This window comes from Chenopodium album, chromosome 8 (assembly GCF_948465745.1).
Source record: "Chenopodium album chromosome 8, dcCheAlbu1.1, whole genome shotgun sequence".
Classification (NCBI taxonomy): domain Eukaryota; kingdom Viridiplantae; phylum Streptophyta; class Magnoliopsida; order Caryophyllales; family Amaranthaceae; genus Chenopodium; species Chenopodium album.
In genome coordinates, this window is record NC_137841.1 from 66241932 (window position 1) to 66300912 (window position 58981).

The window sequence follows — 58981 nt, forward strand, 5'->3', positions numbered from 1 at the left end:
CTAATAATCTCATATAAAAATGAATTTAAAATCAATAAAAACTTTTTTAAAAAGTTGCATTAAGTAAAAATTAGTTTAAATTAGTAAAAATCAAGTTCCTCGATAAAAAATAATTATGACTAAGAAAAAATAGGTCAAGACTAAAAGAATTTTTAATACTTTGTACTCCGTATTATATTTGCTCTGTAGTTGATTGGAGATGGTGTATGTCGTATGATGTACGTAATGACTATATGAATACAACCAATATTGATCAGTAAATGCTTTAAAAATTGTTAGTATAACTTTGACATATGCATATACTTTTACAAGTTGTATACAGGTACATGCTTTAAATTGCTATATTGTCAACAAAAGAGGCATTTTTGTTATTTACTACTCTTTAGTAGTATAAATGTGTAATATTTTAATTTAGCTGGAACATAAAATGATCCAAAGTCAGGCATATAAATCAAATTGATTGTGTAACAATTGGGTTTGAATTCCAAGTTTGCCGACCAATTGTTATATTTTAACAAGGAAGATTAGAAATGGTCAATAGTAAGAACTTAAAATACAATATTTTAATAAAGTATTACAAATAAATCATACTATGTATAATGCAAATATGCAAGGGTGCTAATGTTAACTAGTTGTATTTGCATACAAAAATATTAACTAGTTGTATACTTGTATGGAGTAGTTCTATTAAATTCTTATAAGTTGTACAAATAACTAACTAAAACTAAAACGCTCATATAAGTGAAGCTCGAAGTTAAATTATATTACATACTTCCTCCGTTTTTTTTAGTTGACACGTTTCTTTAGTCACGTTTGCCAATGCACAAATTACATCATTAATATCTTTAATTGCCGATAAGCAAAAGTTATAAAATGTTAATATCATGAAAATATACATTGTGACAAATCTAACAAGATTCCACCAGACTATATTTTTTCTTAAATATAAATATCAAAACATGGTCAAAGGGAGGTGTGTGAATAGTGCTAAAGTTAAAACGCGTCAACTAATAAAAAACGGAAGTAGTATCAGTGAAATTTGAATGAAGATCAGATAAGACACAAAGACATCCTTATACAAGTATCAATGCGTAGTTGATTAAAAGTTTCAACTTGGTGGATTGGTGGTACTACCGTGTGTTTTTCCAAATTTCACATTAGCACAATGTTAGGTAGGTGGAAATTCATTTGCTTGCTAAGCTATATATCGTGCATTTTGCTCTATGCCATTTAGTGAGAGAGGTGGCAAATGATGGGATATGTGTTTTTCTTGGTTTTAAGAATACCTACTCTCTGTAAAATAGATTGATAGATTGAGTTATGCAAATAAAATTCCACCAAGATACATTTCCCTCTAATAAAAAATTAATAAATAAATAATAAAAAGGTTTTCTCTCCAAAAAAGAATGAACTTATTATCTTCACCTTTAAATTGACATCAAATTAAGTTTTAACTAATTAAAACTAATTTTAATGAACCACTACATGTCTACATACACGTTTAAATAAAACTCTTCTTGATTAGTAAACTAAATAAGGTAGTAAGAGAAAAAAGATAATCGACAAGAATAAAATTCTAATTTGTAAATTAAAATAAAGAATTTATACTTAGGCTTTATTATCTCTTCACCTAATTTTATATAAAAAAATATATATTATATGTTTATTCACAACTGCATTTGTTGTACAAATTAATCATTCTTCCTAATTATTAAGACAAAATCTTATAAATTATTGATGATTATCTCAATGTTATTTTTTTATTAGTTTTTGGGTTATACATTTTTTTAATTAGAAATAAATTAAAGAACATGGTTTTACATAAATCAAATGAAAAGTTCATCACCTTACAAATTTGTTCAATAATTACTACAACTTAACGTAGGTGATATTAGAATCAAGTTTGAGCTCATGTCAAAAAAAAAAAAAAAAAAAAAAAAAGAAGAAGAATGAAGTGATTAAAACCAAGAAGTTATGCTAAATATATGTACACTTATTCAAGCACCACATGCATGAAATCCAAATTTCTAATTCCTACCTCAATAATTTCAATAATATTTCTATATTTAAAGCATTTTTAAAAATCACCATTTTTTTTTGGTGTTCATCACCATATTTATTTTGAGTATACCATCACAACCATCCACGCTATCTTTATAATCACAGTACGCGACTAAAATGATACCGCACTCATCTAATATGCCAACATAACACTGAGATTGAGTCGTTTACTTAATCCCAAAGATCAACAATGAGCTCTTGCCCCTTGCTTCCACTACTCGAATAGCTATCAATAATTTGCCCCCAAAAAATTGAAAAAAAATCTTCTTCAATAATATGCTTTAGCCACAAGTAATTCTTTTGATAACCTCCACATGTAAAATTCATACGTGAACGTACTAAATTTAGTGACACAAAGACGCAAAATATGCAAAAAAAGAAGTTGTAATAGTGTTACACTGCACAATTTGAGTGCTTTTCTTTGCTGGGTTTTTGCCTTCCCTCCTTTTTGGGCTTTTTTAGGCCAAAAAAATGTCCTACAAAATTAAATCACTTTGGACTAAAAAAGAAGTAGAAAGTGACCCAAAATTTTAAAGTACATAATGATATTTTTTCGAGGAAAAAGTAGTGAAAAACTGCACGAATTGAACGAATCATGTTTGTTTTTTTTTTTTTTTTTTTTTTTTTTTTGGGTAAATAAATTGAATCATGATATTATAACTTCATGTTACTTTCAAATATTTTATTTTACATACATTTAACTAAATTATACAGTAATAATTTGATCATTTGATGTAATAAAATTGAATATTTGTTTCATCAATCAAGCTATGTACGTAGGCATGTAGCAATGAACAAATCAAGTGAGCTTGTAGGATTAGTAGGAAATAATACAGAGTAATATAATCTAAAGGTTATATATATATATATATATATATAAATGAACAATTTTGTAACATATATTATTTGTGAAAATTTAAATAATACTCCGTAATAATCATTTCACTCATTTGATTTGAAATTTTTTTGATATTATTAAATTATAATACTCTGACATTAATTCATGACTATATTTTTATTATATGTATCTTCGGTACGTGATTAATTATTCCATCTATTATCAATTTAAGTTTTTATGTAGTTAAAACCTCTTTACATACGGCCTTGTGCTTAGTCCAATGAAAACTTATCATTCATAGACGTTTTAATTTTCTTTTTCTAAACATGTTATAGATTTAAGAAATGTAGACTTCTTTTTTAAAGCCTTTGATGGGAATTTTCATGGAATGCAACTTATTAATTGGGTGCTGTAATTTTTATTTTTATTATTTATATAATTGTGATAGTGATACTACTGAATACTAATAATTCATAATTAATCTTCTCCTTATAAGTCAACTATTACTTTTTTTTTTTAATCTAAATTACTTAGAAAATGGTCTAGTCCCCCTATATCAATTACTCAAACCTATTCGAATAAAAATTAAAAGTCAAAATCAATATTGTATTTTAATTAAATCATGATTATTGATCAAATTATCTTTTGTTTACTTTTTTTAAGCTAAATTATCCATAATTTATATACTTAATTGCTTTTACTTTACTTCCGGGATTGCGGATTCATTCTCTTAATCTTAGGGTAAAGGTATAATTTTCTTTTTTAAAAATTTGATGACTCCAAAAGCTCACTCAACATAGCACATAAAATAATCACTCAACATAGCACATAAAATAATGCTTAGTACAATTGTAAACTAATAAACCATGATCAAGTTCATGTACTAATGACTTTTTTCAATTAATTAAACAAAAATAATCCATGATTATTTTAAACTTATTATTTATGTTAAACATAATTAAGCTTATAAGTGAGAAGCGGTCATTTTTTTGTTTTTCAAGCGTCGCAGGCCTTCTGAGATTTGCACTCCACTCTTTTGTTTCCCTAGGAATTATTTTCATATGTCAAATAGTTGACTTCCTATATGGTTGACATTTCAAATAATAAACTTAAAATAGTATTGCATGAAATAAACAATAATTATTCTTTTAGAAGGATATAAAAATAAATTGTCAAAGCTGATCAGTTGATTTAAAAGAATTTCTTATGAAGTCAATTTCATTTATTAACAAATTTATTTATTATCTTGGAATTTTATTTAATCAGGAAAAAAAAAAAAAAAATCAATGTTGACATATGGGCTCTCTTGTAATTAGAAATTTTGTTTTAATTAATTTATTTATTTTTATGAAAAAAAAAATTATTTAAATTTTTTTTCAACAGTGTTTCCATATAAAAGATAGATTAGCTTAGGGGGCCGGGATCATGCGGTGATGTAGCCGGAGGCTACTCGATTAGTCATGGGTTACTTGGTGAGGTTTTTTATGCGGTTAGGGGTTACTTAGTCGGTCAGAGATTTTCGATTACTGGTTTTTATAGTGTGTCATCTTGCCGCATATATATATTGTGGCGGGCAAAAAAGCACTTTAAAACAAATATAAATGTGTTACAAAAACAAAAAAATTGGACGTCAAAAAATAAATTAAAGTACGTTAGAGTAAACGGCCGGATGTACTGTTGGTATAAGTCACTACTCACTAGATTAAAAAATTTATTTTTGTGAACCTATTTTATCATCTCCATTATTTAGTCTTCGTATCAAATCAGGGTTTCCATTATTACATGTTAGTCACTAATGAAGTTTATAATACTACTTTGCTAGTCTCAACTTCCAAGTCCCAACTGAGGCAGAAGGGACATTTATTTTACTCATTCAAACTTAACATGAGATTATTATTCAGTAGTTGTCTATGTATTATGTATAGTCAATTAGTCATGCTGCTCATTACATTTTCCATCCCGGATTTTATATGGAGTATTTATTATATTTTCTATATAATTGAGCTTTTACACTGAATTATATATTTTATCAGTTTTTGCAACAAAGGAATATTTTATATCTCACCAATAATACTGTTTTATTGCAATAAAAAAGAAACGGAGGTGACATTTCATATCACAACTAATACAAACAGCATGACTTTGAAGTGGATAACCATGCCGACTAATCAAACAAATTTAAAAGGGAATATTTTTTTTTTAACCATATAAGACAAAACTACACCTCCAATTGATACTAGACATTTTATTTTTTTTTTCTTTTAAATAAAACAACTAATTTTTTATTTATTCAAACTATACTAAGGGTCTTTTTTAATTGAATGAACTGAAATAAATTGAACTAAATTGAACTGAATATTTTATAAGAGAAGGAAATTAGGAGCTGAATTTAACTGAACTGAAAATAATCGTATCAGAACAGGCCCTAATCATGCTTATCTACAAAGTATTTTGTTTAGAACATAATGTTAGTTTACTTTAACTATGATTTCATTGTAAATGGAAGTTATACCATCAAATAGGGAGATTGATTTTGACAAATCTAATACTAATTTTGGCACACCTTCTTGAAAGAAGACTAGTTTAGAATTAAAATTGGAGGATCAAACTATAATTTTCTGGATAGGGCTTTGGTGTTGGGTTTACTTTGGTCTTTTAGGAGATCAAAACCATCCTCATCAGTGAAACACGGTGATTGGCAAATGGAAGGTAAAACATTATTCTTTGATTTGTAATGTTTTTATTTCCATGGTTGTCATTTGTTAACAATTAATTCGTTTGTTGTTGTTGTGGTTATTTTTTTCCCCTCCCAAAATCATTCAACAGATGGACTTTCTTGAAGATGAACAAAGCCCAAAGGGCCCAAAATAAAAATGTTTAAACACTAAGACAATTACTACAACTAGCTTAATCAATTCCTATCTCTTTTGGTTTTCCGGCCCAATAATATAGCCCATTATAACAAGAGACAGACTTCTAAATTCTTGAAATTTGTGGCCCAAAAAAAATGTTTAAACTTCAATTTCTGAAAAACAATAGAAGGAAATTATTATAAAAGGAGCTTAATTCTTTTTGACAAGGACAATGAACAACTGAGTTCCTTGCTTAAGGCTTGACTTGAACTTATCTGAAAACTCAATGGTCTTCTCAGAAAACCTTTCAATCAGTTCATCCATTTTCTCAATGCCAAAATGTTTGGACAAAATTCCTTCCATTCCCGTTCTTCTTTACTAAGGATTCCATCTCCATTGGTGAAACGCTGTGAATTGGCAAGTTGAAGGAGTCTACTCGCTCTTGGCCTATTACTCCCTAAAATCATCCGGGAAGAGGAAAAAAAAAGTTTACTTAGAAAAATCTTGAACTAGTTTTGTTAGTATTATCACAAACACATTGGAAACTTCTACTTGAGGATGTCCCACCTTCTCATGGTGAGAACCATTTTGAGAAACAAATGTTTCTCACATGGCATTTTCGTAAATAAACCAACAACTTTATTCAACTTTATTCAACCGTGGAGCCCGCAATAATGAATAAGTTGTTGATTTATTCACGAAAATGCCCCCATGAGAAACAGGGAATTTTTCCTTCTACTTTTGAATGTAAATTAGAAGCAAAATGTAATCAACAACACATTGTAATATTCCATTTCACATGAAAGCAAATAAGTTATGCCGAGGTCTTATTAGCCATCAAATAATCTAATCAATTAAATCAAGCATGGCTCGGGCATCACCTAATAAAAAGTCAAACAACCAACAAATAATTCAATACAAACAGCCAGTCAAATCATTCGACAGCCAACAGCCAGCAGCCAATTGCCAAACAAGGCCTATAATTTCTGAAAAACAATGGAACGAAATGATTATAAAAGGAGCTTAATTCTTTTTGACAAGGACAATGAACAACTGAGTTCCTTGCTTAAGGCTTGACTTGAACTTATCAGAAAACTCAATGGTCTTCTTAGAGAACCTTTCAAACAGTTCATCCGTTTTCTCAACGCCAAAATGTTTAGACAAAATTCCTTCCATTCCAGCTCTCAAGTGATTCGCTATTGCGTTGCCATCACCCGAAGTCTTAGAACCACCCTCATTATTCTTTCTTCCTGAAGTTGGATCAGTTAACTCCATTTTCTCAATGCTAAATCGCCCATTCTTCTTTACTAAGGATTCCATCTCCATTGGTGAAACGCTGTAGATTGGCAAGTTGAAGGAGTCTACTTGCTCTTGGCTTATGACTCCCTAAAATCATTAGGGAAGAGAAAGAAAGACAAAAAAAACAAGTTTACTTAGAAAAATCTTGAACCAGTTTTGTTAGTACTATATATCACAAACACATTGGAAACTAATACTTTTGAATGTAAATTAGAAGCAAAATTTAATCATGAACACATTGTAATATTTCATTTCACCTGAAAGCAAATAAGTTATGCCGAGGTCTTATTAGCCATCAAACAATCTAATCAATTAAATCAAGCATAGCTCGGGCATTACCTAGTTGATTCATTAAAACAAAAAGAAAGAAAGGTACTTACAGCTTGAGCCATATCCACTAGGGAAGCACCTAAGAGGTCAAACATGATCCCAGCAGGAACCTGAGAATGAGCCACAGTTTCATCTGGAATACAAGGCATAATGAGCACCATCATCCCACCAACAACGAGCTCTTTCGCTCTTTCACCCAAGAACAACTCCATGTCTTTAGAAAACTGCCTAGCATAAGCATCCACAACACCTCGCGGAGCACTAGTGTAATGGATCCTCCCACCATTCCACGCTTCAGATTCCTTGTTAAGCAACTCCTTAGGCTCCTTAGACAACCATTGTAGAGAATACGACGAATGGATGAAGTGGAGCGATGAGTCAGGGAAGAGACGGCCATAGAAGGAACCGGGCACACCAGCTGAGAAGTAGGCACGATCAGAGGGAATGGAGGTAAAGAGGGTGTTGAAATCGTTTCCTACATGATCATTGAAGAAGACTTGATATTGCGGGTTTTGGCAAGACAAGGATTTGGCTTTGGTGTTGATTGTGTCTATCACATTTTGCATTGCAGTGAACGTATTTGGTCCTACTGAGCAGCCAAGGTCAGCTAAACGGATCGTCGTCGGGGTTGCTGATGGTTTGACATCAAATTTCTCAGTGATTGCTGAGGATATTAGCCCTTGTACTACACTTGAAGCAGATTTCTGTGTTGGTTTCAAAATCATTAGTACTTAACTACTTATATTACTACTAGAGAAGTGAACACTAATATTATGCAATTTCTTGCATCATTAATAAATCATGAATTCATGATGGATTGTAATAAGATAAGCAACATTTTACACAATTAACAACTCGTCAAATTAAACCACTCAAATTCTTCTCATGTACATTGTGGAGAATAAAGTTTTAACTTTATTTTTTTAAAATCAAGCAGTATATATATGCATATAGATCTACTACAAACTACAGGGTACTTGATTGTACTTCCTATCCCTAATTTTTTACCCCATTTGACTTTTTATGCTCTTCAACACATGTTTTAAAACACATATGACTTCATTTTTGCATGCGTAAAAATTATAAAAACTTGAAATTAATAAAAGGAAATTTTGACAATTACCGCCTACTATTATGTCTATTTTAGCAATTATCCCCCCCCCCTTTTTTTTTTTGAAAATTACCCCCTTTTATTTCCAAAAACATCGAAAGTTACCACCTTCTTGCCTCCCAACTACCACATGACGTTATTTTGGGCCCATTCTTTCCCTTCCCTCCCTATTTCCCTCAAATTTCTCATTCCTAACTTGATTCTCATCCCCCCTTTCACTTTTGATGTTTTTGAAAATAGAAGGTGGTAATTTTCAAAAAAAAAAAAAAAAAAAGGTGGCAATTGCTAAAATGGACATAATAAAAGGTGGTAATTGTCAAAATTTCCTTAATAAAATATACAATGACTATATTATCACTTATTGATAATTTGTGGTCATATTTCTTGAAGATTGACCCATTCATTTTCCATGGGGCAAAAGAGGGACAGGAGGAGTAGTAAAATTCATTTAAATTCAAGATACTCCCTCCGCCCCTTAATATAAAGACTCATTTCTTTTTTGGGTAAATCAAAATATAATGTCTCTTTCTATTTAAATGTTGTATTTTTTGACACTATTAACCTCTTCTTTATGAATTTATTCCTTTACTTTTTTGTATTTTTAATATTATTTCCCAACACTTTCTCTTTCTATCTTTTTAATTATTCCCAACTACTTTTTCTTTCTCTCTATCTCTCTCTAACCCTACATGCACATTTGTACTTTTAATCATTAGTTTTAAAGAATTTACAACTTTTTTAATTCCCGCACAAAAAACAAAAGAGGTCTTGTGTTAAGGGACAGAGAGAGTAATAATTAACATCAACGTCACCGTGACTTAGCATGTGCAATTGTGCATAATATGTACCTAGAGATAGAGTGGTTGTCGTTGATAATGCTGGAATTAAAACTTATTTCTTACAGGAGATTTAAATAATGAAACGCTAATAATATTAGTGGCTCATTATTTAAAATCGCTAATGGTATTAGCAGTTTAGTATACGAGACCATTAGACTAAATTTTCCAACGACCTACCATGCATCCGACTCCCTTTTTGCCCAATAAAAAAGTGATCCTTTTTTGACACAATTCTTAGTTTCTTACTAACATGCACCAATCCTAATCCGACCTGCCAATATACTCCATATATAACAAGACTAGAAATATATTGAATCTCAATACACAAAGTATAGAAGACTTTATGACCCTATGTTACTTAAGGTCTGTTCTCATTAACTGAAATGAGCAGAGCTGAACTGAACTTATTAGAACTGAATTGAATATTTATAAGAGAAGGAAATTAAGAGATGAAATGAACTGAATTTAACTTATTAGAGCTGAACAGAACTGAACTTAGAGCTGAAGTGAACTGAAAATAATCGTATGAGAACATGCTCTTACTATTCTATAACCCCGAAAAAAAAAGTTACGAGGTGAGTTAACTTAGCTATTTAGTTATAATGTTCAAACAAATTATCAAGTTTTTTTTTTTTTTTTTTTTTTTCTTTCTCTCGAAACCAATAAACAAGTTCTCGTATGTATTTTCTCATAAAAATCGATAAATAATTACAGTAAAAAGGAATCAAAACAAAAAGGAATGAAGGGACTTTAATTTAAAAGAGTGATAATGTGATATAACTAGTTGATGATTAAATGTGTATTGTACCTGAAAGCTGGAGTTCTTGACGTAGCTGAAGGTGCCATCTCCTCCCTTCATCGGATATGATTCTACTGCTGCCATCTCTACTTTTAGTGAAGATATTTCTCTAGCTAGAAGATTAAATTAGTGTTGATGTTTTTTTCCCTTTTACTTGAGTTGCCAACTCTTCAATTTTAATAATAAAACTACTTCTATAAAAAGTAAATTATATCTCCGTTCTCAATTAATGCAATACTCCGTGTCATGTTATGCACGACTAATACAGTTTTTTTTTTTTTTTTTTTTTTAAGGAAAATTTAACAACAATAAACAAACCTTTGCTCCATTCTCCCAAAATGGACTAACCTTTAAATTTTCCCAAAATAGACAGAAATTTGCATTTTTTTTTCCCAAAATGAACCCAAATAACCAACAACCTGTACAACCGGTCATTTTTTTTATTTTCCTTTAATTATCTTTTTTTTAATTAAAAACCTTTAATTATTTTTTAAATTCAACAAAATAATTATATATATATATAATAAAAAAATCAGACATCTCTTCCCTTACCCCAGTGCTAAGACGACCAACCACCCCATCCTCAGCTCCACCTTTCTGGCCACCACATCCCCTCCCCCTTCACGGCTTCACCTCCCATTTTCGACCATCCCCTTTCCAGCCACCACTCCCCCTCCCCTTTCCACTGCATTTTCCGACCATACCTCGCTCCCCATTAAACCCCCAAACCGACAATCCTTAAATCAAAAAACAGTGAGAAATTAATGTAAAAAGAAAGAAGAATCGAAAGATTGAAAAATTAAGGGTTTCGGTAGGTGGGTTTCGGATCTTGGTGGTGGTGATAGGATGGTTATGGCAGGTTTTGGGTAGTGGGTTTTCGGATCTTGGTATTAGTGGGGTGGGTTGGTATGGTGGTTTTGGTGGTTGGTATGGTGGTTTCAGTGTTTTTGGTGGGTTGGTATGGTGGTTTTGGTATTTTTGATGGGTTGGTATGTGGTTTCGGTGTTTTCGGATGGGTTGGTATGGTAATTTCGTTGGTTGGTATGGTGATTTCGGTGGTTTGGTAGTTGGTATGTTGGTTTCTATGGTGGTTGTTGCTGGTAGTGTACATAGGTGGTGGTGTAGTGGGTGGAAGTGATGGTGTGGTGAAGGTTGAGAGGGTGGCTGGAAATGGTGGGAAAGGGTGTTTTTTTTTTTTTTTTCCATTTTTTTTAAAAAAAAATTATCAAAGTAAAATATTAAAAATTAAAAAAACCTTTGACCAATGATTTAATGACAAGTGGTTTTTTACCTAGTATAACAGGTAGGGTGACCTGGCCTGCTTGGTCCATTTTGGGAGAAAAAAATGCAAACTTCTGTCTATTTTGGGAAGATTTAAAGGTTGGTCCATTTTAGGAGAATGGGACAAAGGTTGATTTGTTGTTGTTAAATTTTCCTTTTTTTTAACAAAACCTTATATGTACATGTACATGGAGGTAGATGCAACCAAACTTGGTCTAGTGACAAAGTTTATATCTCACAATCTTTAGTAGTAGGATAAAAATCTACTAGTGACACTTTGAGGTGGGGATTTTCTTACCCCCTCTCCCCCTACACATACATTTTAAAGTGCCTACCCCATTTACCTAGGCCGTAAGGATTTGTGAGAAGTTCAGACTTAGTAGGACTTTTCTCCTTACCAACCAAAAATAGATATTGGTGGATCCAAATATGTTTTTTTTTTTAATTAATTTGACTTAATTAATTGACTTAAGGCATGTTCTCATTGACTGAACTCAGCTGAACTGAACTGAGCTGAGTTGAAATGAAAGGAAATGAATATTTTATAAGAGAAGGAAATTAGAAGCTGAATTGAACTGAACTGAATTAAACTGAGCTGAACTGAACTGAACTGAGTTTCAACGTATGAGAACAGGCCCTTAATAAAGACTACTTTTCTATAATGAACATGATAGTCATTAAGCATATAAGCCTTGATAGTTTGACTTAATTAACTAGCGGAACATGATTATCCTATGTTGAACACGATTATATATATAATAACAACCAACTAAGGGTCTGTTCTCATTGACTGAACTGAATTGAGCTGAACTGAACTGAACTGAACTGAATTGAGCTGAACTGAACTGAACTGAACTGAGCTGAACTGAACTGAACTGATATGAATATTTTATAAGAGAAGGAAATTAGGAGTTGAGCTCAACTGAACTGAATTTCAATGAAGAGAACATGCCCTAAGAGTAATGGAGGTAGTGTATAATGTTTTTAAAAGACCTTTATATGAAAAATGTTTTAAAAGTAAATAATGATATTTATTAAAACTTTACATAGTAATTTACATAGGATAGGGGTAGATACAAGAAAAATGGATAGAAACAAAAAATTGGGGGATATGTTGGGTGGTTTATCTGAGAAAGGTAAATATATTGAATAATACAATTGTTTGTTATTAAAGCCACATATTATGATATAATCCTACAGTTGTTAGCTTTCTACACTGTACTATTTAACCTTGAGATTAAGAGTTCGTATTATGTACTTTGTATAAATCATATACTCCATATCTATTTTTTGAAATGTATAATGATATTAAATAATAACTAATAAAGATGATCGGAAAAGATCAACGTGAAATATTGACTTGACTTAAAAACGTCTTTTAATGTATAGTATAAATAATACTCCAAAGTAAAAGCAAATGTCTTTGTACAATTTTCTATTTCTTTTCCAAAGTAAAAGCAAACGTTGGGGGGGTTTACTTTTCCCTAATTCCTTCTTATTCTTCTTAGGGGCCGTTTGGTTGGGGTATTTATAAAAGGAAAAGGGAATCAACCACCCTGATTTCCTCTGTTGCTGTTTGTTAATCGTTTTTTCCTATTCCCTTTACCCCCTCCATTCCCCCAAATCCTTCTAAGTTCATTCCCCACCCCCCTAGGTATTTTCATTTTCATTCCCTAGCCACCCCAACACCACCATACCACCATCCTACTACCCACACAAACCACCGTAAAACCTAGCCACCGCACCGTCGCTCGTCCCCCGCCCTTCGCCGCACCTCCCCCGGCCCTCGCCGCCGCTCCCTGCGCTTGCCCTGATCTCCCCTCCCCCGAAAAAACCACCCCTAGCTCCGCAAACCCTAGAAAACGATCCCCCTCTCCCCCAAAAACCGCCGCCTGACCTCCCACCACCCTCGAAACCCTAGCTGTAGACACCTAAAAATGTCTTCCCAAAACCAAACCCGATGATAAATAACCTTTCACCGCCACTATTGGTCGGGTTTAGTATTTAATCCCGAGAGTGCTTAAAAAATCGTATCTTATTAAATTCTTGTTTTTGAAAGGTCTATGGATCAGTCTTGGTGTTTGGTAAAAGCATAGTTTTAATTTGTTAATTAATTTTAAGCCCAAACCTTTTTATTTTATTATTTTATTATTTTTGGCCCAAATATTTTATTTATTTTTGTTTTTAGCTCGAATAATAAAAGTCAGAAAAAAGCCCGAAATTATCAATCGGCACTTAAAAAAAGCCGAAAGAAATTAGGGTTAAAAGTGAATTTAGACGGAAAAGTGGACTGGAACTGACCGTGTCACGGTCAAGCTTGACCGTGTCACGGGAACTCTTCCCGTCTGACGGTGGGACTTCCCGTGACACGGGAGGTCTGCCGTGACACGGGAAGTTCCGTGTCCTTTTCGCGTAAACCCTTAACGCGTTTTCCGTTCCGTTTTCTAAAAATTTCCCGCGACACTCCAAAAACTGACCGTGTCACGGGAACTTGTACCGTCTGACGGTACAGTCTAACCGTGTCACGGTACAGTCTGACCGTGTCACGGGATGCATTTTTAGGGTTTTTATCATTTTAGGGTTCCGTGTGCTCCCTCAGCACATTTCCCTATAAATACCCCCTCATTTCTGATGAACGGGGGACGAGAATTCGATTATTCCTATTTTTCTCTCTTTTATGCTATTAACCTAAACACTAGCCTACCCTTTTCACTTCAAAATTCCTTCTTCAAGCACTCAAAGGAGTCCATATTTTACTCGAGGTTCTGTCCTTAAACCAAGGCGTGAAAGGTAGAATCGTTTGAGGGTTTGGCCCCAAAATCAACTTTATTTTATTTAATTTAATTTAATCATTGCTTTATTATTTTCTTGAAGTTACTAACTCGTTCATTATTTTGTAGTTGCAAACAAACAGATTCAAAGTAAGGATCATGCTCTTTTTATTATTATTGTTTTTCTAACGATTTTTATGTTGTTGGAATTATGATTAAATTGGTTTTTATGTTGATATTGATTCTATTATTTATTTTGATCACCATATTGCATGTTTAAAGGGAATATGTAATTGAAAATCACGCCTAATAAGATAATTTGGACAACCGGTTTAGGTTCCTTTTTAATCTTATTATTAATTGAAGTGATCACCAAATATTTAGAATTATGTGTGCATTAATTTTAAACCAATTTAGCTTAATAATAGTTTGGAGCAAATTGAATATTTTGTTTGTATGCCTTTGAGATCGCAGGAATCACTTTTCACTATAAGAATCGAGTAGAGGCCAATACGGGCGAATGTGACTCCATGACTCACTTCGTACCATCATCCCCGATCCTCCTTTCGTGGTTCCGAACCATATGGAGTTAGTAATCTCATGGATTATGAATGGGGTGTAACCTTCACGGGTCAATCGTTGTTGCCTATCGTTGTCCCTTATCGTGGTTGCCTTTTTATGATCCGTGAACGGTTTACAAGTTCCTTAAAAACTTGTTGGCGGCTCCCTACTTTATTTGTCCCTAATCGTTGTCCCTAATCGTAATGTCAATTCCCATTTCCTATGAGTGCCAAGCATATTCACCACATGCTTTAACGTAGGCGCACTTCGAGCGACGCCTACACTAGCGTATATTAAAAATTATTACAATAAAATATACGAGTAGTCCATATATATTTTCTTTTACAAGTATCATAAAATATCTTTGCAAATTAATTTTCAATGTACACGCTATACGCCTATACAGTATACACGAGGATGGCTTACTACCGTATTAAATTCATGGTAGAGTCGGTGACGGTGAGTCAGTGATTTAATCCTATGCAGTCTGCATGACTGCAAATTGTTGACATATTTTTCCAACCCCCTTAGTGTTTTCCAAAGTCTTGCAGTGTATATTTGATGTATAATTTTAGATAATTAAGGGTATATTTACGTTTATTGAACTAATTGGAGCTTAAATGAATATTTTATTAGAAAAGGAAATTATGAGCTGAACTGAACTGAGCTGAATTGAACTGAATTGAAATTAAGCTGAAGTAAACAGGTCTTAACTAATTAAGATAAGAGCTGAATTGAAATTAAGCTGAAGTAAACAGATCTTAACTAATTAAGATAAGAGCTAATACTACCTCCGTTACAGGTTATGTGCAACGATTATACATTTTCCCTCTTTGCTTTATGTCAAATCGTTGCACATATAACCTGTAACGGAGTTACTATTAAAAAATTTATAAAAGATAGATAGTTTGTTATATAATATTTAAATTTTTTTACATGTATATTTTTATTGATAAACAATATAGTCAGTTGTAGCAGTGTAGCACAATAGTTATGTTAATTTCTTCACCCCTTTCCCTTTTATTAATTTGTGTGCCAACGTTGATTACGGATTCATCAATTGAAAAATAAAGAACGTATATAAATTTCAAGCTTATAATCGGAAAAGTATAAAAACTTATCAATAATGCACGGGAAAAATGTTTTTAATTATTCAATTAGCTAACAAAACTTGTTTAGTAATAGAATTTTACTGTTAAATAAGCTGATAGATTAAATGTAGATGCAATATGAGTTCACTTAAAAGAAGGGATTAGATTTGAACCCGGATCCTCATCGATTTATATATCTTATCATTTATTATTATGTATTTTTTGTAATAGCGGCTTTGGTGAGGTTGAACTGTGATACCAAATCTCAACCTAAAAAATAATTAAATAATAATCACAAAGTTAACACTTAAAAAAAGCATACATATTAAAAAAAATGGTACTTCGTGATTAAAAAAAAAAAAAATACTTCGTATTAATTAGGAAAAATTTCGAGGAAGGTTCTTTTAAGTAAACCTTTTTGTAACAAAGGCCCTTTTATAAAAAAAGGAAAGGTGGCACAAAAGGTCCTTATATCATGTTTGAGTTGTGAGGAAGGTCCTTTGACAATTTTCCGGTAAAAAAAAAGCTACGTGTAAAGCACGTGACTTATTAAGTTCCCTTTTTTTTCTCTGTTTTCTCTCATTGTGGGGAGGATTAGCCTTGAATTACTTTGAATATCCTTCAATTTTAATTTATGGGATTACAATTGAAGTTTTAATTTGGTGTTAATTGCTTTAAGAAATTAGGGTTTGATAGGGAAAAAAAAGGGGGGAAAACGAGGTAAAAGAGGATCGGATGGAGAAAAAAGGAAACTTAGAGGTGACTTTTTTTGTCAGGAAATAAAAAAGTCAACGCCGGAAAATGGTCATAGGACCCTTCTCACAGCCTAGATATGATATAAAGACCTTAATTTTGTGCCACTTTTTTTTATAAAAGGACCCTTGTCACAAAAAGGTCTACTTAAAAGGACCTTCCTCACAAATTTTCCTATTAATTAATAAGTAATTAGAGTTGGACAAGCACATAAATAGACATCAATCAGGTTTAATAACACTAAAATAGTGAGTAATGGAGAAAATAAAAGAGAGATCGAACACTAACAACAATTTTACAATGGTTGAAATTATTGGTATACCCTCTTGTTGAGGCCGTTCAATGAAGAAATAATATGCATGGTAAGATTCAACTTATTGTTTGTTTGTGGAATATACAATATATATATTGTAGCATATTTACTTCCTCCGTGGAATCGTCCATTGCCAAGGGGACATTGACATAACTTTGCTGTTTGCACTACTAATGGTAAGCTCAGGGATCGGAAGAACCATGCATGGTGCATGCGGTACACGAGGTGATCAAGCTAGGGTTGTCGAACTGGTCGTGTCATATCGGGTTCGTGTTTGTGTTGATGTTAAACGAGTTAAAAGACTTGACCCAAACCTAAACCGTGTTGATGTTAAACTTGTTGAGAACTACATATATTATGGGGCTACAAGAGTAATTAAGGGCATCAACTGATTTACTGAACTAAACTGATGAATATTTTATAAGAGAAGGAAATTAGAAACTGAACAGAGTTGAACTGATTGGAGCCGAACTGAACTTAAAATAAGCTGAGGAAAGCAAGCCCTAAGTAGAGTTGGACAAAAACTTGCATATATAAATAGACAACCTACTACTGTGGCTTTAAACACAAAAATAGTAATCGAGAAAATAGAAGGGAACAGTAACAACAATTGTACAATAATGGTTGTTGTAATGGGCATGGGAGTAATTTTAGGATTGTTTGTAGTAGCTTTTATAGTGAAAATGGTAAATGCTTTAGTATTGAAGCCAAAATGGCAAGAAAAATGGTTAAGGAAGCAAGGAATTGATGGAACTACTTACCAATTATGGGGTGGTGAACAAGATAAGCTAAAGCAATTGAAGATTAAAGGCATTACTTCCATGCCTAAAACTCCAACTCATGATATTATATCATGTTCCAATCCTATTGAGTCCCATTTAATGAAGATTTATGGTAAGTTTTATTGTATTAAACAAATGTTGCATATTTCCTTGGCATTGTCTCATAATTAATTAACCACTATTAGCCAAATTCCCGCATCATTGTGTCATTGTGGCAACTTCGCTTAAAAAATTATTAACCCTCGAAGCTAAGCTTAAGAAGTGCTTTATTATAATAATCATATAAATAGTTTTCATATATAACAATCTTATTGTGCATTTGATTAAACTCGTGGAACTATGCATATAATGCATTAATGCAATAATTTATCACTCGTTGTTATCAATACTATATATTAAAAAGCGCTACTAAATAAGTTTAGGTGTCACGTGACACTCTCCTCATTTAATCGAGTTTTTCATTCCATATGTTAAAAAATATGGATCTTACAAGATTTGAACACAAAGTCTTTGCTTAAATTCTAATATGTTACCACTAAGCTATTACCATATTACTTCCCATTTCATCAAAATTAAATATTAATAAGGATTTTTATCATGAAAATAATACAGTGACCCGGGCATCACCTGAGCATAAAAACAAGTTCTTAATTATGTCACAAGCTTTGTTAGAGGAAAGGAGAGAGAGGAAGAAGGCAAGAAACTAAGGCCACCTGATCGAATTTAGGCATTAAGACATGAAGTAATTAAATGTGGCATTTTAGAACCACTATGTTTTGTGAAAAAGGTATAGTAGTCGTGTGGGATCTTGTTATTATTGTTTTAATATATGTACGTGAAATAGGTAAAATGTTCTTTTATTGGACGGGGACAGTGCCAAGAATAGTGCTGATGGAACCAAAATTGATCAGAGAAATGTTAACGAATAAGTCCGGAGAATTTCGTAAACCAGAAATCAATGGCTTCACCAGACTCTTTGTTGCTGGTGTATCATCTTTGAATGGAGATAAATGGGTCATGCATAGAAAGTTGCTCAGTCCAGCCTTCCATATGACAAAGTTACAGGTTTTTACGCTATGCTCTTTCGTTTTGTCTTTGTGATTTACTGTAGAGTAGGAAATTTGAATAACAATAGTTATACAAATTGTCAATTATAGAGACAATATAAATTCTTGATTAAGGCGGACTTTACTCTATTTGAACGTGATTATTATAAAATTATAAAATTACCACTTGTGTAAAATTATAAAATAATTATGGTGATTATTTGTCCCTCTGCACACTATTGATTTAGGGGTGTTTATTTGCAACTAAATTTTATATTACTCTAGCTATACGGTATGAATTATATATGTACATTTTCATGTATGTAATAACTTGTCTCGCAATTTTCTGCCAGGGAATGGTGCCATCGATACAAAAATGCACACTAGGAATGATTTCGATATGGGAGGGAGTTCTAGGAGCAAATAATTCATGTGAAATTAATGTTTTCTCAGAATTTAAAAAATTAACAGCAGATGTCATATCAAATGTGGCATTTGGCAGTAATTATGAAGAAGGAAGTAGTGTATTTCAACTCATGAATGAGCAATCAAAGTTACTTGCAAAAATGTACTATATGGCAACATTTCCATTCTTAAGGTAACCGCTTTTAATTACCTTTAATTTAGAGGGAAAGTCAATAGGTCAATTGAACCCACTTATTATAATAGATGTATTCTTTGTTAATGTAGGCATTTGCCTACGAAAACAAATGCAAGGATGAAACAAATCCAAAAAGAAGTGACAATTGCATTGAACGGAATCATTCAAAAGCGCACGAGAGTCATGGAAAAGGATGGAATTGTGAAGGATGATTTGTTAGGATTGATGCTACAATCAAATCTTAACAGCCAGCTAGAGGGTAAAGGATTGACATTACAAGAGCTTATCGAAGAATGTAAGCTATTCTACTTTGCTGGGCACGAGACGACTGCGAATTCGCTCACTTGGGCTATTGTAGCTTTAAGCATGCATCAAGATTGGCAAGAAAAGGCAAGAGAAGAAGTACTTAAACTTCTTGGCCGTGAACAAACACCTTCCTTTGATGACTTAAGTCGTCTCAAAATGGTAAGTTATTATTATTAATTTTATTTTTTACAAGTATTATTGTTATAATTAATATTATTGCTTTTAATTTTTTAAATGTATACATACTCTGATACACAAATCAAAATTAAAATGATGGTATGAATAAGCTAAATAATGAAAGGTACATGCATGTAAGAAACAATTAAACCTGTAAATGATCTGTTTATAAAGATAGAAACTCAATAATTATTGAACATTTTGTGAAAAACTACTTTATAAAGCACTTTTTTGCGAGAAATTACTTAATAAAAAAAATATTGTCAGAAATTACTTAATAAAAGGATAAATGTTGTAAGAGACTACCTTGGGTCGAATAGTCATCGTTGACTTTTATTTTTCGGGGTTGATCATATCACGTGCCAATTAAGAAAAAAAGGAGGGGAAGGGTGAATCAAAATCACATGATGTGGTTAACGCCGGAAAATGAAAGTCAACTGTGACTTTCCAACTAATGGTAGACATTTGCTATATTATAAAGTACTTTCTTACACCATTTTTTTATTAGGTAGTTTCTCGCAAAAAAAAAAAAAGTGTTTTATAAAGTAGTTTTTCACAAAATGTCCATAATTATTTTAGGCCCAATAATTGTTTTACTTTGTATTTTGTACAAATAGGCTGGTGATGACCTTGATCGTATGTAATTGTTGTGTGTTGTATGTAGGTAACCATGGTTTTGCAAGAAACATTAAGGCTATATCCGCCATCGAGCATAATCCGAACCACGGGTCAGAAAGGGGCAAAATTGGGAGATAAACAACTACCTGGTGGTGCCCATGTTTTCATCCCAACACCATGCCTTCATCGAGATGAACAAGTGTGGGGAAAAGACGTACTTGAGTTCAACCCTAGTAGATTCTCCGAGGGGGTTTCAAAGGCATCCGATAAAGATCCGGCTCCATATTTCCCTTTCGGGTGGGGCCCAAGGGTTTGCATTGGGCAAAACCTATCCATGCTTGAAGCTAAGATGGCTTTGTCTATGTTGCTTCAACGCTTTTCCTTCGAGCTTTCACCTTCTTATAATCATATGCCTTATTTTATGATGACCCTTCAACCTTTACGTGGTGCACAAGTCATTATTCGTAAGCTAGCTTAGTTAGATTGGTGATGTTCTGGTTAGTTCGATTGGTGATGTTCTGGTTAGTTTGTTGTTCTTTTGGTTGTGTTGGTTTTTCTAAGCAATGAAAGCATAAAATATAGTATATCACTAGGCTGTCTTTAATTGTTTGTTCACAAAAATTGCAATATTCCTCAAAGAATGTATGTAATGTATTGCTGTTAATTTTCCTTAATTCTCATTTTTCACCCGCCTCTTCAATTTTTCATCATCAAAGGTTTGTATATACACATAAAAGGGATGGAATATATCTAGCAATTATAATATAAAATTTTCATTATTTGACTGAAAATTTCAAAAAAATATAAAGTCAAGTGGATTATCGTTGCACACACTTACTAGTAATAATGATGTAGACATGAAAAATTTATATAAGTTCCACATCAGATTTGATATAGGTCAAAAGTCAAAATATTGACTTAGGCTTATTTGACTACTCCCTTTGTCCCAGTTTACTTGCAACATTTTAAGCTCATGTTTGACCATTGATAACTTTTATTATATATTTATATAAGTTATAAAAAGTTTATATTAAAAAACTATATATTAAAATAGATCCAACAACATCTTACATAATTACATTAACTTTCATATAATAGTTAAAAAAATATAATCAACGGGAGATGTGTGAATAGTGTAAAAAGTCAAACCATTGTGAGTAAATTGGGACGGATGGAGTATTAATTAAATTTAATTATTTTGGGTGAAATATATTAAATTAGCCAATTTTAATTATATTTAATCCAGACTTATGTCCTTACATTTGGTAGAATGATTCTATTCTTTGAGCCGCAACTTAATCAACCATTGAATTGAAATTGGTACTCTGGTTTCAATAATCACGTACGTCTAATTTTGACTGTGGTGTTCTTTGACCAAGTATGAAAGATGTGAATGCGAAGGAGGACAACACTTTATTGTTACGGAGTACTCCGTATTAACTATATTTGCATACTTTTCGAAGTGAAAGTATTCAGATATGTTGGTATTTTTCAGTATTTCCCATGCACTAGTGTTTGCAGGGATTCTGATACTTCACCTGGAGTTAATTAATTAAGGATGGCAAATGTGTAGGTGTCATTGATCCCCCTTCTGTGGTATGTTGTTATTGATTATTGTGTTCTTTTACTTCATACCTGTTCTTATGCTGTTCAAGTTAGCTGTGGGACTTTATCAGACTGTTATTCATCATGAAACAGGTGTTAGGCAAATTTGATTCCATTGTAAAACAGTTAGATAAAATTAGCATAACTATATTATATCTTGTTAGTATGTATAACATTCTAATTTATAATTATTAGGGTTGTGGTTTCGATCTTAAGATGGCATGATTTTGTGGTCCAACATTTTTATATATGATATTTTTGTTCACAGAAGATGGGAAATTAGAGAGAGAAAAGTAAGGAGCGAGAAAGTAAGAGAGAAAAATAAAATTGAAATTTTCATTATTTTAGGTTTATATTCATTTATATACTCTCACAATTTTTATACTCTTTTATTTTATACATATGTTATTTCACTTAATATGTTGGAATACCATAAACGAATGGTATTTCAGGTCTCTAGTAATACCTAATACTAATTGGTTAATCATGTTGAACATCTATAGGAACTAGGAAGTGTAACTTCCTATCTTATTTTCAATGGATGCCTAAGGTGAAAAACATGTGCTATGGCCCACAGTTAATTTTATAATCTTGAACGTGTGATTTTAAAATGTTGTTAGTGGATTTGTGGCTCAAAATAAAAAAATATTTACACTACGGGTCTATTTGGTAAATGGCTTTTCATTGGGTTTTTGATTGGTTTTTGCCTTTTGATTTTTTCATTTGGTCAAACATCTAAAATTTGTGTTTGATAAATGGCTTTTTCAGCCAGCTATTTAAGCCAAAATGAAAAAACTAATTGGAGTAGCTTTTGGCTACCTATGTTACTAATAATATCCAACAACCAATTTTACCAAACATGTTTTTAAACTAATAAAAAGTCAAACAGCCAACAAAAAAGTCAATACAAATAGCCGATCAAACCAGCCAATCAAACCAGCCGACAGCCAATAGCCAGCAGCCAATTGCCAAACAATGCCTACAAATTCTGAAAAAACAATGGAAGGAAATGATTATAAAAGGAGCTTAATTATTTTTGACAAGGACAATGAACAACTGAGTTCCTTGCTTAAGGCTTGACTTGAACTTATCAGAAAACCCAATGGTCTTCTTAGAGAACCTTTCAAACAATTCATCCATTTTCTCAACGCCAAAATGTTTAGACAAAATTCCTTCCATTTCAGCTCTCAAATGATTCGCTATTGCGTTGCCATCACCCGAAGTCTTAGAACCACCCTCATTATTCTTTCTTCCTGAAGTTGGATCAGTTAACTCCATTTTCTCAATGCTAAATCGCCCGTTCTTCTTTACTAAGGATTCCATCTCCATTGGTGAAACGCTGTAGACTGGCAAGTTGAAGGAGTCTACTCGCTCTTGGCTTATGACTCCCTAAAATCATCAGGGAAGAGAGGAAAAAAAAAGTTTACTTAGAAAAATCTTGAACTAGTTTTGTTAGTATTATCACAAACACATTGGAAACTTCTACTTGAGGATGCCCCAGTTTCTCATGGTGAGATGTTTCTCACATGGCATTTTCGTAAATAAACCAACAACTTTATTCAACCGTGGAGCCTAAAATAATGAAAAAATTGTTGATTTATTCACGAAAATGCCCCATGAGAAACAAATTTCTTTTCTCACCATGAGAAACCGGGAATTTCCCCTTCTGCTTTTGAATGTAAATTAGAAGCAAAATGTAATCATGAACACATTGTAATATTTCATTTCACCTGTAACCAAATAAGTTATGCCAAGGTCCTATTAGCCATCAAACAATCTAATCAATTAAGTCAAGCATAGCTCGGGCATTACCTAGTTGATTATTCGTTAAAACAAAAAGAACGAAAGGCACTTACAACTTGAGCCATATCCACTAGGGAAGCACCCAAGAGGTCGAACATGATCCCAGCAGGAACCTGAGAATGAGCCACACTTTCATCTGGAATACAAGGCATGATGAGCACCATCATCCCACCAACAACGAGCTCTTTCGCTCTTTCACCCAAGAACAACTCCATGTCTTCAGAAAACTGCCTAGCATAAGCATCCACAACACCTTGCGGAGCACTAGTGTAATGGATCCTCCCACCATTCCACGCTTCAGATTCCTTGTTAAGCAACTCCTTAGGCTCCTTAGACAACCATTGTAGAGAATACGACGAGTGGATGAAGTGGAGCGATGAGTCAGGGAAGAGACGGCCATAGAAGGAACCGGGCACACCTGCTGAGAAGTAGGCACGATCAGAGGGAATGGAGGTAAAGAGGGTGTTGAAATCGTTTCCTACATGATCATTGAAGAAGACTTGATATTGAGGGTTTTGGCAAGACAAGGATTTGGCTTTATTTGTGATTGCGTCTATCACATTTTGCATTGCAGCGAACGTATTTGGACCTACTGAGCAGCCAAGATCAGCTAACCGGATCGTCGGGGTTGCTGATGGTGTTGTGGTAGTAATGGTCAAGAAGATGTTCATGGGATCAAATTTCTCAGTGATTGCTGAGCAAATTAGCCCTTGTACTACACTTGAAGCTAGTTTCTGTTTTGGTTTCAAGAAATTCATCATTAGTACTTATCTAGTTACCACTAGAGACATGGATATACTACCTCTGCTTCTCATTACTCGCAATAAAGGGGTATTATTTATGAGACATAAAATATAATTCTTTTGTTGCAAGTAATGCGAAACAGAAGTTGTATATTACAAATATTATGCAATTTCTTACATCAATATATATAATCATAAATTCATTATGGATTATAAGATAAGCAACATTCAGCTCATTTAGCAACTCGTTAAATTAAACCATCCCACTCACAATTCTTCTTATGTAAATTGTGGAGATCAGAATAAAGTCCAATTAACTATTGGAATTGGATAGGGTGATTTAACTAAGCTAGTTGGTAATTAATTATGTTCAAACAAATAAACATTATGTAATTTCACATACAAATCCGTAAATAAACATAGTAAAAGAGAATCAAAACAAGACAAACAAAAAGGAACGAAGGGAGTTTAATTTGAAAGAGTGTTATAAAATATAACTAGTCGATGATTAAGGGTTTGTTCCGATTGACTGAACTGAACTGAACTGAACTGAACTGAACTTATTAATTAGTGATTTTTAACTACGGATTAGTGATCTTTGATTATTTATTGATTATTTATTACTATACATATGTGTATATACAAATGTACATATTAATAATAATAATATTATTATTATTATTATTATTATTATTATTATTATTAATTATTGATGATTATATTATTATCATTTATTGATTATTAGTATTATTATTATTATTATTATTGTTATTGTTATTATTATTATTTATTGATGATTATTATTATTTATTATTTATTGATTATTATTATTAGTATTATTATTTCAATTATTATTGTTATTATTATTATTATTATTTATTGATGATTATTATTTTTATTATTATTTATTACTTATTGATTATTATTGTTGTTGTTGTTGTCGTCGTCGTCGTCGTCGTAATAAGAGGTTAAAAGAATGAAATTTGGCTTTATATCATTAGCAATATCATTAGACGTAAATTAAGAGCTGAACTGAACTGAACTGAATTTCAACGGAAGAGAACATGCCCTAAATATGTAGTGTACCTGAAAGCTGGAGATCTTGATTTAGCTGAAAGTGCCATCTCCTCCTTTCATCGGATATGCTTCTACTGCTGCCATCTCTCACTCTCTCTAGAGATAAAAATTTACTAGTGTCGATGTTGCTTTTTCCTTTTACTTGGTTACTGCCAAACTCTTCACGTTTAAATAAACTAGGAGAGTTTCTTAATTAATTACTACGTGTCATATTATGCGTAACTATCATACTATATTATTTTCTTATGTATAAATCACATATATAAGTAAAAGTAGGTTGGTCAAGTAATTAATGCGAAAAGGCTAATGGAGCACTTGTTAAAATACTATGAGAGTATTATCTTTTCTAAAACTTTCTACCTAAGAGAGAATTAGAAGTTTGGAACACTTATTAAAATACAAAGGGAGTAGATATAGAGAGTAGTATTTATTTTACCCCTTTTATTTTTGATTTTTTCTACATTTTAACCCTCTAACTTTTCGTTTTCTACGATGTGCCTCTTTTAAAAAATTCATATTGTAACCTAAAGTACACTTAGTTTCTAAACGGTTACTTTATCGTTATCATACCGTTAACAAATTTCGTTAGTGAAATACACTCTCCACTTAATAATTATCATCGTGTGCCCTCATGATCTTTTACTTTTCTTTTTCCCTTTTTCTTTTGTTTTTTTTTAAAAAAAAAAAAAAAAAAAAAAAAAAAAAAAAAAAAAAAAAAAAAAAAAACATGAGGGCACACGAGCCACGAGGTGAGCAAATTTCAGAACACTATCTTTTTTATTTCTGAAATTCATGCCTAACAATTTATTAAGTACGTACACGTGGAACTTTTACTTCATAGTTCCAACTATATGGTAGTAGGGTGGGTAAGTCATTGAGTCAGTAATCTAATAATTTGCATCATTGCAAATTGTTCATTCTAAGACTGGTGGTATTTTGATCACAACTGACATAATTTTTATTTAAATTAAAAATCTTATGACATTTTTTTACTACTTCTCTGTTTTTAAATAATTGACCAATTTGACTTTTTTTTAATAGTTATAAGCGAGTACTAATTTTGACCATCATTAAATGACAAAGAGGCAAATACAATGTTAGTGACTTAGTGTGAGGGGTATATTAAGGGCATTTAACGTAGACTAATGGACTATGACTTTGTTTGGTAAATAGGTTTTCAATAAACTTTTAGCTTATTGAACACTATTAGATGTTTAACAATATTATTAAGGAAAAATACACTTTAATAATCCCAACAATTGTCGATTTACTTCTAATAATTCCAACTAAGGTTTATTATTTGAAAATCCTAACTATGCCCTGAGTTTGCCTCCAATAGCCCAAAAAACGGATTACCAAATGGAGGGTATTTATTTATTTATTTGTTTGTTTATTAAACGTCACATGTCAGCAAATAATTGCCTAATTTTATTTTTGTTAAAAAAAAAAAAACAGATTCAATTGTGACAGCCAACCCTCCGCCACCGGCCAATCCACAACCAACCGGAAAACGGCCAGCCACCTTCCTAATCCCAGAAAATGGTCGGCTGGCCCTACCAACCCCCAACAAATTTCAGTCGACCTACCCAAGCCCTTAAACCACTCTCCTCCCTTCCCTCCCCCTTCGCTAGAATTCCAAAAAATAAAATCAGCGTCGCGCCGCTCCTCCTCCCTTCCCACACCCTCAAAACCGCCCAGGGGGTCGAATTCGGGGGTTGGGAAGGGAGGAGGGTCGGTTTCATTTGTGTAGAGGTAGTTCTCGAGGGAGGTTTAGGTGGTTTGGCGAGAGGTTTAGGTGGTTATCTGGAATAAAGAGGTACGCCCTAATTTACCTCATGTATTTATTTTCTAATCTTGTGAAGAATAAATAAATTAAATAACCTCTAATTTGAAAGAAATATATAATGTTAACTATGTGAAATTTAAAACACTAATAAAAGTTTGTTGAGATGGTAAATGTATAACCGTTAGGTTATTTGTTGGAGGTTGCGGGTTTGAGTCTAGATCAAACCATAATTTATTTATTTTTTTTAAGTGAAGTTGCAAACTTATGTGTCCCATGTACTTTGAATAGTGATGTGGTATAGTGACATTGTGTCATATACGTTGAAGAGTGCCACGTGACGCCGTTACTTTAAAATGAACGTCATTCAATATATACTACCTCCGTTAAATATTATGTGCAACTTTAAATTGTACTACTTATTCCTCCATTCAAGAATTTTCAATTGAAAAAAAATATATAATTTGTAGGCATTGTAGCCAAATTCAAACTTTTATTCTTCCATAACAATGGTAACGAGTAATTAATTTTGATTTTCAATTATTCTTATCAAATGGCATACTAACCCATATAATTATTTTTTACTGCCCATCCTTTTTTTTTAATTTTTTTTTTTATTTTTTTTTTTTACAAAATATATGGGTTAACGATCTTTCATCATTCTTCAATCATCTAATTCCTAATTGATACACAATCAAACAAAAATGAATTGAGACTTAGTAAATTACCAATTTGACTCATTTGAGTTATTCCTTATTTGCCTATCCTTTGTTTGATTGAACGTAATTTTTATTGTTTTTTTTTTCTAGTTTTGATGATGTCAATTAGTTTCTTTGATGTCAATTAGTTTCTTCTAAGCAAATTAGAGAGGCAAGTACGAGTATTGGAATAGTCGATAAGATTGATTTAAGCTAATAAGCTGATATATATTAGTTTTGAGTTGTATTTAGTTGCTATTATCAACTTGAATATAATATCCGAATTTGGTTTTGTGTTATTAAATACTCCGTATTTGTTATAGGAACCCATTTTCTTTTTGTAATGTATAAGGTAATTGTGCATTACCTAAATAGTAGCTAGATAAAAAAATGAATGGAGTGTAATTTTAAAATTATTAAGGACCCCTTTTTTAAATTTAGTACAGGGCCCTAAAATCGCTCAACGGCCTTGCCATCAAGCTTGCCAGCTTGGTGTTATGGACTTATCGTGTGTTGTACGGCTGTACCTTTCAAACAAATAAATACTCCCTTCATTTTTAAATACTTGCTCTATTTCTCAATGCGCGGAGTTTTAGGAGAAATTGGATAAAGTAATAAAATATGGAGATAGTGGGGTATGTGAAAGAATAAAAAATTGTAAAAAGCAAAAGTACTGCAGAAAATATAAAATTAATAAAATATGATTTTTGTTGGGTCCATTAAGTTAAAGAAATGAATAAAATATTGCAAAATCTTTTCAAATAAGAAAATGAAGCAAGTAATTAAAAACGGTCGGAAAAAAAAAGTGAAGTAAGTTTTTTAAAACGGATGGGCCGAGGGGGTACTCCGTAATGGAATAATGATTGGTAAACATATACGGGGCGTTTGGCAAGTGGGAATGGGAATTTGAGGGTCGGGAATGGGATTGGGATTTATAGTTGGGAATTCAATAAAATATTGACAATCCCTTGTTAAGTGTGAAGGGAATTGATTGGGAATAAATAGTAAATTTACAATAATACCTTTACTAATATTATATCCTTATGCTTTCATTAATGGCAAAATGGTCTTTTTGTGCGTTGTATCGAATGAAACCACATGCTCCACCGCTTGTGCAGTCCCCCGTCAATTCCTTTGAGTTTCGGTGAGGCTCAAAAGTTTATTGACAACAGGTCGGCACTCGTTATCGTTCGAAGAAAGTTAAAGAACCCCAATCCCCATCTCTATTACTTCCCCCCCCCCCCCCAAATAATAAAATCATGGGAATAAACCAATTTTATTCTCATTCCCAATCCCAATCCCATCTGCAATTCCCCTTCCCACAGAATAAAGCATTACATACTCCCACCCCTCCAATTTCCATTCCCAAGCCCCAATTCCCACTTACCAAAACACCCCCATAAGGTAAGTTAAAACAAAAGAGAGAAAAATATTTTGTCCATGATTGAAAATAAGCTGGGGACACTGACTTTTAGCAGTTTGCACACATGGTAAGCTTAGGGATGACGCGCGAGGCAACACGAGGAGAGCTACATTAATCATTAATGCGCTTTTTCTTTTGTTCCTCTGTATTATTATTATTTTTTTATTTTATTTTGAAAATATAGACTTAGGGTCTGTTCATATTTACTTATTTTCAGTTCAGTTCAGTTTAGCTCCAATCAGCTCAGTTCAATTCAATTCAGTTCAGTTCAATTCAGCTCTAATCAGTTCAGTTCAGTTTTATGCATTTTAATTTTTCAGTTCAGTTCAGCTCCAATCAGTTCAGTTCAGCTCCAATAAGTTCAGTTCAGTTCAGCTCCAATAAGTTCAGTTCAGTTCAGCTCAGCTCAGCTCAGTTCAGTAAATATGAACATGCCCTTATTGCAAACGAAAATAAAACTCTTCTAAATTGGAGCTGAATTGAACTGAACTGAACTAAACTGAGCTGAAATGAACTAAAATAAATATTTAATGAGAGAGGGAAATTAGAAGCTGAACTGAACTAAACTGATTGGAGCTGAGCTGGACCGAACTAAACTGAACTGAACTGGACTGAACAGAAATTAAGTAAATGTGAACAGGCCCTTAGACTCCATTGTTTCCCTTAAGTTTTTTTTTTTGGTTTCTTAGGGTATAATAATGTCTCCCTCGAAAGAAATGGTTTATCTCATTTGAAAGATAAGGTTTTTTCGACTACCTTTGAAAGACAAGATTTTTCGAACTCTTTCGAAAGACAAGGTATTATCTGCATTTAATTTGGTACGGTTTCTAGTTGTGCAGGGCTGCAATTGATTATTGCTCGGATTCGGGTTATAAAATCAGCACTAGAATTTTCTTTTTCACAAAGTTATGAAGCAGTGACGGATTCACTCAAAAAGTTGTACGAGACAACGAATCGAGAATGCGCCGAATTGTTAAATTTATGAATTTGAATTTTTAACCCTGGCCTTTCCCGATCAATTCTTATTTGATTTTGTTAGATCTATTTTCATTATCGTTGATTGTCAATTATAGATGTCGTATGACTCATTAATAATATATAGTGTCCTTTAGGACTCCTTAAAAAAAATTGAAAAGAAATGAAAATTATACATTTTAGGGCTGAAAGAGTAATTTAGTAGAGTTGGACAAAAACGTGCATATATAAATAGACAGCCACTCTGGCTTTAAACACAAAAATATTAATGGAGAAAATAGGAGGAAACACTAACAACAATAGTACAATGGTTGTTGTAATGGGCATAACAGTAGTTTTAGGACTGTTTGTGGTAGCTTTTATAGTGAAATTGGTAAATGCTTTAGTGTTGAAGCCAAGATGGCAAGAACGATGGTTAAGGAAACAAGGAATTGATGGAACTACTTATCAATTATGGGGTGGTGAACGAGATAAGCTAGATCAATTGAAGATTAATGGCATTTCTTCCATGCCCAAAACTCCATCGCATGATATATTATCATGTTCCAATCCTATTGAGTCCCATTTAATGAAGATTTATGGTAAGTTTTAAACAAATTTGTAGAATATTGATGCATAATTTCCTTGGCATTGTCTTATATTATAATTATTACTTAACCACAATTAGCCAAATTCCCAACATCATTACATAACTGTGGCAACTTCGACATAAAAAATTATTAACCTTCGAAGCTTAATTAAGTAGTGCTTTATTATAATAATCTTATAATCTATTTTTTATAATAATCTAATTTTGCATTTAATTAAACTCTTAGGACTATCTATTATTCTACAATATTTTATCACACGTTATTCTTAATTATGTCATGTGCATTGTTAGAGGGGAGGGGTGAGAGAAAGAAGGCAAGAAGCTGAAGCCATAAAATTCAGGGCATAAAATATAGTCATGTGAGTTCTTGTTAAATCATTGGAAAATTTGTTAAAAAGGACCTTTTAAGTCCACTATTTTGTGAGAAAGGACCTTTTAAAAAAAAGGTGGCAAGGAGGGACCAAATATGGATTTTTTTTTGTGAGGAGGGACCTATGCCCGGAATTCACCTTAGCCCCACCCCTTTCACGGCAACCTCCTCTTTCCTCCACCTGACCACCCCCACCCGCACCGCCTCCATCTTCCCGCTCCCCTTTCACGACAAACTCACCACCCCTAACCATTCCCTCTACCTCTCCACTGCCAGCACTGACCTCACACCCACCACCCCTTTCACGACAGCCTGCTCCTCCCATTTCCCTACCCCCACTCCCTTTCCTCCACCATGATTACTATAAAAATTCATGCGATTTCCTCCACCCTAATCCTAGAATTTAGGGATTTAGAGAATCGAGAAACGAGAGGGATGGAATCAAATTTCTGAATGAGTTAATGAAGGGTATGGAATTGGATGAGTTTTTGAAGAAATTGGGTTCAATTGAATGGGTTCAGAAGTTTTGAAAGCAAATTGGATGTAAAATTGTGCAAAATTTGTAGAAACGAAGATCGATCTTCGCGCAAAAGCAGAGAAATGAGAGGAGAAAATTAAAAAGAGGGAAAGACGGTGGGGATCGGAGGGTCACCGGCATGGGGAGGCTTGGGCGCCTGGGTCGACACCGACAACGGCAGGGGAGAGGGGGTAGTGGGCTGTGGGAAAGGCTAGGACGCTAGGCTACCTTGAAAGAGAAGGGTTTTCGGGGTAGAGGAAGGGATTGCTGCCATGAAAGGGGTGGGGCTAAGGTGGTCAACACCGGAGTTGGCGGGTCAAATCCTGCTTTCCGGGCAATGGTCCCTCTTCACAAATAAAAACTCATTTTTGGTCCCTTCTTGCCACCTTTTTTTTAAAAGGTCCTTTCTCACAAAATAGTGGACATAAAAGGTCATTTTATTAATATATTTATGTGAAACAGGTAAAATGTTCTTTTATTGGACGGGGACAGTGCCTAGAATAGTGTTGTTGGAACCAAAATTGATTAGAGAATTGTTAACGAATAAGAACGGAGAATTTCGACAACCAGAGGTCAATGGCTTCACCAGACTCTTTGTTACTGGTGTCTCCACTTTAAATGGAGATAAATGGGTCATGCACAGAAAGTTGCTCAGTCCAGCCTTCCATATGACCAAGTTACAGGTTTTACGCTATGCTCTTTCTTTATTGTTCTTGTAATTTATTACAGAGTAGGAAATTTGGATAACAATAGCTGTACAAATTGTCAATAATATAGACAATACAATTTATTGATTAACGCGGACTATATATGAATTAACATGATTATTACCACTTGTGTAAAAGTACACTATTAACGCGATTATTAATTTGTCCCACTGCACTTTCGATTCAGGGATGTTTGCAACTAAATTTCCACTTTTGGCCTACTTACGTTTTCATGTTTGTAATAATTTGTCTCGCAATATCTTCCAGGGAATGGTGCCATCGATACTAAAGTGTACACAAGGAATGATTTCGATTTGGGAGGGAATTCTAAAAGCAAAGGATTCATGTGAAATTGATGTTTTCTCTGAATTCCAAAAATTTACAGCAGATATCATATCAAATGTGGCATTTGGCAGCAATTATGAAGAAGGAAGTAAAGTATTTCAACTCATGAATGAGCAATCAAAGTTACTTTCAAAAGTGTATTACATGGCGGCCTTTCCATTCTTAAGGTAACCACTTCCATATGCTAATAAACTTATATATAAGGAATTAAGGATGTAGTCTCTCTGTAGTTACCTTTAGAAGTTCAAAGGGAAAGTTAATAGGGTCAATTGAACTCATTAGTTCTTGCGCATAGGGCTGTATACTGGTCCAAAACCGGATCGGACGTGACCCGGACCTGAATGGACCGGGACCTGAATCCTTGATTTTTAAGGACCGGAGACCGGACCTGACCTGAAAAATCATGTCAGGTTCGAGTTTGGACCTGAATAGACCTGATTATTGATTTTTTTTCCCTTTTTTAAAATAATATAAAATTGATGACCTGTTTGGACCTATTTGGACCTGTTTAGACTTATTAAATAAAAACAGTAGCTTTACCGGTTTCAGGTCCGGACCTGAAACCCGGAATCCTTGATTTTCAAGGACCTGAATAGACTTGATTATTGATTTTTTTTTCCCTTTTTTTAAATAATATAAAATTGCTGACCTGTTTAGACCTGTTTGGACCTATTTGGACCTGTTATGGACCTGTTTGGACCTATTTATGGACCTGTTTAGACTTATTAAATAAAAACAGTAGCTCTACTGGTTTCAGGTCCAGACCTAAAACCCGGAATCCTTGAATTTCAAGGACCGGGACCGGACCTGAATCTACAGGTCCGGATTAGGTCCGGTCCCAACAGGTCCGGTTCAAGTCGGTTTTCAGGTCCGGGCCAGTTTTTGTACACCCCTACTTGCGCAAACATTAGTTTAGACGTGTTCTTTAATTCTTTACTTGGGAGGGCCGAGGAAGAAATTTTATTTTACTAACATACAAATGAACCTCAATGTAGGAATTTGCCTACGAAAACAAATGCAAGGATGAAACATATCAATAAAGAAGTGACAATTGCATTGAAAGGTATAATTCAAAAGCGCCATAGAGTTATGGAAAAGGATGGAATTGTGAAGGATGATTTGTTAGGGTTGATGCTACAATCAAATCTTAACAGCCAGTTAGAGGGTAAAGGAATGACATTACAAGAGCTTATCGAAGAGTGCAAGCTATTCTACTTTGCTGGGCACGAGACAACCGCGAATTTGCTCACTTGGGCTATTGTAGCTCTAAGCATGCATCAAGACTGGCAAGAAAAGGCAAGAGAAGAAGTACTTAAACTTCTTGGTCGTGAACAAACACCTTCCTTTGACGACTTAAGTAATCTCAAAACTGTAAGTTATTATTGTTATTATTATTGCTTCTAATTTTTAAAATGAATACGTACGCATATCACAAATTAAAATAATGGTATGAATTAGCTAAATTATGAATGGTACATGTAAAGGAACAATTACGTACTGATCTATATATAATTGTTTTACTTTGTATTATACAAATAGGTGACCTTGATCGTAATTGTTATGTACGTGTTGTATGTAGGTAACCATGATTTTGCAAGAAACATTAAGGCTATATCCGCCAGCGAACATATTCCGAACCACGGGTCAGAAAGGGGCAAAATTAGGAGATAAACAACTCCCAGGTGGTGCCCATGTTTTCGTCCCAACCCCATGCCTTCATCGAGATGAACAAGTGTGGGGAAAAGACGTACTCGAGTTCAACCCTAGTAGATTCTACGAGGGGGTTTCGAAGACATCCGATAATGATCCGTCTCCATATTTCCCATTCGGGTGGGGCCCAAGGTTTTGCATTGGGCAAAAACTATCCATGATTGAAGCTAAGATGGCTTTGTCTATGTTGCTGCAACGCTTTTCTTTTGAGCTTTCACCTTCTTATAATCATATGCCTTGTGTTATGATGACCCTTCAACCTTTACGTGGGGCGCAAGTCATTATTCGTAAGCTAGCTTAGTTCGATTGGTGATGTTATGGTTAGTTTGTTGTTCTTTTGGTTGTGTTTGTTTTGCCAAGCAATGAGAGCATAATATATAGTTTGTCACTAGGCTATCTTTAATGGTTTGTTCACAAAACCTCAAAGAATGTATGTAATGTGTTGCTGTTAATTTTCCATAATTTACTTCTTTCACTTGCTTTTCAATTTTGTTCATCATCAAAGGTTTGTATACACATACAAGGGATGTATAATAACAAACAATTATAATGAAATTTTAATTATTAGACATGAAATTTCAAAAAATAATTAAAGTCTAGTGAATTATTGTGGGGCCGGGGACACTAAAGTAATAGTGTATCTAATTGGTTAATTATGGGTAAAGTTGTAAACATGTGCTATAATCTATACTAATATATTAAAAGACTTCTCCAAATTACACCATGTCACCTACCCAACATCTAATCATATAAAAAATTTGAAGATAAGAAGATTCGAACCACAAACCACTTATAACAAACTTGACTTTTCAACCATCTAAGCCAATTATCAAGCATGTTACAAATATGAAAAACAGAAGTATATTATATAGATTTAACAATTTGGCTCTTTATAATACATAATACATAACACAAAGACAGTTACATAATACAAAATCCATAAAAAAAAAAAAAATACTCACACTTTACAATTACAAAAGTAGCAATCCCAGACAACAGGCTACTCACTAGTTCTTTACATTGAAAGTGTGTTACAAGTATTATATTGTACTTCATAACATTATCTTTTTTTTTGGTAATAAATTCCCCCTTTGTCATAATTATCTTAAAATAATTGACATGTTTCATTTTTTTTAAAACAAATTATGTACTAACTTTGACCATAATTATTAATTACTAGATGAAATTCTGTGCGATGCATGATTTTTTTTACCATAAATCTCATAAATTTTCTTAATTACATCCTATAATATTTTGATTAACTTGCTATTGCCTGTTAAAAAAGGATGATTATTTTTTTATGTAATTCAGAATGCAACAAAATGTGATAATTTTTAGTTTTATATTAAAAAAATCTCACTATTTATGATCGTTCATCAAATGTGGTGGATAAAAATTTTCATGAGAAAATATTTTTTTCGGGGTTTTTTTTTAAAAATAGTTTAAATCCTAAATCATATTCATTTTTTTAATTCTAAACTAAAATTTGATTTTTTTTTTTTTTATTAGTTGACTCTCAAATATCATTCATTAATTCTTAAGTGGCTTTATTTTTTTAATTCTAAAATAAAATGTTTTTTTTTTTCATTGGTCTTGCCTTTGTATACGTTATCTCATCCGTTACATATTAGAATAAAAATTTTAAGGTTGTTTTTTAAATAACTTAAATCCAAAATCAATATTCTTAGTTTTTTTTATATGACACATAAAATTAATTTCTCAAATCTCATTTGTTAGTTGTGCTTTTAAATTATAAAATAAAAAACAATTTTGTACTATTCGTAGTTATTTTATGTTTTTTTTAATTCTAAAATAAATTAAATGTGAATCCCTTTTTTTCTTGGTTGATATAATGTCTTTGTCTATGTGTCCATGCCATGCGCTTTTATCAAAAATAAATATTTTTTAATTATTAAATAAATAGTTTCTGTATTTTATTTATCGGAGATTTGGATAAAGTCTCCATTCTAAGGCCCTGTTCTTTTGAGCTTCTGGGCAGAGCAGAGTAGATTTCAGCAGAGCAAAGCAGAGCAGAGCAAAGCAGAGCAGATTTCAGCAGAGCAGAGCCCAGCCGAGTAAAGCAGAGCAAATTTGATTATTATTAGTACTACTACTACTACTACTACTACTACTACTGTACTACTATACTACTACTACTACTACTACTACTACTATACTACTACTACTACTACTACTACTGCTACTACTACTACTACTGCTACTACTACTACTATTATTATTATTATTAATATTAGTATAATTACTATTATTATTACTACTATTATTATTACTACTATTATTATTATTATTATTATTATTAATAATAATTTATTATTATTATTAAATATTAATAATTAATTATTATTATTATTATTTTTATTAAATATCAATAATTAATTATTGTTATTATTATTATTATTATTAAGTATTAATTATTATTATTATTATTAATTATTTATTATTTATTATTATTAAATATTAATTATTCAATATTATTCTTATTAAATATTAATATTATTATTAAATATTAATTATTATTATAATAATTCAATATTAAATATTAATTTTAAGTAGAGTAGAGCAGAGCAGGACAGAACAGAGCAGAGCAGATTGAAGCAGAGCAGGACAGAACAGAGCAGAGCAGATCAGATTTCAGCAAAGCAGAGAAGAGCAAAGCAGATTTCAGCAGAGCAGAGCAGAGCAAAGCAAAGCAGCTCTAAAGAACGGGGCCTAAATTAGTAATGCAACATTTCATGTCATGTTGCACGACTACTTCAACTTTTTTTTTTTTTTTTTTTTAAACAAAACCTTATCTATACATGTAAATAGAGGTAGGTGCATCAACTTGGTCTAGTGACAAAGTTTGTATCTCACAATTCACAACCTTTGATTGTGGGATCAAACTTCAAACCCCACTAGTGACATTTTGAGGTGGGGATTCCCTTACCCTTCCTCTCTCCTACCCCACTTTTAAATTGCATAGCCCGTTAACACGAGTCAAGAAGATATGTAAGAGGTTCCGGCTTGATAAGACCCTTCTCCTTACCAACAACATCTTGCAATGAGGTTACTTATTATTTACTCTCTAAAAAGGTTTTCAAAACACCGAAGTGGAAGAGAAAAATATCATCGTCATCAAGTCTGTCAACGTAAGGATCTTTTTGAAGACCGGCGTGTCAATCATTATGGAAGGGATAGAGTACGCCATAAATTCATCATCTATGAAAGACCGACAAAAAGAAAGACAAATTGACATGAATATCACCAACGATTGGCAAGGTGTGCCCAGCAACACAACATCTAAGTGAAGCAATGCACAACACCATTTATGGAGGGAGGGTGTACTATTTGAGTCGGTAAATAGTATTCAATTCTAGAAAATACTGCCGTTAAAATCAATGACCATTAACTCCGTATAAGAAAAGTGTTGCAATTATACCGTACTGAGAGAATACGTTGTATCGCCAAGACATAAAGAATTGCACTGCGCAACTTGGGTTGCATCCAAGCCCATAATCACTCGAGATTTTTACATCAACTCATCAAGTAGATAATACTCCGTACCAACCCACGCAAACAGAACATATTTATACGAACACAAAGTACTGCAAATAATCACACTTGTCAGCAATTTCGCCCCCAATTTCTCTCTCTTTTCCTCTCTCACTCTCTCTCTCTCTTCCATAGCATTAGCATCATATGATAAACTTCGTCTTCGTTCTTCAAATCTGCAATGGCTAGTGTTCGATTCAAATTCAGAAGTTCTGCTACTTTCGATTCTGTTGATATTGGAGAACAATCATCAATTTCAATTCGCGATCTCAAATCAAAAATCGTTTTGAAGAAACACCTTAATCTCTGTCAAGATTCCGACCTCGTTTTCTCTGATTTTCTCTCAGGCCAAGGTTTTTCAATTTTATGATTCAATTTGTTTATCAATTATATTCAATTTTAATGATTGAATTTGTTCATCTAATTATTCAATTAATCATGCAATTTTGATTAATTTTGATTTGTTTGTGTTGAATTCAGAGTATAAGGATGAAAGCATTAGAATACCTAGTGGTTCGAGCGTAATTATTAAGCGAGTACCTGCGAAATCCTCTCTTCTCAGGTGAATTTTTTTATTAATTTGCTTCAATTTTCCTTATATTTGGTCCTATTTTATGGCGGTTGAATGAATTGCTGTTCGAGTTAGTTTATGTTATGTTACTGGTGAGATTGTACAGCCGGATTGTTCGAGTTATATTATCACGTTTAGGTCTTTGAGCATGGCTGCTTTATGGTGTATAAATGTAGCTGAAACATAATAGTTTAGGTTGAGTTTGTATGCCTGGATTGACTAAGGCTAAAACATGTTTAGGTTGAGTTTGTTCTTCTTGATTGATCTAGGCGAATACATGTTTACGTGCATGATTCCGATTTATAGATGTTACTATAGCTATGTCTTTTGATGAAATAACATGATACTGTTTTGTAATTTTGTTTGAATGTTTCGTATTTGGAAGCTAATTTAAATAATTTACTGAATACCTTGTGTGGTTTACTACCAAAATTTGCATTAATTGATTTAGACGAATTCAATACTTTTCCGCGGATTTAGTACGTTAAGATGAAGATCGGTATGAATTTGTATAGAGTGTTTATTTCTGTATTTAGATCACATCTTTTAACATTGGAAGGTTGTTTTGGAGTTCATTAGATACGCCACATGTAGAATTGATAGTGCAGCTTTCTGTATAAGACCATCTGAAGATTTAATGTGCATGGATCCCTTAGCATTGATTAGGGTTCAATCAATCCACGTGTATTGTCGAGTTCTGCATTAATTAGCTAACGATGAACTTGGAAACTTATCGTAGACTTGTGACTTGCGTAGTTGCGTGTACCTGGAGTGTATTGGAATTTGTATCAAGCCCTAATGAGTTAAGAGTTTAATCTTGGAAACTTACCTTGACCCTTCATATTGGAGAGCTTTTTCAAAAGTTCACAAAAATTTCATGTGAACATATGTGGACCCTTTTATATTTGAAAGCTAATAAGTGCGTTACAGATTAATGTGTAATAATTTAGCTTGATGTGATAAACACTTTGCAAGTTTGGCATGGAAGGTGACAATTCATTGTAGAGTATCAGCGCTATCATGTTCCTTATTTGCTTTTTATATGGCTGGAAACCTTTTGCTTACATCAGTTTAGTTGTGTCCACTAGGCCTGTGTCAAACCTAGATGAACTAAAAAACTTTTCTCACAAGTAAAGTCATTTTATTAGATATCGAGAGTGCTTACTTAAGAACTAAACTGTGTGCTAGGGCAAGGATGAAGCCTGGGAACTTGTAGCCTTGGTGCATTGAGAGTGGATTGTTTATGTTATTCCTAGTATTTTTTTTCCTTATTCTATCTCATTTATAAAAAGTAACAACACTTTGATGCCATGGTTCAACATTTCACCTTTGAATTCATTTGGTAAACAACTGATGCTCCGTACTGAGCTTTCATTCCAAGACTAGATTGTCTGTATTGCATAACTTGATATGCCAGGTGGAAATTTGATGAATGCTTAAATGATCTTCCGACAATCAGGATTAGTGCAGGCTATTATTAGTCAGCCATCTTTAAGTGCAGTATAGACTTAAGTTTTTGTTTACAAGAAGGTAGGATCCTGAATCTATGAAGAGTTAAACTGTGAGAAAATCGTTGGAGTATACACTTGGCTTCTATCATGTCCTTATTTGCGTATGAAGACAAAATCAATTCGAACTTCTGATTGATTTTTTGGGAAGATTTTTCCATTTGGAGATTTTTTTTTGGAATTATTCGAAGAGGCTTTTGAACAGGGTCAGGCTTTATAATTTAGTCTATATACATAATACACGGATTACGTAAGATTTGTAATGATGCTCCTATGACAACATTAGTCCAGAAGCATTTTGTACAGACTTGGTTTTTGCCTTTAGAAAATGAGATGTTGGTGATCTTACCCTTTGATAAAGTTAGGGTTTAGACTTCGTACATGATCTTACTTATAATTATGAACTCTCGTGGATCATTGAAGAACACGGACCTGAATTTTATAAAATTTTATATTTAATCCAGACTTTAGTCCTTACGTTTGGTAGGATGATGCTATTCTTTGAGCCACAAATTAATTAACCATTGAATTGAAATGGGTACTCTGGTTTCAGTTATCACGTCTAATTTGGACTGTGGTGTACTTTGACCAAGTATGAATGATATGAATGCAAAGGAGGACAACACTTGATTGGTATTACCTATGTTTTGTGAAATGGCAGAGGCAGACACAACGGAGAATGATAACTTATATTCTCCCTTTGAAAGGAAAAAGGGTATTGCATACCTCTTGAAGTGAAAGTATTCAGATATTTTGCACAATGCCATGTCATGAACCATGAGTCGATCTGGAGAAAAATAAAGTGTGTACCTTTTCTTTTCTGTGTTGTATGCAAATGTTAGATGAACATAAATATTTTTTTTGCTAAAAATTTTTTAATAACAATTTCTAAATGCCACCATGCTGTCATTACTCTCTTATTCCAAAAGTGTGAACATTTTGTTTATGCTGCTGAAAGTTAGCCACCAGTTTAAGTAGAATAGGTAACTCCAGTGAATTGAATATCAATTTACATCGCTACTTTACTATGATTTTATGGAACTGACGACTAAGCATTTTGTTAAACTTGTTAATACATGTTATTGTGTGTATTTTTAGTATTTCACATGCACTAGTGTTTGCAGGGATTCTGATACCTCACCAGGATGCTTTGGTCTTAAGGATGGCAAATGTGTAGGTGACCTAGGTGTCATTGATCCCCCTTCTGTGGTATGTTGTTATTGATTATTGTGTTCTTTTACTTCATACCTGTTCTTATGCTATTCAAATTGTAAGTTCAAGTTAGCTGTGAGACTTTATCAGACTGTTATTCATCATGATACAGGTGTTAGGCGAATTTGATTCCATTACAATACAGTTAGATAAAACTAGCATATCAATATAATTTTTTGTTAGTATGTATAACACTCTAGTTTATAATTATTATGGTTTTATATATGATATTTTTGTTTATATTATAGAAGCATGGGAAACCACTGAATGATATCGTTATTCAGATATATACAATCAATTGACAGCTTGTTAATCATGTTGAACATCCGTAGGAAGGGTACATCCTATTCTTATTTTCATTGGATGTATAAGGTGAAAAACGTGTGCTATGGCCCAAGGTTAATTGTCTACTATATATATAATCTTGAACGCGTGTTTTTATCATGGGGAAAAAAGAAAAATGTTGTAAGTGGTGTGTTTCTGACTAGTCGAGAAAATAATTCTCACCAGGTCTGAGGAAGAAACATATCTGTTGGTCCACAATTTATTAACATGTGATCGTAAACTTGCACTATCACTAGGTGTATTTTTTGACTAATTGAGAAAATGTATTTCATCTGCTAAAATAATTTATTTCCTGTAGATGATTTCTTCACAATTCTTTGTTATTTCAGCTGTACATACATGGTATATAGAAAAGTTCCTGTTGATTTTCAAAAGGTTCAGTTAAGCATCTAATTTTTGTGTGCGAATTGTTTATTGGTATCTTGCAGGATGTTGGAGTAAACAACCTCAATGATTTTGGAGTTGACTTGTGTCCACCTCCTTGCACAAACTTATCTGACACCGGAGAACTGCTATTGAACAACAATGGGAAGAAAGATTACGTGGCTACAAGGTATGTTCCTATACGATACCATACGCACCTCTGTGTAAAGGCGGGGGGGGGGGGGGGGGGGGGGGCGGGGGGAGTATTTAAATAGAATCCTTGGTTGCTGATATTAATGGTTTAATTATTGCTTATACGCGCATCTTAAAACATAATGATACTTTATCGGGATTATCATTAATGATTTTTACAAGAGGGTGTTGGCGAATTTATACATAATAACTCAAGCTCGTAATTAATCTCATATTAGTTATTTGTGTACTGCATTTATTCTTTATTGGAATACTTGCAAACATGGAATGAAGTTTTATCCGTATCGTTGCGATGTGGCCGGGTTTTAACAAACTACTAAGCTACTGAAACAAATTATTTCATTTTGTGACAGTGTTTTCGTAAGTTATTAAATTCATCATATGTGCCAGCTATCAACTCGTTCAACCCAAAGAAAGAATTCAAATGCTAATCGAACTCTTCACTAGTAACTTAATTTGCTAGCTGAGTTAATAGCACAATGTCTAGCAAAACCATGATAATTATGCCCAGTCATTAGTTTGTACCGTCGTGCGGCTATAGTTCTAATTTCATAAATGGTGAAGTTTCAATTTGGAAAATTCACAATGGTGCTCTTAAGTTTTTTTATTTTTCTCAATGGTAACATCATAAAATCAAATTATCTTCGGTAATCAACAATTTGTGTTACTAATTCAGCCTAACCATAGTTAACTAAAGGCAAAATGACTAATATATTCTTGAAAATCAGATTTTCCTTTATTTTTTACAATTAGAAAAAAAAACACCGCCAGCCCCTCCAGTACTCCACCCTGCCCAATGCCCAAACACAATCCACCTGCCCTGGTGCCCGCTCCCAGACCTCCCTTCCCCGGCGCCGATTCCTCCCCCCGTCACGACGCCGATTCCTCCCCCCGTCACGACGCCGATTCCTCCCCCCGTCGCGACGCCTTCCTTTCCTCCTTCCTGGATCCCCCACAAAACCCATGAAATCCCTTACCGAAACCCCAAGCAGCCCTGACCTCCAATGACAACCACCCCTGGCGCCACCCACCAACCGGAGCCATCGTTGGATACCGTCGACCAACACCTCCAATCCCTCCAGTCACCTTCGTCCTTCGATCTACACCTTTGGTGAACCGTGAATTTTGGTAACAACCTACAAATTTATCGCACATTTCTTTGATTAGAGATGGTGTTGGTGTTAGTGTAGTGGCGATCTTGGTTCAGCCTGGCGCAGGCGCCGGCGCCAGGGAAGGGATCTTGGTGGCGCCGGCCGGGAGCAGGGGAATTAGGCTGGGTGGGCAGGGGTGGCAGGGGGAAGAAGTGGGTGGTGGGTTTTTGTTAAAAAGGGGTATTTTAGTCTTTTCGCTTTTCCCTCCCTTTTAAAACATTAGCCATGGTTAATATTTCCTTAAAATGTTTAATTAATGATACCATTGAATTAGTTTTACAAATTATAGAATATCAACGATAATTTGATATTTTAGTGTTTACCATTGGGAAAAAAAAGAAAAAAAAAAAAAAACTTAGATGAGTACCATTGAGAATTTCCCTTTCAATTTTGCTCCAGCTCACCAAATCCAAAAGATATTGAATGCGTAATCTAAAACTAGTAGTTAACCCGTAATACACTGCACCCCTCATTATAGAATTAGTCAAATCCAATTTACTAACAAGATTAGCAGAATAATTTATATCGGACGGTCTTGCTCCAACATCACTATTAAATATAACAAGTCCCAGCTTTGTTCGTTGAGGATGTTTGTCTATTGTGGTCCTGTTAGTGTTGTTTTTTTTTTTTTTTCCCCCTGATAAATTAGGTGCCTTGCTGGCAATCTTGCATGATTGATGAGGTGGTAACTGTTTGTGCGATTGAACATCTTCCTTGTTTTGTTACATTTTGTGATGCTCATTTCCATTAGGCTGTCCTTGCATCAAGTTAAAGTTCATCTATTTAAGAACTATCTTTTTTTACGTGATTGATACAGATGCTCTCAGGAAGTATTAGTGAAATGCCAAAAGCTTGAGACAGCTCTCCCTGGTCAATTGACTCCAAAAGGTAAAAAGCTTACTGCTCTCTATTTGTCTGAAGAAGGTTGTTGTATCTATAATTCTTGAAACTTGTTCATCTTTTCAGGTTCTAGTGCAAATGAGGGAAGTACCCTAGTTGTGCCTAAGCCCAAAATTGAGGAACAAACAGAGTTGAAGAGGTAAATTTTTATAGAGGTGTTACCGAACTTGAATATTGTCGAGTTTATGATGAGCAATATCTGAATCTGGTATTTTATTTGACTTTGATTTTGTGAAGAGCTCATCATGCAAAATATTTAGCCATGGAGAACTGTGATATGCCATCAGAGTTGAAATGTTCGCTTTGCAGAACCTTTTTTAAAGAGGCTGTCATGATACCATGTTGTCAACACAGCTTCTGTGGAAAATGTAAGTATTTTTACCTGTTTATGATTAACTTAAGCTCACGTTTTTATAATAAAAATATTTTTTGATGGCTTGTCACATCCGCAAATATGCGTGACTTGGTAGCTTTACCAGTAAACTTTAATGCACATGCTCTGCTATTATTGTCTATGCTTAATGAACTACTTTGTATATTACACCACCTGGTATATATTAGTACCAAAGTTTAGATAATATGTATTGCTTATAAAACTGATGGTGAGATGTACAATTGTATAACTATGAATCTCCGGACATCTGAAATATGCTCAGATGAACGTGAGAAGTACAAATGATTGTCTTCAAAAAAAAAAAAAAAAAAAAAAAAAAAAAAAAAAAAAAAGAGAAAACGTGTAAATGATTGAATGCAAGTCTTGTTAAAATCTGAATTAGAATTCCTTTGCTGGGACACTACGAGTCTTTTGCTGTATATTTCCACGTTTCAACCTTCTCCTCCCCTATGGATAGATTGGCATTAAATTGGAAACTTGCACCCTGCTGTTTATATTTCTTATGTGAACTATTCGATTCAAGGAATGGTTTATAGTGTTAGCTCAACAAATTCTGGGTTTAATGTTATTTGACATAGACAGCAGACATCAAAGTATGGAAATGTGCATTGTTTTAGCAAATGTGCTAATTTTGGAATAAATAATAAGTTGAAAATATCTGATTGAATTTTGCATTGTCTCCCCTAATACTCCAACTACTGCTGTATGTGATTTCAATAGCCAAATTTTATGCAAGATGCCCAGAATGGTATAGAATGATAAAAGTTGTGACCTTGGATAGCTGCAGAAAACATGAATTGTATGACTAATCTTTACACGAAGACATGCCCACTAAAGGTGTGGTGAGGGGGATGGAAAGTATGCGGCCTTACCCCTGCGATAACAGAGAATTTATTCTTTTGACCTGTGATCCTGATAGCAACTGCTGACAACGGGCCCATGGTTTACAATTAATAAAAATCAATGGCATTAAGTGTTATTACTGATGTTAAAATGAATATTACTGATTGGGAAACTTGTTTTTACTAATTAGAACTGATTTTTATTGACTTACTATTGCTTGTTACTGCAATGATTACTAATACTTACTGATTAAAAATGAAATATACTGATTATAACTGAATTTTACCGATAGCGACTGTTTTTTTTACTTATTAGAGCACTAATTATTCGCCGATTAAAACTTATTAGTACTGATTTCAATCAATCAATCAAAACTTATTAGTATTGAATCTGTTTTAATTGAGGTAAACTTTATAGGGCCTCTTTCAGTTTTAATCCAATGCCAAATAGAATCAATTTGCCGATTAGAACTTATTTGTACTGAATCTGTTTTACTTAAGGTGAACTTTATAGGGCCTAATTCAGTTTTAATCCAAAACCAAATATTTCTGTTGTGTCCATCAATTCTTATCTTGTAAATTTTTTTTAAAGCTGGGCCTTAATTCAGCACTTTGTTAATACATGCCTTACATCATCTTTTCCTTCCCTAACAGTTTTCTATTTTCCCCAGTTTCGCTTCAATTTGATGCTGGAAGTTTTTTTTTTTTTTTTTTTCTTCTTTATTTTTGTTAGGGTGCCTTTGTATTTGGGGGGGGGGGGGGGGGGGGTTATCCTAGCTATTCGTTATCTAAATGGGTTGTTGAGATTGTCATCTGGTTTTTATACCAATATAATTGTGTACTATTATTTATTACACACACACAGTGACACAGCAAAGGAGGTGGGGTGGGAGGGAACAGGGAAGGGGATGAGGAAATATGTGTCTGTGTGTGTGTACCTGGAACTATGTATTCAAGCTTGAAAAGCAAGTGTTAGCTTTTTTAATGTTTGCTTGTCTCTTGATAATTTCTGTTCATCTCGTTACTTATCTGCTTTAAATTTCATTAACAGGTATTCGTGCAGCGTTGTCTGAGAATGCAAAATGTCCCATGTGTTCTTCCACCAAGTGCAAACCTAATGATTTACTGCCAAATGTATCACTTACGCAAGCAATTGAGCGTTTTCTTGAATCTCAACTCTTATTGAATGGCTCAGAAGACGAGCTTCATAGATATGCACCTGGTATTCTATACATAAACATACTTCTAAAAAGATGTTGCTTAATAAATTTGGTTTCTCAATGTAGTGTGGAGGAGCTTATTACATTTACAATGTGCAAGCTTTGGGTAATCATTTAACAATTACTGTGCAGATGGTGAATCTGGAATTCAAGTAAAGGAGATTTCTTATGCTGCAACTGTTCCACAAAAGCGTTTGCAAATGAACCAACCTGTAACTGGGAAATATGCAATCCAGAAAAAGTCAACTAAGCTACATGATTGTGCTCATCCTGCTGAAACTCCTGGTACATTAGAAGATTTCAGCGAATTCGAAGGGGAAAATGAGCCGCAAAATATAGCTAAAACTAATGAAGAAGGTGAGGTCATTATCTACTTTTCTTTTCTGTATGGTATTTGTTCAAAATTGTGAAAAGTAAATATATTTTTTCAATATGCTCTGATGTTTTATGTTAAACTCCGGACAATATGATGTTCGTAACATTGCTCTATCTGGAAAATATTGTTTGTTGCCTGTAGTTTCTTGCTCCAAGATAGGGGAGGGAGTGCATGCCATTACTGGAGGTATGATTTTTGTCGTCAACATATTTCCAATTTGGTACTCCATATTGAAGATCTAATTGATTAAAGCTTCTGATCTTTGTTGTAATTATGTTACACTTTCAGGTGGAGAAAGGAATTTCACAGATCCTGGACGACCAAACAAGGTAAGTGCTGGGTCTACTAAATGTTCTTAAGGCTCAGATTGTTTCCTCAACTGAAAACAGTTTTCCATGAGCAACATTTTCCTATTTTCCTTTGTTTGGTTGTTCGGAATATTCTCGACTACCATCATTTCAACGCCCTAAACTGATCAATGGAGATAGCATTGCTTTATTTAGGAATTACTGTAATAAAATAAAACAGCAATTCATTGAGCCTTCACGGTCATCCATTTCGAATGCATATCCCATTTTCGCACAGCAAGGTTATGAAAATTCATGAGAAGCGTTTGGCTAGTTTGTAAGCAAGAAGCTGCCACTGTCTGGCTTCCCCTGCTTTATTTCTTGACAGAAATTGCAGCATCGCTTCTAATTTGGTGGGAAATGGTTTTTATTAGTGGGAAAGTAAACTTTTTTTCCAACCTAACCTTTTTTTTTTTTTTTTTTTTTTTTTTTTTTTTCCCATCTGGTTCAAGCCAAAGAGAGGAAAGTTGGAAAAGAGTTTTCCTTGAAAACACTTCATTCCAAAACAAATAGAGCCTACATTACTCCTATTTAGAATTATTGCTACAATTGTCTTTTAAAGGTCAAACTTCACAAACTTTGACCATAAGTTTTCATTACTCCTATTTAGAATTATTGCTACAATTTTCTCACTGCATTAGGGGTTCAAGTGTTTTTAAACACAATGTTAGATGATTGAACTGGAGAAGTACAGATGAAAAATGTATTGATAGGTGGGCCAATCTGTCTGATTCCTGTAGGAGAAAAGAATTATTTGGTGGGGCTACCATTGATAAAGAGACATTAGTTTAATAGCACATAAGATTAAAGCAGTAAACGGAGAGATGAAAGTTAGAAAATGATACCTTGTTAATTCTTCCCGCAGATAGTTTATATATAATATAGGTGAGTTAACTGCAGTTATAGTATGTCGCTCCCTCTACACCTCATCTGACACCTTGTATGGCCTTATGGGCTGATCAATTATTTAGTTTAAACTTTGTATGTCATATTGAGAACTTAGTGGAATTGTTTATCGTTGACATATTGCTCTTTTTCAGGGTCCACGGACATGCTTTATGTGTGGGTCTCCGGATCATTTGATTAGAGGCTGTCCGGGTGCTGTGAACCACAACACAAACCACTGGAATGGTAGGTTGATTTTTCTACTCTGTTGGTCATTTAGTAACTAGTTATATCTACTGTGCACATACTTATTCTTGGCCTTTTCTGTGGTTGGTTATTCATCTTGTGATCTAGGTGTTGGTTCACGTTCACTTCCTGGGGCTGTATCAGGCTATCCACCAACATATTGGCAAGGAAATCAACCTTATCCCGGGCCCTATATTAACATGTACGGAGGCCCTGGGATGATGTTCTATAATACCAACACAGCTCCCATTTCACCGATTGCATTTCCTTCCTGCTCCCCATCAATGTATGGTGGCTATCCTGTTGTTAGGTATAGCTATGACTTCTGCTTTTCTTCGTATTTTCAAAAGGTTTATTGCATAGTCACATGATTTGCATGCTTATGTCTGCATGCTAGATATTGTGTGCTTCACTGTTTTAGGAATAGAAGTAAAAAAAAAAGGAAGAAGAAGAAGAGAAAAGAAAAAGAGTTTCTTTTACAAATAACGAAGTCAAAATTGTCTATACAACCTTTTGCAAAAAGATGTGTCTCATGTAGGTTGGTCATGCCTTAGCCTCTCACCCTCACACCTTATTTGTTTCCTGGAGCAGTGGAACACCTTGCGCTTTTAAAAAGAAGATAATGGTTGAATTACCGTTGAAGGTCCATTGGAGATACACTTTCATTAATGATTTATTTTAATTTTTTTAGTTTTTATAATTAGTTAATTTGTTATTTTCTTTCAGTAAATAAATGATCTTTGACAAGATTCCTAGAAATTGAACATGACCCTATTATTCAACTTTCAAAATCCTAATGTAGGTATGAGGCTTACTAAATTCGAAGATTTTGCCACATGCCATTTCTATTCCCTCTAAAATTCTAATTTGTGGTGCAACAGGCATGCAAAATGCCAGCAAATCATTGGTCTTGTTTATCTTGTAGTTCATTCGATGTCTTTGCTTGTTCAGCCTGATTTTGGATGGAGTATTTTAAAGGCATCATGTCATAGCTTCCAATTTCTGAGAAGGCTCTGATATGGCCATGATTGTTCCTCAGACTTGACTTAATAACTTCTTTTCAGAAATTATCCTGGGCTTTCACCGTGTTCACTCTTTGATCAATATTGATAATTTATTTAATCAGCTTTGTGCACTTTCAGGCCCTTCAATCAGTAGTATAACTTAAAGTTGGAATTCTGTGGGGGTATTTATTGTCATGGGTTATGTAGCCTGCTTTCATCCTCAGCAATAGTTGCACCTTATAACCTACGTCTTAAATTCATTTACATTAGTGCATGTTATTGGTGTGCCTAATGATCCACCTTCGCACTTGATCTGCTGTTTCTGAGTAATGATATTTCTGATCTTTAGTTTGATTTTGAAAGCTGTCATTTTAACATGAAGTTATGAACCCAATAAACTGCAGTGACAAGGGAGAGGGTTGCCTTTATATCCTGAGACAAAATTAGAGGGGTTAACGGTTTATCTTGCCTGGGTTGATTTGGTGAAAATTTGTATCTGTAACAATCAGTTTATACTTTGTGTTTCAATTGTTTATCTTATTTCATTGCTTCCCTTTCCCTCCACTCTCCTCATATGTTTGGTGACTGACATATGGATAATGGCACAGTGGATATATGAATGTGGGAGGCATAACACCACAAGTTGGAAATTTTGCTCAGCAACCAAGACATGTAGATCATCTGGAGCATCAAGATAGTGCATATTTGCGGAGGAATTATGATGTAGATTTGGAAAGGTAACTCTTTTCACTACTTTTAATGTATTGTACATAGCTATGTATGTTGAGGAGACATAGTTGACTTTTTTTTTTTTTTTTTTTTTTTTTTGGGGGGGGGGGGGGGGTTTGCTGTCAGTCTGCTTCACTATTGGTTATGTGCATGCTTGGTCTTTTATTTTTATGGGTGAAAGGGAGTTTGATGCATATAAATGCTAGTTGGTTAATGGTTGGTTCTGATATTAACCCTGTTCGAATTTTTGTAAAATCGCAAAATTTCAGCATCATATTTGAAGCTAGCTAATCATCCCTTGCTGCCCCTCACATGCCCCCCACCCCCTTCTCACCCTTAAATTGAAATTCTATGCTGGCTGAGCTCTCTTGTTCTTTAGTTTCCTTCGTATCATTTTTTTTTCTTGCGATTTCCTGGTTATTGCTAAAGTGGCTTCAATCCTCATTTCCCCCCTAATTTTCTTATCGATTTCTTATTTCTCATCTTATTAAAAGGCATGTTCTCATTGTATATAAATATTATATCAATTAAATTTCAACTTTGCAGAGAACAGATCTTTGATAGAGACCGCAATGTGAATACCCACCATGATTCAATGGAAAGGGGCCTGTATCACTCTGGCGATGAGTTTCCCAAGAGTTCAGAAGGAAAGCATAGAAATCGTGACAATTCAGATGGTGATAAAGCTTACTCATATCGTAATAGACAAGGGAAAACTGCTCGTAATGTGGAGGGTGTAAGAGATCTTAGGATAGCTCAATCAGATATATCTTCTTCAGAAAAAGATGTTCCTGATAGCAGGATTCGGCCGAGGGAAGACAGGCAAGAAAAGCTCCATAAAACTTATAGAAGTAGTGATGAGTTTGGAAAGCAGCATGGCCATGACTCTGCTCTGAAACATTATCAACCAAAAGAAGAAAGCAGTAAAAGAAAAAGAGTGGAATATAATGAGAGAAAATCTGACCGACATTCTCACAGTCGCTCTAGGTCTAGCTTGGAACACAGTTATTCTGGTGATGGCGCAAGGCACCGGCGTGAAGAGTCCAGTCATAGATCTCGGCACTCGAATAGAGTTGAAAAAGTCAATGGTAAGGAGATGCATAGTGACCGTGGGAAGATTAAATATTCAGATGATTACGGGGAGGATTGCCACAGGTATAAACGGAAAAAATTTCGTTAGGGCTGGCAACAATTGTCTTTTGAGGTAATAGTGTATACAAAAGGATCACATATTTCAACCTTGATCATCTTTTGATTAGGTAAATGTATCAACATGGTTTACCCTTTGGTTGTTTCTCATGTTTTACCTAACAGTTGAATTAACCGTGGACCACACAGATTTGAACATTCATCTTACTGTTCACTTCTAATTTTGGTTCTTTATTGGCTTTGTTGAAACAGATCTAGTAGAGTGCTCAGCTTTGGACTACTCATCATGATTAACCTTTATCTAATCATCTAACCTACTTCATTTTCTTAGCTTGAAGTTGGATGCAAGCTAATGAGTTATGTCAAGAAGCACTGCTTGCACAGTTTAGATATGGATGGTCTTTAGTGAAGTGTCGTCATTTTCCACGTGAATCTCCAAGATGGTTGAGGTATGTGCTAAGACAGTATTGTATTCGTCCTTTCTCTTCCAAGGACACTCTTGTCCTGCTTAGTACTTTATGTTCAGGTATGTATTTGACCCTTGGTTCAGTTCAGCTCCCTCATATGTGACATACCCAGCACAAAGTCTTGTGGTAAGGGAGAAGTGGGCATTAGTTATTCTGGAAGCAAAAAGGATGCTTTGGCTTTTCTTCCTCTGGCTGATAGTATTTTATTGATTCATTTGCTTGCAAGTGTCTTGTATACTTCCTTCGTTTCACAAATATTGCAACAATTACCATTTTAGGAAGTTTCACAAATATTACAATATTTCTCTATTTGCACGTTTTCTCTCTCTCTCTCTTTCTCCTCTTCACATGAGTCCCTATCTTTATTCCTCTCTATCTCTCTTCTTCTTAAAATCTGTGTCCTATCCTCATGTTGCAATATTCGGGGAACGGAGGAAGTATAATGAAGAGTTACAATTAAAAAAAACTTCTCTTAGGGGCAGATGCAGAGATAGGTATACAAAAGTAAATGGATGGAGAGGGGTGAGGAGGTTTGTCTAGTTGTCTCACGGGCTAACAGTAGTGGTCTTAGTCATTTTTTTTTTTTTTTCTCTCAAAAAGTTATTAGCAGTGTTCGTTATTGAGCAATTTCTTGATATTGTTCTTGAATGTCATGAGAAGGCATTTGCAACAGCTAAAGAGGAGGTTTGAATTTGGTGAGTTAAGATTATTTTGTATTGAGTATATGCTGAGCTGTATGGCCCGTATCCGGTATCTACTATGTGATAGAGTGAAGATGCTTGCGTAAGAGGTAACTGTGGAAGAGTAGGGAAGACTGAAGAGGGAGAGAAACTTAATTGCCTTAAAAGTTTTGCAGAGAGGATGACTATTTGTTGCAGAGGGAGTGTTTTGATATTTAAAAAATGCTGAGGTTCTGAAGGAACCAGAGACACCTTTACGTTGATTCTACATTAATCTCACAGATAATGTCGAATGTTTCCCTTACATCTTTTTAACTTCAGCGAGTACTTTGTACTAGAGCTGGAGTTTTTCTTGAGTATTTCTCTATGCTCCTGATCCAGGCTAAACAGCCTATACGTCTCCTTTCATGAAAACCATGTTTATATTCGATTAATCCTGCTACGGTTGCTGTTAGTCAATCCACTCTGCCAGCCTACCACTCATGGATCCTCTGGTCCCTTCTAATTTCTAAGCCTGCTACATAATCTAGATGTCTTGAATCGATACTCCTTTATCTTCCTGTATATGGAATCTGTCCATAAACTTGATGCACCTTTGGTTGCTCAGCTGTCCCTGCTATTAGCTGTTGCCTCTTGACGTGCCTGAATACTGCACTGCTATCATTATATGGATCCAGGCAAGAGTATTGTGTACATTTTTCTTTTTATCTTCATTCCAGAGTTCACGAAGCATTAAAATTAGTGACAGGTGGATCTTTAGTAAGAGGTTGCATCATAATAATTTCTTTCAAGCCAGCCTTCCCACTCGGAGAGGGGAATGGTTGTGCATGTGTGTGTGCGTGAGCATGTGTGTGTGTGTGTGTGTGCGTGCGCGCGTGCGCGTGCGTGAAACTTTCATTGGCTTTAAAAACCATTTTGGGGCTGCTATTTTTGAACACAGAAAATTTCTCTTCTTCTACATCAGTTTTCCTTCATACTGTGTGTGCGTGTGCATTTGGGTGGGTGGCGTGTATGTGCGCGCGTGTTTGTACATGCCCGGGGAGGAGGGGTCAATGACACAAGGGGTCTAGGAAGTTCTCTTTGTGTCTTTTGATTCACTAACTCAAGTGGTGGAGTTAAAAAAAATACTAGTTTGATGCCTGTTCTTTTCATTCGTGACCCAAGCTCCACACCTAAGGCCAAACCCGAGTCTCACATGCACGGAATTTTTTAGTCTTTTTTGGCTATTGATGGCAGAATAGAGAAGTGATGTTGAAGGATTAAATGAAGGTTTAAAGCTAGTTTCTTAAGGATAACATTGTAGTGTCACACATAATGTTTACATTTTCGTTCTTTAAAAGGGAAAGGAAGACCAGTAGAGGGAGCAACATGTGTTTTCAGGGTTATGTGCATTTTAATACTTAGTATAGATATAGATCAATACTCAATAGATGCCATGCTCACTTACATGCTTCTTTACATCAAAATTCGCTCTGTTCTTGTTGTTTCTAATCATCAGCTTATATTATGTCAAAATGGATTTGGTTTCCCAGGCATTGGGTTTCATGTGAGATTTGATTTGGTTCTTGTTGGCTATCGTTGTCAGAGTTTAAAAGTGTGATAGATTGTTCTTTTTTATATACTTGGAACATTCCTCCTCTCTGTGTGCCCAAAACTCTAGTATATGTTTTTTTTACTTTGGATACCACCTCAGCTTGTAGTATTGTTTCACTTTGGGTAGCTAGAGGCTATGATCAAATTGACTTGGGGTCACTCAGGAGGATTTTGATTGGTTTGGGGTTTTTAAAAGGGTAACAGAATCAAGATGGTTCATTCCCTTTGTTTGTTAGGAAATGTTGTCAATTTCTTCATACCCCAATAGTTTGCAACCTTGATTCCTCACTTACCCAATGTGGATCAAAGGCATCATGGTTGGAATGTTAATTGTTTCCTTTTGATCCGCATCACCCTCAATTCCCCCCCCCCCCCCCCCCAAACCAACGTCCGAAAGGGGGGAAAAAATACCCTCCATAACACCAAGAAAAACCCACCCACTGCCACTGTTGCCGCATAAAGGACTACCAAAACTCCAAAAACGGGGGGGAGAGGGGAATAAGGCGAGTTCCCAATTGCTACTACTACAAAATTAAGAAGTTAGTTACTACCCTTATTGTCCTTATAAGTGTTTATTTGCATGATTATTGCTGAAAAATAACATTTAGGTGTAAATTTAATTTACATTTAGGTGTAGAGAGAAACCATTGATAAATGATAATGCCGAAAAGTGGCTGGAGATAGTAATCATACAAAATCACTTTTAAAGGTAGTAATTAACAGTATTTAATAGTAATTAACAACTTTTATTTTTAGGGATAGTAATGGACAAAGTATCCTCTTTTTAGGAGAATTTACTAATTTCCCTAAAACAGTTAACAAGGGATGTGAAATTCCTTATAATATCATAATTTATGGGCTCATGGTCAAATTCAACCATGAAATCACAACTCATGGAGGTTGTATGGTTGATTTTGACCGTTAAATCTAAGTGACTTATCAAATAAAACTCAACCGGTGGAGAGGGAAAGCATGGTGAGACCTTATCAAATCCAACTTTTTGTTAAGGGCGAAAAGTTGAGTTCAGCTCAGAATTAGAAAAAAAATAACGTAAGTGTTTTGTTTTGCGTAACAAAAATGTATCTATTTGTGGGTTATTATTTTTTTGTTGTAAAAAAGAGGCACTCATTATGTGGGAAATAATTTGAAAAAGGTCATGGTCGTAAATGTCACCCCTCTCTCTGATGTAATTATTTCTCACATCAAGTTGTTAATGCATTATTTTAGGATTAGGATTTTTGAAAAAAGGGTATCATAGATTCTAATGATATTGTCTGTTTATTTGGTGATTATTGCTCATTAAGTCATTAGGGAGCCTAGGTTTCTCTCAAAGAGAAAGTTGGATGCTTATCTTGATGGCAATTTGGTAAAAATTTGACATCTCATGTTAGCCTCCTTTCTCTCCTCTAGCTACTCCACCACTCTCACCAGGTCGAGTTGTCGATAAACCACCTTTACGCAGCGGTAAACTGGTCGACCGAACAAAAGACAACATAGTAGTGAAGTATGTAAAGTAGGCCCACACAAACTGATTCCTTTGTTAATTGTCGGTCATGTAGTTGACAGAAATCTTATAAGCAATAGTGATGGTTATCATAAGAATAAATGACATAGTCAACTTTGCACACATGCCAATGCATTAGTTTGACTTTATTTTTATACAATTAAATATTAATGAAAATTATTTTAATACTTATTATATATTTTAATTAGTGTTACATTTACCAAAAACGGTTGTGTTTTAATAAATGTCACACTTTTTTTTTTTTTTTTTTTTTTTTTTTGACAAAATGTTACGTATTAATATTATATATTTAAGTTAAATCCACTACTATTTTTTATTATTTATATCCTCTTACATTCATTAATTTTTAATAAATTATTAACTCTATTATCTTTCATTTTCAATTTTTTAATTCTTCAACTACCTCACTTACCTCTTATTTTATTTAATGTCAATTAAATTACCTAAAAGTATGTGCCGGTCAAAGTGTAATATTTATTAAAACATGGATGGAGTAGAATTATTTGTCGGATAACGCCTTTTATAACACTTTTGTTGTAAAAAAAACCACCTTATAATTTATTTTCTTTGAACACACACCTAAAACCTTTTTTTTTTTTTTTGGTGAAAACACACCTTACCCCGGTTTTAGGTCATTGACTTGGTTTACAGCGCTGACTTGTCACATGAGATTCACGTGCTTCGATTAAAACCCCCTTTTCTTGTTTTTGTCCCTTTTCTTCCCTCCAATTGAACTTTCTCTCTCATTTCATCCGATGAAACCTTAATTTCTTTCCATTGGAAAAGCAAACTCCATTGTTTAGCTCTAACTAAGAAACTTATTTAACCTAATTTCAAGGTAGGTAACTTGTTTTAGTTTATGAAATTGCTTGTTAATTTTTTTGGGTTTTAAAATTGTCATAAATTAGGGTTATTAATTGAAAATTAGGATTGCTATTTTGGGACTGATTTATGCCGAGCATAGTTAAATTTAGCAGTATTTTCAAGGGGGCCAAAAGTGCTATTGTGGTATTTAATTCAAAATTATTTTTTTAATTTGTATGTGCTTGCTTTATTGGGCTTTAAAGGAGGAAGGAGGTGATGAGGTGAGGTGGGGTACTGGGGTGGGGGATGGGGTGGAATATTCATGGGAAAGGATATATTGGGTGAGATGGTGTTGGTGAGGATGGTTGTGAGTGGGTGGTGTTGGTTGGGGTGGCAGTGAGGTGGTGGTGGCGACGAGGTGGTATGGTAAGGGAAAAGGGAAAAAAAAAAAAGAAAGGTAGTTTTATGAGATCAGGTGTCCGACATGTGCCAATTTAATGCCAACACCAAGTCAAATTGGTAGGCATGAATAAAATAAGTAAATAATTATAAGGTGGTTTTTCACAACAAAAGTCTTATAAAAGGTGTTATTTGACAAATTTTCCAAAATTATATCATGAAACTTTATAGTAATACTTATCTAACAACATATTTTATGATATAATATGTTTTTATTAGAATAGTAAATTTATGGTCATAGCTAATACATAAATAGTGAAAAAAGTCTAACATTCCAATTATTCTGGACGGATGGAGTTGTTAGGTTTTAGCGATGCATGTAGGGTTGTGTAATAAGGGAAGAAAGCGGTGCTAGTGGTTGTGTAGTGTGATGCAAGCGGGATCGTGTAGTCGGAGCGGCGGGGCACTTCTAGAGCGTCTAGAGATAATGCGGTGGGGAGGAAGTTGAGATGCAAATATATGACCAAAAGTATCCCTACTGTTCGTAATTTAAAACTACACCCCGAGATCAGTGGCGGATCCAGGAATCCTAACTAGGGGTAGCACTGGACAATTAAAAAAATATAAAATTGGTGTAACGCAACGTAATATAATCAGCCAAACAAATGCGTGCGTTGTGTAGTCGTATTATAATTAACAATCAAATTCAACCATTTATCTTGACAAGTTTTTTTTTATTTTTTTCCAAACAATTTAAATTCTAGATATCGATTATACTATGATAAATTGTTCACCTGTTTATTATTTTATTTTGTAAGTCAAAGTTGCATATGAATATTTACAGAAAACTTTGTTATAAATTTACCTTGTGCGCCTATGCTAATGTAAATTTTAACTGAAAATATCTTTAATAATAAAAATTATAACAATTGAATATTAATAAATTTTTCGTTGAGACGATTCCAACAAATATCCACATGACTATATATATGCTAATGTATAAATCACAAACATTAGGAAGAGTGAATTAGATTATTTGTGTTAAAAGTCAAAACATTTCAAAGTTGCATATGAATATTTACAGAAAACTTTGTTATAAATTTACCTTGTGCGCCTATGCTAATGTAAATTTTAACTGAAAATATCTTTAATAATAAAAATTATAACAATTGAATATTAATAAATTTTTCGTTGAGACGATTCCAACAAATATCCACATGACTATATATATGCTAATGTATAAATCACAAACATTAGGAAGAGTGAATTAGATTATTTGTGTTAAAAGTCAAAACATTTCATTTACTTAAACATAGATGGAGTATGTTTTTATATTAATTTTAGGGTAAATTTTCATACTAATATAAACAAGATATAATAATGGCCAAATAAATGCAATAAATATTATATAATGAAATTGAGAAGAATGTCATCAAATTTTCATACTAATATAAACAAGATATAATAATGGCCAAATATAATGCAATAAATATTATATAATGAAATTAATATAAGGATTGTTTATAAAAGCAGTGCGTTTCTGGTGCGGCCGCACGGTGCGGCAGGGTGCCCAGTTAGTAACCCCTAAAGTAACCCCCCAAGTAACCTCACTAAAGTAACCCCTCTAGTAACCCCCAAAGTAACCCTTCAAGTAACCCCACTTAAGTAACCCCCCTACTAATTCCCCAAGTAACCTCCAAAGTAACCCCTTAAGTAACCTCAAACCGGACCA

At 33.8% G+C, this 58981-nt stretch overlaps 4 protein-coding genes and 1 pseudogene across 7 annotated transcripts; 3 read left to right on the top strand and 2 right to left on the bottom strand.

Annotated features, from left to right (window-relative positions):
- Nucleotides 1–6515: 6515 nt before the first annotated feature.
- Nucleotides 6516–10324, bottom strand: LOC145556307 (loganic acid O-methyltransferase-like). The gene is made up of 3 exons (XM_081617959.1): nt 10139–10324; nt 7431–8084; nt 6516–7137 (listed from the first exon to the last, which is right to left on the bottom strand). The coding sequence occupies exons 1-3, from the start codon at nt 10211–10213 to the stop codon at nt 6775–6777; spliced, it is 1092 nt and encodes a 363-aa protein (XP_081474085.1). The 5' UTR covers nt 10214–10324; the 3' UTR covers nt 6516–6774.
- Nucleotides 10325–17467: 7143 nt separating this feature from the next.
- Nucleotides 17468–20915, top strand: LOC145556308 (cytochrome P450 CYP72A616-like). Its single transcript, XM_081617961.1, has 5 exons — nt 17468–17793; nt 18526–18746; nt 19081–19325; nt 19418–19793; nt 20476–20915. The coding sequence occupies exons 1-5, from the start codon at nt 17520–17522 to the stop codon at nt 20905–20907; spliced, it is 1548 nt and encodes a 515-aa protein (XP_081474087.1). The 5' UTR covers nt 17468–17519; the 3' UTR covers nt 20908–20915.
- Nucleotides 20916–23060: 2145 nt separating this feature from the next.
- LOC145555355 (loganic acid O-methyltransferase pseudogene) lies at nt 23061–25846 on the bottom strand (annotated as a pseudogene).
- A 4967-nt stretch (nt 25847–30813) lies between these two features.
- LOC145556309 (cytochrome P450 CYP72A616-like) lies at nt 30814–35226 on the top strand. Its single transcript, XM_081617962.1, has 5 exons — nt 30814–31117; nt 32475–32695; nt 32987–33231; nt 34060–34435; nt 34644–35226. Exons 1-5 carry the CDS (start codon nt 30844–30846, stop codon nt 35073–35075), a joined length of 1548 nt encoding a protein of 515 aa, XP_081474088.1. The 5' UTR covers nt 30814–30843; the 3' UTR covers nt 35076–35226.
- A 3182-nt stretch (nt 35227–38408) lies between these two features.
- Nucleotides 38409–52430, top strand: LOC145642039 (uncharacterized). Of its 4 annotated transcripts, XR_014115617.1 has the most exons (17): nt 38409–38679; nt 38807–38888; nt 41530–41614; nt 42391–42515; nt 44507–44577; nt 44656–44728; nt 44827–44957; nt 46877–47047; nt 47178–47402; nt 47563–47607; nt 47710–47750; nt 48809–48899; nt 49008–49209; nt 50512–50640; nt 51179–51891; nt 52113–52230; nt 52337–52430. XR_014115617.1 is itself a non-coding variant. In XM_081693109.1 (15 exons), the coding sequence occupies exons 1-15, from the start codon at nt 38508–38510 to the stop codon at nt 51810–51812; spliced, it is 2277 nt and encodes a 758-aa protein (XP_081549235.1). In that variant the 5' UTR covers nt 38409–38507; the 3' UTR covers nt 51813–52011. The 4 variants fall into 4 exon arrangements, 1 of the variants encoding a protein (XP_081549235.1); XR_014115616.1 differs by having other exon boundaries at nt 52113–52430; XR_014115618.1 differs by lacking the exons at nt 52113–52230; nt 52337–52430 and adding an exon at nt 52034–52094.
- The last annotated feature ends 6551 nt before the right edge of the window (nt 52431–58981 follow it).

What these genes read in the sequence shown, in the direction of transcription:
- LOC145556309 (XM_081617962.1), top strand. Translation starts at nt 30,844, where the DNA reads ATGGTTGTTGTAATGGGCATAACAGTAGTTTTAGGACTGTTTGTGGTA. An exon ending in CCATTTAATGAAGATTTATG is followed by an intron (nt 31,118 to 32,474) that starts GTAAGTTTTAAA and finishes TATGTGAAACAG; the next exon opens with GTAAAATGTTCTTTTATTGG. An exon ending in TCCATATGACCAAGTTACAG is followed by an intron (nt 32,696 to 32,986) that starts GTTTTACGCTAT and finishes AATATCTTCCAG; the next exon opens with GGAATGGTGCCATCGATACT.
- LOC145556308 (XM_081617961.1), top strand. Translation starts at nt 17,520, where the DNA reads ATGGTTGTTGTAATGGGCATGGGAGTAATTTTAGGATTGTTTGTAGTA. An exon ending in GCAACATTTCCATTCTTAAG is followed by an intron (nt 19,326 to 19,417) that starts GTAACCGCTTTT and finishes TTGTTAATGTAG; the next exon opens with GCATTTGCCTACGAAAACAA. An exon ending in ACTTAAGTCGTCTCAAAATG is followed by an intron (nt 19,794 to 20,475) that starts GTAAGTTATTAT and finishes TGTTGTATGTAG; the next exon opens with GTAACCATGGTTTTGCAAGA.
- LOC145556307 (XM_081617959.1), bottom strand. Translation starts at nt 10,213, where the DNA reads ATGGCAGCAGTAGAATCATATCCGATGAAGGGAGGAGATGGCACCTTC. An exon ending in TCAAGAACTCCAGCTTTCAG is followed by an intron (nt 8,085 to 10,138) that starts GTACAATACACA and finishes AAACCAACACAG; the next exon opens with AAATCTGCTTCAAGTGTAGT. An exon ending in TAGTGGATATGGCTCAAGCT is followed by an intron (nt 7,138 to 7,430) that starts GTAAGTACCTTT and finishes TAATGATTTTAG; the next exon opens with GGAGTCATAAGCCAAGAGCA.
- LOC145642039 (XM_081693109.1), top strand. Translation starts at nt 38,508, where the DNA reads ATGGCTAGTGTTCGATTCAAATTCAGAAGTTCTGCTACTTTCGATTCT. An exon ending in TGGTCAATTGACTCCAAAAG is followed by an intron (nt 44,578 to 44,655) that starts GTAAAAAGCTTA and finishes TCATCTTTTCAG; the next exon opens with GTTCTAGTGCAAATGAGGGA. An exon ending in GAACAAACAGAGTTGAAGAG is followed by an intron (nt 44,729 to 44,826) that starts GTAAATTTTTAT and finishes GATTTTGTGAAG; the next exon opens with AGCTCATCATGCAAAATATT.